This window comes from Talpa europaea (genome assembly GCF_964194135.1).
Source record: "Talpa europaea genome assembly, chromosome: 7".
In the NCBI taxonomy this organism is placed as follows: Eukaryota; Metazoa; Chordata; class Mammalia; order Eulipotyphla; family Talpidae; genus Talpa; species Talpa europaea.
The window spans coordinates 122239117-122308705 of record NC_140074.1 but is presented as its reverse complement, the minus strand read 5'-3'; the positions used below and the strand labels follow the sequence as shown (position 1 = coordinate 122308705).

Here is a 69589-nt window from a genome sequence, read left to right as displayed (position 1 = left end):
GGAAGGTGAGAGGATTCACCAAAGACAGAGTGGGGAGCAGAGCAGGCGGATTGACGCCTCTGTCTCCAGTGAATCCCCTCACCCCTACACCCCCAGTTCTTCAACAAAAAAATAAACCTTTTAAAAAAAATCTTTCATGTGTTAAATAGGTAAAAAATACCCATTCCTTTTCCACTGGTTTCTCTCCCTCCCAATTACAACTTTCTGTGACCCCCACCACCCTTGTTCCCGTGCACGCAGCCGCCTGTAGATACAGCGTCACTCTGGAGACTCTCTAGTCTGGTCTTCCTCCCCTAGGACACCTGGGGGTGCCTTCCTCCTGCCTGGAGGCCTCCCTGATTGTGGAATGACCCTCCGCTGATGGCACCACTGGGGTGGTTTCGGGCCCGCTCTCCCGGCCACGAGCGACACCGAGCTCGCCCTTGCTCGTGTTCACAGGAGCTCTGGCCTCATCCAAGGGAATCTGCGGCACTTGCCAAAAGGAAAGACTACGGAGATGCCAGAGATGGGTCTTCTGGCCGCGTCTCTGAATGAGGATTGTCATGGAGTTTTTGGTACCTTCCCCCAAAAGTAAAAGTTCTATTAAATGTCTCCCAAATAGCTTTCTCGGATTTATTGTCTGCAGACTTAGGCCAAATCTGATAAAATGAAGACCAATTAATGCACATTCCTGATGCGGTTTGACCAGAGCCCAGTATAGGTTCCTAGAAATAGGATTTCCTCTCCCGAAGGCAACAGGCCCGGAGCTTCCGCCCTGCGGGGCCACACGCCGTGTTCGTTTCCGGGCAGCGGCCTGCTTTAGGAGGGACGCGGGTGGACAGGGTGTCCAGGGGAAGGCCGGCATAGGGGGAGGGGTGAGCTCACCTGGAGAGTCCGAAATATCACTGTCCTGAGGAGGAACAGACTGGACTGGGGAGAGCGTGGTCTTCACACGCTGCGGGACTGGCCTAGGGAGAGGGTGCGAGTGGGCGAAATCGCAGGAGGCAGAACTTGGTTGCAATTCGAGTTTCCTGATAACTTGGGTTTTTTTGGGTGGTGGGTCCCCGTCATTGTAGGAATTTACACAGAGGCCCAGTGGGGCATTTTGCAGGAAGTACCACAGAGAAGTTGCACAGGTAGCCTCTGAGGTCCCGCTCAGCTTCAGAACTGCAACTCTTTCTGAACGAACAGGATTTTAGTCTTTCCCTTTTCAGCGCCGGTGATCAGGATATTTCCTTGACCTCTTTTATTCTTTCCCCTGAAGTGTCTGCAGATGCTAGGCAGGTATTTTAGAAAGTAAAATTCTTTTAGCAAGTATTTTGGGAAGTACAATAGCTGGTCATTTAGGAAATACTCAAACAAAGGAAGAACCCATAAAAGTCCCTAGAAGGAGGAGGTTGGTCTGGTGTCTGAGCAGCAGGCCCAGCCTTCCTCAGAGCTCGCTGTCTGGGCTCCGGGCCCTGGAAAGCACAGGTGCCGCCAACAGTCAGCAGCAGGCGGTGGGGGGTGGGGGGTGGAGGGAGCAGGCGGTCCTATGGAAGGCGGAGAAAGGTGCAAAGATACAAAATGAAGCTCCCTTTACAGAGTTGCAGAAAATGGGACTTCTATGAAGGAAAGGCGAGCTCCAGAGGGGACACCCTCGGAGCCTGGGTCTCCCTACCTGTGAGCCTGGTGGGTGCGGTAACGGCCCCACCATGGGGGTGGGGGTGGGGGTGGGGGTGAGGGCGAGAGCCCAAGCTAAGCCCACCGTGGCCAGGGCTGTGAGCGCCAAGCCTTCACAGGTGCGGCGTGTACCTGACGCCAGCAAGAGTGAGGCTTCCACTGATCCATCTAGAGAGGCTAACAGGGAAGCTAGCTGAGGGGCAGGTGTGGGACTGGAGACATAATCCCAATTCTTTTTTTTTTTTTAAGATTTATTTTATTTATTTATCCATACAAGAACTGTAGGCCAGAAGGGCAGGAGGTGAGAAGATTCACCAGAGACAGAGTGGGGAACCGAACAGGCGGATTGACTGAAATACACTGCTGAGGGGAGCAGCAGGAGAGACAGGAGAGGGCTGCTGTGCCATGTGGGCTGCTCCCTGGCCGGGGATCGAATTCATGCCGCAGTGGCTGGTGATAGCCTGATAGTGCTAAGACTTTAGCCCCTAAGCCACCAGGGAGGCCCCCAATTCTTTCTTTACTGCACCCTCTGCTATTTCTTGTGTATTGGTAAATGAATTTCCACAGTGAGCATGTGCCAGGGGGTATGTCTGAAATGAAACTGGTTTGATTGCACATCACAGAGATCACTCAAATTCCACACTCAACTCCAATTAAACAGAACTGTGAGCCAGTTTGGATTTTCACGTCTCCATCATGTTCGCCTTTTTCCTCTGAGCCCAAAGCACAGCCTTTCAGTTTGCTTTACATAGTCCTTGGCGCTTTTCTTTCATCAAACATTTTTCAAGCAGCATCCATGTGCGGGCACCAGAATAAGGGACTATGGCCCTCACAGGCAGACCCAGCCCCAGCCGTCACCGCGCACAGGCTCTGTGGGCACATGGGCCACCGTGAGGCAGCGTGCAGGGTGCTCAGATCCAGGGTGTCAGAGTAGGGGTGCTCCGGGAGCATGTGGAGACACAACCCGCGCTGGTTTTCTGTAGCAAGTGACATGAGTATGAAACATGATGTTTCTCATATAAAAGGTGGCGCAGGGGTTAACTCTCAGCATTATCAGGCTAAACCACTGCCGCCTGAGTTTGATCCCCAGGCCGGCCACGGAGCTGACCCCCAAGGAGCTGACCCCCAAGGCGCGGCAGACCTCTCCGGTCACCCCCGCTGCTCCCCTCAGCAGTGTATTTCAGTAGATCTGCCTGTTCTGCTCCCCACTCTGTCTTTGGTGAGTCCTCTCACTTAGGTATCTTTGGCCTGCACCCCAGTTCTTATATGCATAAATAAAAATTTTAAAAAATAAAAAGGCAAGTAGAAATTAGATGAATTCAAGAATGGGAAGGTCTGTAGGGTAAGTGAAGTTGATCAGGCTTTTTCCACCATTAGCCTCTGTGGCTATCACCTGCAGCCTTGATGTTGTTAACATAGAAGGCACGTGGGTGTGAGGCGCCGGTGCCTGACTATGGACGCCTGTGCATGGGTGTGTGTGCGCATGTGCAGGGAGGGGATAAAAGGGCAGCGTGACCCTCGGGGAGGGGCTCGGGTTGCTGTCTCTCAGCTGGCTTGTTTCTCTTGCTCACCGTTGAAACTGAAAATAATGCAAAGGGCTTCAAAATTCTTTGTGTAGAAGAACTGGAGTATAGGCCAGAGGTGTGGGGGGTGAGAGGATTCACTAGAGACAGAGTGGGGAGCAGAACAGGGAGATCTACTGAAATACACTGCTGAGGGGAGCAGCGGGGGAGAGAGGAGAGGTCTGCTGCGCCATGGGGGTCAGCTCCCTGGCCAGGGATCCAACTCAGGCAGTAGGGGTGATAACGCTGAGACTTAACTCCTAGGCCACCAGGGAGGCCCCAAAATTCTCTTTCAAATTGCTAAAACAGGGTAAACCTCCCCAGCCTGGGATGGTTGCAAAACAAGTTCTAAGGGCAAGCACCTAAGAAGACGCCCCAAGGCTGAGCCCAGGGGGGATGGTAGGTCTGAAATGAGCTGAGAGGCAGGTGGGGACAGACACGCCCGAGCTTCAGGGTGGCCAGGGCTGTGGAGCACAACCTGCGAGGGCAAGCGGGGAGGGGCGGCGGGGGTGGAGCTGCCAGCATCCAGGTGATGCCAAGGGGGAGCTGGGCTTGGGGTCAGCCCCATCCGGTGTTTGCTCCGAGACAGGGTGAATGGTGAAGAAATGACACTGGGGGCAGGAGACAATTCTGTGAAGGGATGAGAGGAGTCGGGACTGTGGCCGGGGAGTGGGATGTGGTTTTTGTTTTCATTTCTGAGGGTGAAAAGAGGCCTTGGCTTATGGAAGGAGAAAGAGATCAGGGTTGAGGGTTGGTAAATGGAGGATGAAGCACTGAGCAGGTGGGAGGGTTGCGGCTTATTAAGGGGGACAGGTTAACCCTTGGCGGGAGGGGCACTAACAGCCTTGGCAGTGGGGTTTCAGATTGTGGTGGAGGAAGCTGCTGGGGAGGGTCCCACATGGTGCAACAGATCAGATTGTGGTGGAGGAGGGGCGAGTTTACGGGGCTGAGAAGGGTCGATAGCGATAGCGTGAGTGTTGTCCAGGGCAAAGGAGGTAACATTCAACGGTGGGGAGAGGAGCAGCGCCAGGTGGACGCGGAGAGCCTGTGTGTGGCTGCGAGCGCTGGGCTGAGGTTGAGGCTGATTTGTAGCGCTGTCAGCCTGAGCAGGCCGGGGATCGGGGATCGATCACTCTCCCCAGGATCAGCCCTGCCCCCAGCACTCCACCCCTGTGCTTAAATCTTCAGGTCAGGAGGACCTTGGACTAGAGAAGTGACAGTTGCCCAGTACAAAGCGGAGTTTCCTGGGGTGAACTGAATGTGGCTTGTCCTCAAGTGGGGACACAAACATATTTCCCACATGGCCTCTGAGATGTTGGTGTGCAGGGGCAGGAAGGACGCAGGGCAGCTTTGCCATGATCCAGCAGATGGGGTAAAGGAGGAAAGAGTCCTGGAGCCCTCAGTGGCTTTGCAGGTCTTTTATTTAGATTTACCAGGCATATGGCAGGCAGGGGTGCTGGGGGGCCCGGAGGCTGGCAGGTCTCCCAGCCCCAGGCAAATCCTCACTCTATCTGGGCTTTCTGGCGTTCTCTCTGCTTCTTCTCTCAGCTTCCTTTCGTTCTTTGCTTCTTCTTGGCTTCTTCTGGCGTCCCAGTGACGCCGCCCTTAAAAGCCCAGTCTCAGCCCAGGTGAATCCCATCTACCTATGCCCACACCCCACCCCAGGTGCCCGCCATCAGGCATGCATTCAGGACCGCAAGGATCCATCATCTATCCTGATGGCAGGAGGGCAGAAAAGCCTGACATTTTCCCTTACCCTACACGGTGGCACCTTGTTTTCAAAGGCAGCTGGGATCAGGCTCAACCTGGAAGAAGTTCCTGAGGGCAGGCTGGAGAAAGGCAGACAGAGGGCTTATTTTTATTTATTTTTTTTATTTTTAAAGATTTATTCACTTATGCATACAAGAACTGGGGTACAGGCCAGAGATGTGGGGGGGGGGGGTGAGAGGATTCACCAGAGACAGAGTGGGGAACAGAACAGGCAGACTGACTGAAAACACTGCTGAGGGGAGCAGCGGGCGAGACAGGAGAGGTCTGCTGCACCATGTCGGCCGGGGATAAAACTCTTGCTGCAGAGGCTGCGGATTGCTTCATAGTGCAGTGCTTAACCCCTTGTGCCACCAGGGAGGCCCGAGGGTTTATTTTTAAACCCAAGTGGGCACCACAGCTGCCAGGGAGAAATAGATGGCTCTCAGGGAGAAGAGACGGGCAGCTGGTTAGACACTTGTGAGGAGGCCTGTGGGCTGCCAAGTGGGCAGGAGTGCAGGTGGCCGAGGGCCCGGGCTGTGTACGAGGGGTGGGGTGGGAAGAATGGGTGAGGGGAGCAGCAGTTCCCACGGTGGAGCAGGTGAACTGCTGCCCGAGAAGGTGTGGGGTAAGGGCTGAGCCCCGGGCGCACAGAGCCAGCAAGTGCACAACACGCTGTTGCCCTTCCCCCGGGGGCACGTCAGGCTTGGTCTAGATTCGTGGGCCGAGGGGACATGTGAATAGCTCTGTGCTACGGTGAAGGGCAGCCCAGGATTAGAATTGTCAGCATCTGGGGGTGCGCTTTGCCCCCTCAGAGGGCCCCTGAAATTCGGTGTGCAGCCAAGTGGTAGACTCTGGCCAGTGCTCAGCATGGAAGGCATCCCCCAGGGCTGCTCGGCCTCACCAACCTCAGGAAGCGGGGAGCTGCGTCTGCAGTCCAGATGACAACAGGTCCTCCTTGAGACCTGCGCTCCATTGCGGGAGGGTGGGGGTGGGGGGCTGCCGGTGCATGTCTCATCTGCCCCAGGAACGGGGTCCCGGCTATAATATCCAGGCCACCAAAAGGGCTCAGTAGCAGTAGCCTGGGTCCTGGCCCAGTCAGCGCTTTCTTTCCCACCTTTGCTTTCAACAGCACAAGGCCTGACTGTGCCCCCACTGGGGGCTGGGCCGAGCGCAGGTGGGCACGAGGCTCTTGGGGCCTCCACGGGGGGTGTGCACCCCTTACTCCTGACAGTGTGGCTCCTCCAGAAATGAAACTGGATCTCCATCTTCAAAGGCCAAAATTTGGACCTAGTTGACCATTCTTGCTCAGGAAGTCTTTTCAGCAGGAGGTGAAGAGAAACACTATTAAAGCAGGCTTTTTCCTGGCACCTGCGGTCCTGCCCGCCGAGGTATGGACGCCCGGGGCTGGGGGGCGGGCATGGGGCACACGCCTGTGATTATGGACACGTGGGCCCAGAGCACAGGGCATGCACACGTGTCAATGCGGACATCTGCCCAAGGAGCAGAGAGTGAAGGGACTCCTCAGCGCTGCCGTCCAGTGGCTGCGTCACTCTGAGGCTGGTGGGCTCAGTTGCTGCCTCCCTGCCTGCTGGTCTGTCCCCTGATTCAGCACTAAAGGCCTGTAAAATGCTACCGAAGGCTCCAGAATCCTCTTTTCATTTGTGAGAATCAACAAGGAACCTGCCTGGCCTGGGATGGTGGCACAAGAGGTTTCCTCAGCTCCAACCCGCAGGCCAGAGCTGCTTCTCTCTCCTGCCTGCTTTCGCAAGAGTGGTAGAAATCTTACTGTACCTACAGCGGGTTCTGGGGGACCAGAGCCCCTTTCAGGACAGGAGACCTCATCTGGATCTCCAGGAGGGCCCTCACAGCTGGGTCAAGTTAAAGTCCCTGACCCTGCCCAAGCCCTCCTGGCCCCTCTCTTGCCTCCTGGAAAGGTAAACATAGGTTCCCACTGACCTCCGATGAGGGCCAGTTCGCTGTGGCTGACCCCAGGCTTTCCTGCTGGGGTTTGTTTCCTCTCTGCTGTCCTGGCCTCAGGCCAAGGTTTCGGGCTTTAGATAGTGCTACTGAATGGCATCCGTTAGGTCTGGACCTGCGCTGCCCCACACAGTCGCCACAGGCCATGCGCGCTATTGAGCACTTGAAATGTGGCCAGTTCAAGCTGAACTGCAGGTGCAAAATGCACCCCTGATTTCAAAGACTTGGTACAAAAAATCAACCCCCAACAAAGGTGACATCTCAGTGATTCTTTTGTGCTGATTGCATGTTAAAAAGAATATTTGGGGCATATTGGACTTCATAAAATCTATCAATATTGACAATTTAATGGGACTGCTAGAAAATTTAATACATGGGGGGGCACAGTTTTTTTTAACTTTTTTTTTAATATTTATTTTATTTATGCAAGCACTGGGTACAGTCAGAAGCATGGGAGGGTGAGAGAATTCACCAGAGTCGGGATAGCAGAGCAGGCAGACTGACGAAGTACACTGCTGAGGGGAGCAGTGGGCGGCAGGAGAGGTCTGCGCGCCATGTGGGACCCTCGCCAGTGGCCGGGGATCGAACCAGCGCTGCAGAGGCTGCGGGCGGCTTCGCAACCCAGCGCTCAACCGCTGTGCCACCGGGGAGGCCCGGGGAGGGGGGGGCACATTTTTTAAGATTTATGCATACAAGAACTGGGGTACAGGCCAGAGGTATGGGGGTGAGAGGATTCACCAGAGACAGAGTGGGGAACAGAACAGGCAGAATGACTGAAATATACTGCCGAGGGGAGCAGTGGGCGAGTCAGGAGAGGTCTGCTGTGCCATGTGGGTAGCTCCCTGGCCAGGCATGGAACTCATGCTGCAGTGGTTGCGGATAGCTTCACAGTGCTGCATCTTAACCCCTTGCAACAGCAGGGAGGCCCCAACACATTCTTTTTTATTATTATTATTACATCTTATTAGACCTGGGGGGGCGGGAGAGCTGCCCACATCCCAGTCTCTGGGACAGTGCTGTGCTAGACACTGGACATCGTCTCTCCAACTCCACAAGTAGACTCAGACCTGCAACTTGCAGAGAGGGCTTAGTGATCAGCTCTCCACCCCCAACTCCTGAGACACCCGGGGGCACACAGTAGCCTGAACAAGTACAGCTCGGAATTGAAATCCGCTCCCATGATCCCACCAAAACTCAACAGGTGAGCGCTGGTTTAGAGAGAGGCTCAGAAACAGCCTGGGGTAATACTTTTATCAAAGAATTTTCTACTTTTGGAAATATACACCTGGCGCTTCCCTGCGGTAGGCGGCCTTCACCGCGTAGTTCACATTCCTGCTCCATGCTGCACTCGCTGTCTAGGAACCGCTCTGCCAGAGCTGCCTGTAACATGTTCTGAAGCTAAAGTGCTTTTCAGGTTTTCTGTTTGGGTGGGATCTGATCTTCCATTCCCGCCTGCTGGTTGGAGGGCAGCCCAGTGGGCAGAGGCCTGGGAGACCTCCACACATTCTCTGCCAACTTGCACCTGCTCTGTTCTGCAGCCCACACAGGTAACATGTAGAGCTGCGGGCTGGGCCTGAGGCTGACCTCTAAATCCACGGTGCGAATTCCCCTATGCCTCTGCTGCTTGTCTGCTGGAAACCACACTTCTTGCTGTTAGGGGGAAAAGGATGTCCTAAAGCTAATTCCATACAGGCTTTGTGGACTCCACCCCCACCCCAGGTCAAAGCCAAAAGACATCGGGAGAGACAAATCCCGTCACCACCAAAGGGAAGGTGGCTGGGACCTGAGGGTGGGGTTAAGCAGCCAGGTTGGTATAAAGGCAGACATGTGGGCTTTGGGGGGGGGGTGTCCCCCATTTTGACTCTCCGCCAGCTCGCAGCGTCCAGCCAGCTCGGAGAGTGCCTTTGGGTTTCCAGGTCGTCGGATCGGGTAGGACGCATTAAAGACTTTATTTCCCTATTTTCTCCCTGAGTTGTACATTTTCCTTGTTTCCTTTTCCCTTGTAAATAAACCTTTTACTAACCTTTTGTGTGTGCCTGTAGTGGAGTATTAATAAGTCCCTTTTAAGTGCGTGGGTGAGGACCCACAGCCAGGAACCCGTTCAATATCGGGGCTGTCCTATTGTTATAGAGCAACCCCAATATTAAACGGGTTCCTGGCTGTGGGTCCTCACCCGCGCGCTTTAAAGGGACTTATGAATACTCTACTACAGACACACGCAAAAGGGTTAATAAAAGGTTTATTTACAAGAGAAAAAGAAATAAGGAAAATGTACAACTCAGGGAGAAAATAGGGAAATAAAGTCTTTAATGCGTCCTACCCGATCCGACGACCTGGAAACCCAAAGTCACTCTCAGAGCTGGCCGGATGCTCCGAGCTGGCCGAGAGCCCAAAAATGGAGAGACCCCAAAGCCCACGTGTCTGCCTTTTGTATCCACCTGGCTGCTTAACCCCACCCTCAGGTCCCAGCCACCTTCCCTTTGGTGGTGATGGGATTTGGAGTTCCCAGTGTCTTTGGCTTTGACCTGGGGTGGGAGTGGAGTCCACAAAGCCTGTATGGAATTTGCTTTGGGACATCCTTTTCCCCCTAACACTATAACATTGCCACTGAAAGGTCAGCTGTGTGCCATGTCAGACCAGGGTTGAAGGTCTGACAGACCAGAAACAGAAGAGGTAAGCATGGCATGGAAGAGTCCGGAGGCAAAATAACAAAAAAAGTTAAGGCGGGAAGAGAAAAAAGGATTAAGATGGGGCTCTCCAGCCCAGAGCAGAGAAGACCAGGCAAGCCTTGGCTTCGGGGGGCCTCAGGCTTGACGGTGATTCTAGCCGGGCTGCCCGTCCAGTAAACCCAGCAGCCGGCCATGAGCCACCAGAGAGACCAGGTGTCCTGGGTAGATGAAGGTGCGGTAACAGTGGGGACCAGGAATCTAGGCTGGGGCTGCCCCACTCTCCGCACATGAACCCAGGAATCCTGGGGGTCCTGCCCATTTGGGGCTGGAGCTGTGACCTTGGCGCTCCTATCTCTGCTCACCTGGGGCCTGGCAGCTCTTTCTCTTCCCCATTATCTCCTCTCTATCCTTCTCTTCCTTCATTCCCTGCCCCCACCTCTTTCATCTTATCTTTCCCCTGAGGAGCAGGACTTCCGGAGCCAGATACCTCCAGGCCCAAAGCTCTCTGCAGGGAAAGACGGACATTTAAAAGGCTCCTGGATCAACCAGGGTCTCCAGCAGTGGAGGTGCTCTCTACCTAGGCCTTGTTCAGTCCCCTGCTGCCCCAGGGTAGCAGGAAGCAGAGGTGGGAAAGAGCAAATTCTCTGTGGCCTAAGGGCACAGTGCCCCTGGGACCAGACCCACCAGCAGCGCCATCCAGTGCTGGTTCAACTTCTCAAACAACAACTGTCTACTCGTTGCCATGTTCAGTTTCGTTTCATTTGTGTTACGCCTTAACATTATAACTCTTCCTTACATTGGAATCTTACCAAACAGCACCTATTGGGCATCTGGCAAGACAATGACCTTTCTCATGACCTTTCGTCTCTCCAAGCTGAAATTTCTGCTGTCAGTAAGTCTCATCTGCACACTTCACTCTCCTCCTTTGCTCATTCTCTAGCTTCCACTCTCCAATCTTTGACTCCTACTCACCGGTATCACCTCGCTCTCTCCTTTATTGTTCTTTCCCTACTGTCCTGCTCCTTTGTTTACTCCTTCCCCTCTGTGTCCGCTTACTTCACAGGTCCATCCATCGTCTTCAACGAGATATGTACGCCTTCCAGCTCCGTTCTAAAAACAAAGGGGGACCTGCTGCACCTCCCCCTGCAGTGACCTTTAGGGTTAACCGGCCCTAAGTGCAGCGGAAGTTCCCTGAAAAGGCAGAAGCTTATCAAAAGATAACGACCACCAGGAACCACTACAAGAATGCTAAAAATCTTATCCTGTCTTTCTAGAACTACAAACTTTAATCCCTTATTTGTCTTTCTAAACTTCCTTCTTTCTTCTATAAAAGTCATTGCTTGTTATGTAGATCACAGCCCTGTTGGTGATAGGCTGAGCCCATGAGCAAGCTGATTTCATTGATATTCATTGTCCCTGTGCTTTTGGAAAACATATATATACTGGTCACAAACTCAAAGAAAATTACACTCAGATTTTCACTCTTGAAGTGTGTCTGTTTGTCATTTCTTTCACCAACGCCCTGACCACCCTGCACGCTTCTCTCAACCCTGAGGTGGCCTCATCGTCTACTGCTGTGCTGGTCCGCGGCAATCCAGCTTTCTAGAATCTCTTGGGAGAAAGGAGAGACTTCTCTGACTAGCCAAAAAAGGAAAGCTGGGCTTCCTGCCTTTTAGTAAAATGCTTTCCTAGTCACCTGCTGCTTGGCTGAGGCCAGAGGAGGAGCAGTTTTCTTTGTTGGGAGACGGAGGAAGGAAGCGGAAGGGCAAGGCCCTCCACCCAGTCAGTGCCTATTTCCGGGCTATGAATGGAAAACTAAGGGCCCTTTCCTGCAGCTGGTTCTGGGTGCTCACGTCCCCCCTGAGTGCCCTGGTCACTACGACCCCTTGAGGACAGGGGAGGGTCCCGGGCCACAGAAAGGAGAGACACGGGTTGGTGTGAGTCCATGGAAGCCCCAGGACATAATCTTTAATTGATGTTCCTGTCCCTGTCTCCCCACCCCCTGAGCCCCAGATGACATATTTACAGGATGCTGTATGGAGCCAGTTCCAGGCCCAGGCCCAGCCGCCTCCACTCCTCCCTGAGCTCAGGGCGGGCCAGGGGGATGCAGACAGCTGGGAGCCAGGTGGACTGGTCATAGGAAGTCTTCATTCTCCACGCCCCCACGCCCACCCTCGCGTGCACGTGCACACACATATACACACACATGCCAGTGCGTGCAGAGGCATTCACACTGATGCAGAGATGTGGATCCGAATGCTTGTGCCGGCTGCACCGCCACCTGTGTGCCCGTGTGTGCTTCCAGGGGATGCCTGTGGGCACCACAGCAGTTGTGCAAATCCCAGCCCTTAACCTGCAGCACCTGCCTGCGGGGCTGGTGGAGCAGGACTGGCCAGAGGGGTACCCCACCCACCCCCCTCGCTTGGGCAGTGCCAGCTGGAGCTCAGTGTTGAGGACCCCATCCAGCCACCCAAAAGGGGGTCAATGGGCCTCAGTCCCCAGTTTGCCCCTGAGGGGTGGTGCAGATAACAGGGAGCCACTTCCTCCATGATTCCTCCTCAAAGATGCCCCAGAAACAGGGACTGAAACAAGCAGTTCAAAGGCCCTGGGGTGTTCAGAAACCCCTGTGAGTCTGGGTGGGGATCCCTGGGGAGAGGGGCTCCAATCACTTGTGGCTTTCATCCATAAGGTAGTTTGACCCTCGCCTTACCCCTGCCCGCTGTTTTTTAGCAGCTGAGGAGCCAGAGCTCCTCTGTCCCAAGTGAGGGTCACGAGGGAAGGCCATGGGTGGAACTGTGGTTTGTAGGAAGACTGACAGGGATTCTGCCTGGCCTCAGCCTGTTTCCCAGGTTCGGCTGCAGCGGGGATCAAAGGACATAATGGGGAGAACAACTGTAAACTTACTACTGGCCCTGGACTGGGGGTAAGGAGTGGAATGGGTTTAACAGGGCCTTGAGGATTTTTCTAGAAGCTGAGGATCATACATGAGACCTGCCTTTTCCTGCTTCCTCCTGCACGTCACAGGCAGAGCTCCTAACCCTCCAGGCACTGGGCCACCCTTGGCCACCCCTACTTAGGAGAGTCTTCCCTGGGAAGATGGCCCAGCCTGGGCCATACCAGGGGGCACCTAAACCCTGAGTCAGCCCCAGAATCACCTTTCTTGAAAGGGGGGAAGGTGCCATTTTATTTCAGGGACTGTATTTTTCTAGACCCCCAAATACATGTGTCCTGGCAGGGGCAGCAGGACAGTTATTTTGGAATTGAAGACAATCTGGGACATGTAGTCTCCGTACCCATAACCTAGGCCGTGGGCACAGAGCAGGCAGCTTTGGTTTGAATCAGCACTCATACCCTCTCCAAGCTCAGCAGGCTGGGCGGAGGGGGCGAGCGGAGAGGCCCGGCCCCTGCCTGGCTCGGGGTTCTGCGTCCGGTGAGAGGATTCCAAGTGTGATCATCCCGGGGGACGGCCATGGCTCAGGCCCTCTGGTCCCTCCCAAGAACATCAAAGCATTTCCATAGCTGCCCTGTCCCCAGCACCCCCAAGGTTACATTCATCAGTTGAGATTTCAGTTTTTAAAAATGTAGGTATTGGCCCCCTCCCCCGAAGTCCCAGAAAGCTAAAAACCTGGTCCCAGCTGCCTGGTTTTGAGGAGGGGCCATCCCAGGCCATGTCCCCTGGTGGCTGCCTGCCCCCCGGGGGTCCCCCCCAGGCCCCCCTCCCCCACGACTTGAGCTGCGGCAATCCGTGATGATGGAAGCTACATTCACACAGGGAGAGTTGGTGTGCAAGGCCAAAGCCACATGAGGTGCGGTGGGGGACCACGAGGGAACTGCCCCCCGGCCTGGTCCACCCTGGTGGTGTGAAGGGCAGGGTCACAGCCTCCCACCCAGACCCCTGGGGCCGGGCGTTGAAGGGCTTGGGCCCGGAAGACATCTGCATGGTGCCTCCCTCCGTGGCTGGGCAGGGGCAGCCTCCTCGAAGTTCAGGGTGGAGACGGTGGGTGCCAGCCTCGGAGGGAGGGGGGTGGCACTTAGGCCCCTCCAGACCTGGAACGGAGAGGGGGCATGAAGGGAGGATATGAGGCAGGGCCCAGAGGGAGAGCCCCTGAGCCAGGCCCTGGGAGGGCAGTGCCAGGCCCTGGAGGCAGCAAGTCACAGGCTGGCCAGGGAGGGGTCTGGCGGGAGGTCAGACAGCGGTGACATGGAAGACAAAACAGATGGGACGCAGAGGTAGGCTCCCTTTCCAGGGCACAGGCTGGTGGGAGGCAGAGCCCCAGGATCCGCCTGGCCGGGGTGGTCTGGACAGAGGCAGGGCAGGAGTCGATGGGCGGGGTGGGAGGGCAGGGCAAGCTGAGGACTGTCTTCCTGGAGGGGGTGCTCCCACCCCTGCGGTGACAGCGGGGGCGGGGCGGCCCCCAGCTCCCCGTCAACAGAAGGCAAGGTGACGAATGAGATGGAGGAGACAGGGACAGCGGGAGGGATGACGTGGCCGGCGTCACACTGCCCCCTGCTGGGTCGGGTCGTACCTTCCTCGGCGGATGTTTCTTCGGGAGCCGCGGAGGGGACAGGCGCAGGGAAGGGAAGAGAAACGTGGTGACTTGCCCCAGCCCTCGGGAGACTCTGCTCCAGAGACGGCCAGTCCCTGGGGCCCAGACGCTAATGACGGGCCGCGTCTGGGCCCCAGGAGACCTGGCCAGTCTCTGGAGCCGGGTTATCCCGAGCGGCTGGGCAAGCTCCACCCCCTACCCGTTTCCTCTTCCCTTCCCTGCATGGTGGGTGGGTGAGACCAGCCCAAGGGCCACAGGCGCAGCCACTGACGGGCGGGCGCGGCAGGCTGGGCGGAGCCTGGGGATGCGGTCCTGTCTGGGACAGCCCCGGCTCAGCTCCTCTGAGGCCTCGCTGAGGTGCACTGAGGTACAGTCGGGCGCTGCCTATTTTCCAGCAGAGAGGTTGGAGATCAGGATAGTTAGTCTAGAATCTCCTGGCTTTTAAATGTGGGCAACCCAGCTTTCAAAAGAATTGCGATCCCGTGGCTGGCTTGGACCATAAAGTATGAACTCTGGTCTAGCTAACTTCTCAGGGGGGCCCCCTCAGTTCCAGCAGTCTGGGGTTCTGATCACCCAGGGGGTGCCAGGAGGGGTCGGGACGTGTGTGTCTTACTTAAATCCCCAGCCCGTGCCGCCCAGGACGATAGCTGCGACGAGGACAGCCCCGGCGATGGAGCCGATGATGATGTTGGTGCCGCTGGGACCTGGGAGGAGGGCGGGGCTCGGTTGGCAGGACAGGCGTGGGGAAAGGGCAAGGCGGAACCCCCCCGGCCAGCGGCAGCCTCACCCTTATATCTCTCTGTCTCCCCCGTGGGCGGAGACGTGGGGAGGGGGTTGTGGATGCTGCAGTCTTTGCCCGTCCAGTCCGGCTGACAGATGCACTTCCCTTCATTGCTGCAGACCTGGAGACGGGGGAGGGCCAGCATGGCTGAGCAGGCTCTGTCCCCGCTCTTGTAAGCCACGCTATTCACCCCTGGCCTCCAGGCACCCACCCCGTGGTGGGAGCAGATCCGGCGGTCCCCGCTGCCAGGGCAGCTGCTGAAGTTGAAGGCAGAGGCTGGCAGGCAACGGTGATCCAGGCACAGCATGTTGGGGCCACAGGCTGTGCCATCCTCCACGTAGCTCAGGTCAGAGCCATCGGCCAGCTGCACATGGCCACCCCTGGGGAGGCAGCACAGCCAGCCTAGGTGCTTGCTCCTCCCACCCCCCAATCACAGCCACACCCTCCCTTTCCCAGCCGAGATCCCAGCCAACACCTGCAGTCTAGTTCCTTGCCCTGATGGTAGAAGGTGACGCTGCTGATGTCTCCCCCTAGGTCTCCCAGCCGAGGAGCTCCAGAGATGTTCACACAGAGGAGGAAGCCACAGAGCACGTCCCTGTTGGGGCAGTGTGGAGACAGTGAGCCCCAGGTCTGACCGCAATTTGAATCTGCCCTCTTCCCCACCCCAACTTTTCACAGGCTATCCCATCAGGACTCAGGTTTGTCCTAGGAAAACCTGCTTCCCCATCTCTGGAAAAACCCTCCCCGATCCCAGAGCTGGAGAGGGCCAGCCAAGAGCATGGGCTACTCACTGTTTATTGCACTGGACCCAGCCTGACCCCTTGCGCCCACAGTTCCCACGCTCCGTCCCCTCCACGTTCAACTTCTCATAGCAGAAGCGATCAGCAGCCGCTACACGGAGATGATGCCAGTTGTCACCCCACCCTCTCCAGAACCCACCCAAGACTTTCAGCCTGGCGGGGTCCCTGAGGTCCTGGGGAGTCACACATTTGGTAGCAGGCATATTCAGCTGGTATCTGGCCCCTCTCTAGTCTCTCGATTCTGGGTCTTTTGGTAGGGTCTCCTATCCCTACCAAAGAGCTCACCATGGCCCCAAAGGGCTTGGCACTGCCGGTCCCGGGTTTTGCAGCGACCCCCGTAGCAGCGGCCCTGAGGTGACAAGGGACAAAAATGTTAAGTGTCCGAATAGAGACGACACTGTACTGCACTGAGGGAGAACAGCCCCCACCCTGTCATACCTGTTCATGATCACAGTAGTACCCGTCCAGCTTGTGCAGATTAGGGGGACACTGTGGAGAGAGGGGCTGGACTGAGCAGAGCAGCTGGGACTGAGAAGAGCCGCTGAGGACACTCCAGGCATGCACAGCCCCCACCCCCATGAGAACTGACATGACAGGACTCCTCCATCTTGCTCAGAACTCAGCCCACAGGGTTCCCCATAGCTTCCCTGCTTCACAGGGCTGGGAGAAGTGCCTGCATGTAATACGGACTTATTGGAAGCCTCATATTATCCACTCTGATCTCGAGCACACACCAGACACTGCGTCAGGTGCTGAGAGCACCAGTCAGGCTATAAATACCATCAACCATTGAGGGGACAAAACCAGGGGGCATGAAGAACCACTTCATGCTGAGGGTGAGGAAGCTGCGGCTGCTCCGCCGCGGGGACGCGGGCAGCAGCGCGGAGGAGGGCGTGGGAAGCAGTCGAGCCCCAGAGCCAAAGCAGCAGGGCCAGGGGCTGTCTGGCCAGGGGCTCCGCAGGCGGCCGGGCCGGTCGGACCTGGCTTGAGTCCCCGGTGCAGGTCTCCGCGATGTCGCACTCGTTCACGGCCTCTCGACAGGACACGCCTCGCGGCTCATACTAGGGAAGGGACGCGTTCCGGGGGCTCAGGCCGCCCGGCGAACCCAGAGCTCGCCGGCCCCGCCCCGAACCCCGCCCCTAGATCTGGCCCCGCCCCAGCCCGCCAGCCCCGCCCCCAGCCCCGCCCTACCCGCCCGACCACTGCACAACAGGCCCCGCCCCTCTCCCTCCCCATTGGCGCTTTCTTGTGAAGCCCCGCCCACCAGGATTGCCCGACCTCCTGCGGCTCCTCTAAGCCCCGCCCCTCCCAGCTTATCCCCGCCCCGGCGGCCGGTCCAGCTCACCTTGCAGCGGCGACAGCAGAGCCCGTCGCTGCACATGGCGTCGTGAGTCAGGGTGCATTTCTTGCAGCAGTTCCCGCCCGCGCGGCTGCACTCCTGAGGACGCGGGGAGAAGGGGGGGAGGACGAGACCCGACCCCCCCACCCGAACCTCCGCTCGACCCGCCCCCGCGTCGCCCGGCCCCGCCGGCGGGTCACGCACCTGCACCGAGCCGCAGTCGCACTCCTCGCCCGCCTCCACGAAGCCGTTGCCGCACTCGGGCGGGTCCAGGAGCTGGGCCGGCAGGGGAAGGGGTGTCGGAGTCCGGCCGCCCCCCTGCCCGAGCCCCGCTCCCCCGCTCCCCGCCCTGGGCTGGTACCTTGAGGGGCTTGTTGAAGAGGCAGCTCCCGCCCCCCTCCTGCAGGAACTGGCTGTACTCGTCTATGCTGCAGCGCGAGAACTTGCGGGGCAGGTAGAAGCTGGCCGGGGCGAGGGGACAGGGCTGCTGGGGCCCGGCCCGCGCCTTCCCCTCCTGTCCCTTTCTCGCCCCATCTCAAGATTAGGGAGGGGGTGACCCTTGCGCCTCGGCCACCCCTCGAGGAGGCTGAGGGTCTCTGTGCCCGGAGACTGCGCAAGAAGCGCCCCCCACACACCGAGCGCGAGTGGCGGGGTGGGGGGAGTGTCCGCCTGCCCCTTCCCTGACGCTCAGGGCTCGGAGGTTGGAGGCCAAAGGAGACGCCAGGCGAGGCACTGGCGGCGCCCGGTGGCGACGGGGCGCACTACAGGCTGTCTGGTTTGGGTGTCCGGCAGGGAAATCTGGGTCTCCTGTGCAAAGTCTGCAGAATACTAGGCTTCTTGGAATCCTGGTCGGGAAAGCTAGGTCTCTGGAGGCCACCGGGTCCAGACTGCCACGCAGTTCTTGCTCTGGGGCCGGCCCAGACCCAAGGCCCTCCCCCAGTTTGTCCCCAAGAACTCACCCAGTGTCCTCCATGATGCAGCCCAGCCAGTTGTCCGGACATTTGCAGTCCCCTGGGAGGTGAGCCAGGTGGATATAAGGGGTGGTGGAGGACCCCTCCCATGGCACCCTCGTCACTTCTAGAGCCGCTGGGTGGGTCTGCGCTTGTTGTGGGGCCACATGGGGTTGTTATTGATACCTGCTGAACTCCGGTGCTTATTCCACATCATGCCCAGGTTCTGTCCCAGTGTCTGAGCCAGGGTCACTGCCATGGCCCCCATGTTGTCATACTTGGGATGAAGAAACAGCACGAAGACGTCCATATTTCTCCAAAAGGCACAGCACCCATGCCCTTCAAAGCCCGTCCCCTCCCTCCAACCCTCGGCCTGGCCATACCCCCACGTGGCTCACCTCGTTCACACCCCCACCCCTGGACAGTGAGCAGATGCCCCCCACGTAGGCAGCCCCGCTACTGGTGCTCTGGAAAGTCCTGCCCCTGGAAAGGAGAGGGTCGTCAGGACTCCTGCCCATCCGTGGTGGCTCCCCTGGGCTGCCAGGGGTGATGGGGCATCTCCCTCACCACAGCCCCTCCCTGGGGGTAAACATTGCCCTCGCTTCAGCCTGTCAAGCCCCTTGCCCTCTTTGGGGGAGGCCCATAAGCCAATAATGAGAGGTTCCCATTAATCATGTCAAATCATAAGATCTTTTCATCTTTTTTTTTTCCCCACCAGGGCACTGAGTCCCTGAGGAAGGGGAGTTGGGACAGTCTGGAAGGGAAAGACGGATGAAGAGGGTGGGGAGGGACAGATCACCAGGGACCAGGGAGGGGCATATGTTTAAGATGAGGGGATTGATGCCCAGTCTGTTGCTTGTGGCCGGGGGGCAGGCGGAGGTGAGCCCAGGACCCAGATCCTGCCAAGCACCTGGCCCAGGGCAGCTGTCAGTAGCCCTGCACCCTGCAGCAGACAGCGGAGGCTGGCAGGGTGGAGGGCGTGGGGACTCACGAGAAGAGGTGGGTGGCATCGCTGGGCTCAGGCAGGCCTTCCCGCCGGTAGACCATGAGCCGGGCCAGGGTCTCCAGGAGGTCATCCTGCACCTGGATCTTGTCCCCATCTGCCCACGTTTCCATGGCGACCAGCACAATGCGGGTATTGAGCTGCTCCTTGTACATCTGTGCCCGGAGGGGAGAAGATGAGGAGGGGGCTAGACGGGGGAAAGTGGGGGGATAGGGTGGCGGGAAGGTCTTAGTCTATCCTCCAGGACACCGGACTCAGAGATTCATAGTGTCCTCCAGAACTCACCCCAAGGATGGATGGGGGGGCATAAAGGGCGAGGGAAGGGAGGGCGTGCTGCTCACCACATCTGCCAGGTTCACCACGGACTTGGCAAAGTTGCTGGTGAGGACCACAGACTGTCGCATCTGCTCAAACTGGGAGAGCGAAGAGTGGGCAGAGGGCGAGGCTCCTCCCGCCCCTCTCCTGGAGTCCTCCAGGGAACTTACCAGCTGATGGTCGTTGATCACAATCAGCTCCACGTACTTGGTCTCGCTGTGCACTGTAGGGTGACCCCGGCGGACCTAGGGGGTGGGTGGGCACTTGGAATCAGTCCCCTCCATGCCTGATGTCCTGGCCACACCAAGGACTGATGGGGAGGCTGCACTCTAGCCAGGGACCATGGCAGCTCCCCACTGGTGGGGCTCCGATCACCCCCAGCCTCGACAGGAGGGCAGGCAGCCTTGGTTGGCCACGGCGGGGATGTGTGTCAATAGTGGGGTGAGGAAATGGGGTGGGAGGCTTCCTCCAGAGACGGCGCCCGAGCCCCCTGCCACGGATGGGGGTGGCGTCCTGCTCCAGACTGCAGCGCCAGGTCTCTGCAGCCCGAGGTCTGCGCGGGCCCCCGTACCTGCCTTTTCCTTCTCAGCCTCGACCGGTTTGGAGGAGCGAGATGAACAGGGGCAGCAAACAGGCAGCCTGGGGGAGGGGACAGGTGAGGGGGGCACATCCACCCCCTCCCCACCCCCACTTTCCCTCCCTTACCTGGTTCCCTGCATCTGAGGGGGTCTGGGAGGAGAGGGGTCCGGTAAATGAGGTGGGGAAGGGGTCCCTGCAATGAGGGGGAATTCATTTTTGGCAGGCTGAGCAAGTCTGCTGAGCCCAGTTGGGGGAGCAGCCCCAGCCTTGCCCCCACCCCCACCTAGGGTGACCCAGAACTGGCCAGAGCTCCCATGTCGGATCTGATCTCCCAGATGCTCAGATTCCGGGGTCAAGACCTGGGGGTGCTCTGAGAGATAGGGGCAAAGGACACTAGAGCCTGGTGGGAGGTTACTTGGGGGGCACAGGGGACATTGGAGCTGGGGGCACAGGAGGAGGGAACCCGATCTGGGGTCACTGAGGAGGGCAGTGAGGCTGAGGTTACCGTGGGAGGAGGAGGCGGCGCAGTCACAGGGAAGAATGAGCTGGAGGGGACCGTGGGGGGCTTACCTGGGTGGCTTCTGGAGGCCCCGCCATCTCTCGCGGCTCCACGATGTAGGTGAAGTTTCCGTCAGAGAAGACCCCACTGCAGAGAGAGGGGCAGCTCCCCACAGTTCCCAGGGCCAGCGGGTGGCCTTTCCCAGCCCCCCAGGGCGCCTCCCCCCTGTACTCACTGCAGCCCCTGGCAGGTGGAGAGGGCGGCAAAGGACTGCGGGTTCCCCCGCAGCTTCCCCTGGTAGTAGCAGTGGTCTCGGGGCCCCTGGGGAAACAGCAAAATTGTGAGCGGCCCAGCCCTTGCCCCCCCCCCCAAAGGAAGGACAGGCGGGTGTTGTAGAAGCCGCCCCGTGCTGCCCCTGGGTCCGCCTGGGGTCTGCAGCCTGGCTCCGTGCGGGCCGGGCAAGTTCCTGGCCCTCTGGGCCGGCGCGGCGCCTCCGAAGCGAGGAAGCGGTTCTTAAGCCGGGGCTGGGGCCGAGGGCATCGCAGACTCCTCTGAGAGCCGCGCACCTTCGCAGAGCACCGACTACGCGCGGGCGCTGTCCCAGCAGTCACCGCAGACGAGCCCACCCGGACGCCACGCACGGCCAGCAAAGCCCACGCCATTCCACACACAAGCCTGGCCCGCTGCCCCTGCGGCCGCCCCTGGGCCCGGGGTCTGGGCTGGGGGCTGGGAGCACGTGGGGCGGAGGGGACCAGCACCACCCCCTGGGCTTCCTGAAGACTTGCTCGAGCTCCAGTGACCGGCAGGCTGGGGGCGGGGGAGCTATTTATTGACACTCATTCATCTTAGCCCGGGCCCTGGGCCTTGGGGCCCAGACCCTGGTGCTCCAGGCGGTCAGGAGCTCCCAGGTCCTGGTGCAGATGGAGAGGGGCCTTTCCCCAGCCACCCCTCCCAGCTGAGTCTGGGCCTGAGAGGGGCCTCAAGTGCCCCCAAGCCAGGCAGAGAAGCTGCGACTCGGACCTCCAGAGCCCAGAGAGGGGAGATCCCCGATCCTCCAATGTGGGGAGAGATGGAGGATCCCAAGGGGCCAGGCCCATCCCAAGTGTACAGGATATCCTGGACCCCACTTCCACTGGCCGCCCGTCCCCACATTCCACCTCCCCTGACCGCTCCCCAGAACACTCACAGCACTGTGCTGGGTGGTCCCCTCCCGGCTGAAGTGGCGCTCCACGTATTGAGAGGAGAGGAGGTGGCTGGAACGAACGGAGCAGGCCAGAGAGGGAGAGTGTCACTGCGGGGCCAGGTTCCCTGCTGCAGCCCAGACCCCACCCCTCCAGCACCCCACTCCCCAATAACCGGCCAAGTCCAATCCAGGCCTTGCCTTGCCCTTCCTCCCAGGCGCCAGGCCACACTCACTGGTTTAGCTCCAGGTCCAGAGTGAAGTTTGAGTTGAAGGCTGGGATGACAAAGCTCACCTGGGCCAGGTGGACAGGCTGGGGGGAGGGGAGAGCAGAGGGGGAGTCAACCTGTGGAGGCTGAAGGTAGGAATTGGGGAATGGGGGAAACCCCAGAATAGAAAGTTGCCCTAGGGGGAGGGTGGTCCAGCCCATCAGTTGAGGGGACCACTGATTTGGGGGCAGGTGCTTTGTACAAGTTCATCTTCCTCTAAGTTCTGTTCCCTCACATCGCAGGTGCTTCCCTTCCTGTCCCCCTCAAACTCTTCAGGGGTGGAGTGGGGTAGAATTAATCACAGGATCCCCGAAAGCCAGGGCAATAGCAGGTCAGCAGGAGAGAACTTGACTTCTCTCCCCCAAGTCTATTGCCCTCCACCTTGTCCAAAGCAACTCATCTTTAATATTTCAATCCTATGGTTAATTTTTAAACACGGAAGTTTTCCTGATAAATTTTTCAGAGGGGCCTCTGCAGTGGGGCTGGGAGGCTCCAGGTTGTCATGGCAACGTACCAGGCCTGAGCAAGATGGCTGCCCTCCCAGGCCTGGGTGCCTGCCTACTTACAGTGGGGGTGGGGACTCCAGACCCAAAGCAAGTGTGCCTGGAAGGAAAGTGACCCCAAGAGAAAGAGGAGCAGGAGTCTGGGCTGGGGTGGAGTCAGCCTTTTGAGGTTGTGACTCCTGAAAACCCTGACAACATGCCTGGAGGCTCAGGACCCCTACCCCAAGCCTCAGGTGCTTACAAAAGATCTGGAAGCACAGGAGTGGCCTGAAGGGGCTCCAGTGGCTGGAGTCTTCTTCCATTCCAGAAGACTGCATTCCAGACCTCAGAGGAGGGTCCCACACCTGGGCCATGTGTATGTGAGAAATTTGTTTGCTGTCTTTCTTTTGATGGGAGCAAGGTGCAGGGTAGAGAGGTGCCTACTGTCAAATGCACAGCTTGCTACCTCCTAGGCTTCCTTTTCAATTACCCAGTTATTTCTAATCTTTCTATGCACTTATGCCAGGTACTGTTTTAAACATTTTACTGTATTATCATATTTTTTTTTATAAAGATTTATTTATGCGTAAAAGAGCTGGGGTACAGGCCAGAGATGCGAGGGGTGAGAGGGTTCACCAGAGACAGAGTGGGGAACAGAACAGGCAGACTGACTGAAACACACTGCTGAGGGGAGCAGCGGGTGAGTCAGGAGAGGTCTACTGCGCCATGTGGGTTGCTCCCTGGCCAGCTGGCGATCGAACTTGTGCTGCAGAGGCTGCAGATTGCTTCATAGTGTGGTGCTTAACCCCTTGCACCACCAGGGAGGCCCTGCATTATCATATTTGATCTCCACAACAACCCAATGGGATAGATCTGACAGGTGGAGAAACTGAGGCACAGAGTGGCTAACCAAGGTCATGCAGCTAAGAAGTGGTGAAGCTAATTGCAGCCTAGGGAGTCAGTTTCCAGGGACCCAAGGATGAGGCAAGATGGGTCCACTAGCGGCCGGGAGAGAGGGGATAATGTGGGGCAAAATGTCAAAGCCTGGCTAGGCAGCCTTCTGAACCCCAAGGACAGACTCACCCTATCCAAGACTCCAAGCTCTTCCTGAGCCCCTAAATCATTGATCAAACTCAAAATAGAAAGTCAAGGAAGAGGAGTCACTGCTTCCCTCACCTCGAAAGCCTGGACATCCCTGTCCTTACTCTTGTCACTTGATCTTGGTCTATCTTTCCCACCCATCCCTGCCAGGACCATCTCTGCCCTTCTCTGTCCTCACGAATGTTCTTGTTCCCCACTCCCACCCCCGCATTAACAAGACCCTGTCCTGGCCTCCCAGGCCCATTGTCCTGACTCCATTCTCTAAGCCTGTGCAGCCTCAGAGCTGATCCAGCAACCTCTCTGAGCCCCAGATGTCCCTACTGAGAATGGTATCCAAATCCAGGTTCAAGGCTGTAAGATTGGCATGTGTGGTAGCGTTCGCCCTGGGCTGGGAGTCAGCATTGGCACATGCAGTATCTCTCCCACTTGGGAAGTCAGCAGGCTAACCCATCTGGCCTCCCCCATCTCTGCAGACCAAACTGACCCCCATTCTAGGGAAATCCTGGACTGATGGGGCAGTAGACAGGTCCTCTGTCCCCCCACTTCTTACAGCCTGCAGAGGCTTCATCCTCTTTCCCAATAGGTGAGGCCTATCTGCAGGTGGGCAGGCCCCCTCCCCAGCAGGACATGGGATTCAGGCCAGATTAAGCCCTGGCAACCTCAGGGCAGGGTCTGGGCCCCCTAGAGGCAGGCCTGGGAAGGGTTGGGAAGCCACCAAAAGGCAGTAGAGGAAGAGGGAAGGAACTCGAGTGCTGGCTGGATGTGGGGGACACAGGGAATGGCCCATCTGAAGGAGGAGAAAGAGCAGGCACACCCACCTCAGCCCCCAGGCACTTGGGGAGTCTCCTGCTGGCACTGGAGTCCTAAGACACCCCACTCAGACTGCTCCCCAGCTGACTGCCTCAGGTGTCTGGCCTATCCCTGGCCTCCCCCATCATCCCTGGGCCCCTCCCAAGGGAGCCCCTTCCGTCCGGTGCCTGGCCCCCTCCTCCCCCGGCACCGCTCAGTGGTGCTGGTGACCGCAACCAGCCCGGCCTTGACCCCAGCCTCTTGCTCCTGGCCATCCGGTCTCACATGCTCGGCTCATTTGCTCATTTATCCCGCCCCGCCGTCTGGTGCTCATTTTACAAACGTCAGGCTGAGGCTCAGAAAGAGACACTTGGAGGTGACTGGCCCGGGGCCATGAGGGCCGGTCCAGGGTCAGGCCTCTCCCTGGAGCTGGAGTCCATATTGACCAGAGCAGCTGGGGTCTCCTGGCTGGGGTGACCACACCTCCCCAGGTCCTCCCTGTCTCCACCTCTTTCCCAGGCACCTGCTTCAGAGACTGGGCCTCCCCCAGCCTCTCTGCACCCATCAGGCCCTCCAAGTACAGGGTACAGGGGAAGGTGATACCCAAGCCCCAGAGTTGCAAGCACTGATGCCAGGCTGATGCCACTGATGCCAGTTGCAAGCACTGATGCCAGGCTGAACCCTACCTAAGAAGCAGTCTTGGGAAGGGGGAAGATAAAGGTCTCGGGCTTTCCAACAGCCCCAGAAATTCCAGAGGTACAGGCTCTGCCTCTCACAGTTACCTCTCCTCCCTCCTCCTCAACCTCCATCCCTGCCCTCCACCTTCTCTCCCCAACGCACCAGCAAGCCTGCACCCACCACCCACAGGGCTTGGTCCCTGGCTCCTGCTGGGCCTTTAAGTACACAGTTCTGGCCCAGGAGTTCCTGACAGCTGTCTCAACCCTCCCCAGGGCAGGGGAACCTGTAGTCCTGAGAGCACAGGCTACACCCACCTTTTTCCCCTGCCCAGGGGCTCAATTCAGGCTGAATGGACAGGCACCAGGAGGCCTGAGGGAGCTGCTTAGCCTCTCTGAGACTCAGTTTCCCCCTTGGTAAAATGGGGTGATGGTAAGGATAAAATAAAAGCCCTTTTAATCATTATCACAAGAATAAGTTAAAATTGCTAATATTAGAAAGAAGAAGTATAAATGCTGCAGCTGAACAGGGCTTTGAAGAACTGAAAAAACTGCATGGGCTGGGCAGTGGGGGGCCTGGGGGATGCAGATAGGGAGGAAGAGAGGCAGTGGCTCCACCCGGGAGGAAATCGCTCCCTGAAGTACTCCATCAGTCCCCAAGATGCTCCAAGGCTCTAGTGGGAGGAAACATGGTTGAATTTACAATAACAGGATTGAACCTCAAAACTTGAGGACAGGCCTTCCTGATGGCTCAGGAGTTAAAGTCTCAGTGCGATCAAGGTATTTCTGGCCAAGGAGCTACCCACATGGCGCAAAAGACCTCCTCTGTCTCGCCCGCTGCTCCCCTCAGCAGTGAATTTCAGTAGATCCGCCTGTTCTGCTCCCCACTCTGTCTCTGGTGAATCCTTTCACCCCCATCTCTGGCCTATACCCCAGTACTTGTATGCATAAATAAATAAAAATAAATCTTTTAAAAAAAGAAGACAGTTGGGCCTCCCCGGTGGTGCAGCGGTTGAGCGCTGGGTTGTGAAGCTGCCCGCAGCCTCTGCAGCGCCGGTTCGATCCCCGGCTGCTCCCCGGCCACCGGAGAAAGGTCCCACATGGCATGCAGACCTCTCCTGCCACCTGCTACTCCCCTCAGCAATGTGCTTCGGTCCTTCTGCCTGCTCTGCAACCCGCTCTGGCTCTGGTGAATTCTCTCACCCTCCCGCGCTTCTGACTGTACCCAGTGCTTGTATAAATAAATAAATAAATCTTAAAAAAAAAAAAAAAACAGTTATTCCCTACAGGGTCATAAGTCCCTGTGGGGACAGACTTGGGGCAGCTGGGGTTTGGGCAGCAGAGCTTAGGTGAGGCCAGGCCCACAGGCCTGGTGTGTGGCCAGGGAGGACCCAAGAACCTGCCCACTACAACATTGTCCAGAGACTGACAGGTAACCCCCACATGCCCTGGCCCCAGTTTCTGACACCCAGCCCTCAGGCCGGGACCAGCTGCACAGCGGCCTCGACGCTCAGGAGGGAGGGCAGGCTCACAGATGTTGAACATCTGCTCTTGTCAGATCGCAGGCAGGACACCTGCCGTCCATCATCTCTAATCCTCACAGCGGCTGTGGTAAAGTGCAGAAGGCAAGAAGCCCCATTTTATGGATAAGGAAGATGGGGTGCAGCGGTTTGCCCAGGTCACTCTGTTGGAAGCAGTGGAGAGAAATGTGGCTGTCCCCTCTACCCCCCACCCGCCACCACACAATGCAGCCTTTCAAGCCAGCTGGGCCGCCTGCTCCCGGCCCAGGCTTCCAGCCCCCAGCCACTCCTGCCTCTGCTCCCAGGACAGAGCTGCGGCTCTGGCTGCCCAGACCAAGGTCCCCTGCTTATGCCTTCCACCTTGCAAGGGCTGGGACCGTGCCTGGCTCAGCTGTCCCCCAGCCCTCTGCAGCAGAAAGACACAGGAGTGCCGCCCATGCCCTTGGCTGGGGCTTCTGGGTGGCACTTCCTGTAAATGCCAGTCCGGGCGGCTCTCAGGGAGTCCAGTGACTGTGGCCCGCTCCCTGGCTGGCTCAGAGGGTAGGTCTCCTGGCCCGGGTCCTCCATGCCCTACCCAGCTGCCCGCTCACTTCCCCACAGCCGCCCTTTCCTTGGTTCCCAAGGGGTCTGGGCTGGGGGGAGGCAGGCGCCACCCACAGAACAGCTTTGTGTGGCTTAGAGAAAGGGGTCTCCTCAGAGACCTCCTGAGCCCACCAACCACTTCAGCCCACTTGCCCACGTGCTCTGTGGAAGTGAACAAACAGCCTAATTGTACTGTCCTCCGGCCTCACCCCTCAGCCGCAGGCTCCCTGTGGCCACAGCTTTCCACACTTCCAGAAGCCTCCCGCACCTGCGGGGCCTCCGGCCCAGTCTGCTTCCAAACTAGACAGAGTGAGATAGTGAGAGCAATGGAAAGAAGGCAAACAGCCCCCGGGCCGCGCTTCGCTACACCCTGAGCCAGAGGCCAGCCGCAGGCCAGTTGAAAACCACTCTGAGCATCAACTTCCTCTGCTGCTTAGCGCTGTGTGCCCTGGGGCAGCTACTTCGCCTCTCTGTGCCTGTTTCTCCATCTGTGCAATGGGCATGATCACAGCCGCACTTCCTGGGGTTGTAATGAGCATCCAGTTTTACCTTTAAAAGCAGAAGAGTGCCTGCCCCAGGAAGGGCCCAGAAAATTGTCATTTTCTACCTCAGAGTTCCTTCCTGGCCACCTTCCCTGCCCCTTGCAAAAGCCAGAAGTCCTCAGAGCACAGAATCCTTTCCCCTCACCACTTCCTGGAGAGATTAATGTTACCATTATCCAGATTTTTGGAGTCAGGAAGGCAGGGCTCAGAAAGGCGACATGACTAGTCCAAGGCCAGGCCAAGTTAGCACCCCGGGCCCATATTCGGCCCTGTCGGCCGGCTTGGGCCCCCAAACGCCCACCTGACCCACAGCAGATGGAACTCTTGCTGCTGACCCAACATCTTGCTCAAACTAAGATCCCAAACTTGTGCAGTAGCTCTGGATGGAGCCCAAGAGTGCTGCTGGGCCTTCCTGTGGGGCTGCTGGGCTCAGCATGGACCTGGCTCCACCATCAGCCCTGGGGTGTGGAGGGCAGAAGTGCTGCGGGAGGAAAGCAGGCGGGTGGGAGGTAGAGGCCACAAGTTCACTCTGTCAGGGGGCCGTGTCCTTGTTTCCCTTCACCTTGTGCAGGGGGGGAGGTGGGGGGTCAGTGCCCCTGTGCCTAAGTGCAAGACCCTGGAGGCAGGATGGTGCAGTGGGGAGTGCTCTGGTCTTGGAGAAAATGGCATCGCTGCCTAAGATGACTGGCTTTGGGCCAGTTACTTAGTCTCTCTGAGCCCCAGGTTGGTCCCCTGCAAAGTGGACAGACAAATGTTACTGAGTTGTGGGAATCTGACCTCAGGGGACACTGGGGTACAGTTCAGGCAGAATTATGAGTAAATCCCCTAGGGAGGCTGCAGGAGGTCCTGGGGAAGGCTCTACCCCAGAGAGACCCCACTGGAGGGGACTGCTGCCCCAGATCCACAGAACCCCCTGCCCCTCCCCACCCCCTCAGATGTGCCCTGGGGCACATTCAGGCTGGGTCCCTCCCATACCTCACACGTGCCATCCACTCACCAGCAGAACATTCAAGGGCACACAGTCACAGCACCATCATACCCGGAACCCCCCATGACCTCGCTCCAGGGAGGACTGGGGGCTGAAGAAGCACCACATTTTTCTCTCAAACTGGTCCCATATTGTCCCTTATCTCTGTCCTCTGGCCCGCCTCGGCATCACCCCATCCTCCATCTGGACACCCCCTGAAGCACTAGTCAGGAGGTCCAACAGTCAGGTCAGACACTCAACTCCCACAGTCTTGGGGTGCAGAGTGCACAGGTGGAAGGACATGAGTGAAGAAAGCCAGACTAAGGGGTGAACCAGCGAGGACATCCCCATGTCTGGCCCTGGGACCATTCTACCTTCTATCTACCACCTTCCAGGGAGTCTGGGCAGGACCTGAAGCAGCTTCCACCCCTTCCCTCCCGCACACCCCCATCCCTGCCGCCAGCTCAAGACCATTAACCACCCCTCTCCCCACTCTGCACCGCCTGAGTGATGGCCCATCTATTATGCATGCTGCCTTCCTGCTCCATTCCATTTCCCGAGTATCCCCCCTGCACCCCACCCCCCCTAAGGGCTTTTAACCAAGTACATTAGGCAGGCCAGATGCCAGTCTGACAGATGTCCGTAATGTTAGCCTGTTTCCCTCCTTCCTTCCCTCGGCCCAGCCCAATTTACCTCCCACCATTTCCAGCTGCCAAACCTTCCCAGGCCTCGGTGGTCCGCTCCTCAGTCTCCTCTACTCCTCCCGTTTCTGCCAGGCCTCGCCACCCGCCCTCCCCGCCCCCGCTGGCCTGGCTAACTTTCAGCTTCCAGCTCCTGGAGAGCTAAGGCGTGCTGAATGAATATTCCATCTGGGTGATTATTATTCACATGATATTAATTAATTATTAATTGCAATTAATCTCCTTCATTCCTAACCTTCCTCTGGGAGGCAGGAGGGGCCTGGCAGCTAAAAGGGACAGGGAGCGGGTGGAGCTGCCATTTGTGGGTGAGCTTGGGGCCTCCATCTTTTTCCCAAGTCCCCACCCTCAGTGAGGGCAGAAAGGAAAACATCAAGCCTATCTGTGCAGGGGGGAAACTGAGGCAGAGCAAGCACTAAACTGTTCTAAGAAAGCCCAGGGACGGTGGCTGTGGTGAAAACCTGGGTCCCCATCTCTGCCCCGGCGCTCAGCGCTTCTCCCTGCCCCCTCCAGTCTTAGCCAAGCTCCATTTGGAGCAAACCTCTTGCTTTGGCAGGAGGGAAGTGGGGATGGTGAAAGGGTGAGCAAGGCTGGACTGAGCCCTGGGCACCCCTTGGTCCACCAAGGGCAAGGGATCCCCATGATGACGGGAAGGGGCCTGAAGCAGAGCAGGTGGGTGCTCCTACTAGCGGGCTCCAGCACTGGCCTGACACCCACTGTGCAGAAGGGGGAGCTGCTGGAGCCAGCTCCTGGGGAGGTGCCTAAACCCATGCCCAGGGCCACCCTTGGGCTCTCAGGCCTGCTCCAGCCCGCTGGTCCCACTCACCGGGCCCCGGGGCGGCTCCTGGCGGACCCTGGTGTCCAGCTGCTGCTTTCGAACCTCTCCCCCGGAGCTCTCCCCCACCAGACGGCTGGGCTCTGTGACCTCAAGGGCTTCCTGGCCCCCTAACGGGGGTGAGACCCCCCAGCGCAGAGCTCCGACAGGACCCCGGGTCCCAAGACCTGGGAAGACAAGGCCACAGCTGCAGGCAGATGCCCACCGCGAGACAGGAGACTTGGGGATGGGGCAGGCACCGCACCCCGCTCCGGTGTGACCCCTGAGCCCTCGACCTGGGTGGGAGGACGCGCTGCCTGCAGCGGGAAGAAGCCGGTGGGGAGGGGGCCGCGGGCTTCACGCCGGCCCGGCCGTCACGACCGCCCCCCCAGCCCGCAGAGCCCCGCAGCGCCGGCCGGCGGCAGGGGGTGGCCGCGGCGGGGCGGGCCGGCGGGGGACAGGTGGGTGCGCGCACCCTCCCTCCTCCTCCCGCGGCCCCCGCCTCCCGCGCCCCGGACCGGCTGGCACCCCAGCGCTGCAGGGAAATGTGGCTGCAGCAAAAACCGCCGCAAAGCCGGGGCGGGGGCAGGGAGGGGGCGCCGGGCCGGGGTCACTCACCCGGCGGGGCCAGCAGCGGCAGCAGCAGCAGCGCCGCGAACGCCCAGCGCCGCAGCCGCCTCATGGCTCGCTCATAATCCTCGGGTCCGGGGCTGCGGCTGCGGGCGGCGCGGGCGGCGGGGCGGGCGGCGGGCGGGCGGGGAGGCGCCGCCGCGGGCGCGCGGGCGGGGGCGCGGGCCGGGGCTGGGGGCGCGGGCCGGGGGGGCGGCGGGGGGGGCGCCCGGCTCAGCGCGCTCCGGCCGCGGCCATCCCGGCGGGGCGCGGGCCGGGTTAAGAGCCGAGCGGCGAGCACGTGAGCGCCGGGCCCGCCCCCGCCCCCCGCAGGCCCCCCCAACCCGGCGGGGCCGGGGCCGCCGCGACGGGAGGACAAAAGAGGCGCCGCCCCGGGGCCGGCCTTCCGGCACCGCCTCGGCCCCTCCGCAGGTGCGGGCTGCGCGCGCCCCGGGCCCTCGCTGCGCCCTGCTGGTGCACCCCTGGCTTGGGGAGCTCCGATGTGTAGGGGGAGCCCGGCCGGGGACGGAGTGTCCCCCGGGCTCTGACCTGGCGGCTGCTGGGCGGGGGACCCGCGCGACCAGGTGCGGGGGCGTGGCCGCCCTCCGGGGTTCGCCCCTGGGGGGGACCTAGGACAGCGCCCGCCGGCCGCAGCCCTGAGCCCCCGGCTGGGGAGGGGCGCCGCGCGCGGGCCGGGGCGCCGAGGCTTGTTGGGCGCATCGCCCGCTCGGCCTCCGGACCCCTCGCCCACCTGCGGCGGGACGGGTCACCTCCGAGCCCGCCACCCGCGGCGGCGTCCTGCCGGCTCCTCTCCCCGCCCAGGACGCCTCTGCCCCGGGAGGGCCGCAGGGAGGGCTGTCACCGGGGCCCCCAGGAGGGGCTGCCTGGGCTTCTGGGCTGACAGCCTCCTGCAGGGCACCCGTTCTCCCCCCAAATACCCTAAACTAGGCAAGTTAGACGTTGTAACGCCTTTCTGCCCCTTGCTTCACAGCCCCGATCTGTGAGGCGCAGAAGGCCCCCAGCTTCTCCCTAGGTCGCAAACCTCCTGACCTACCTCCGCCGCTGTGCCCCCCAGCCTCGCTCCTCGGTTTCTGCCAAGAAGGATTTCCACACCGAGGGCTGGGATTTCTGACCTCTGCCCAGGAGCCCATCGGGCAGAGACCCAAGAAGGGGGAGGTGCAGTAGGACCCCACCCTAACCTTTCCCCAAGACCAGAGCATCCTCACACCCATGCCGGGAGCCCGCAGGCCACTGAGGAACAGGAGTGGAGGCAGGGAACCCCTTCCTGGGTGTTCTGCCTCCCTGGGGACCCAGGGCCTCTGCCAGGGATGGGGAAGCTGCCTCTGGCTCGTGACAGGGCCCCCCCCCCCAGCTCTATTTTAGGCCCAGGAGAGGTGAGAAGGCGATTTCCCGGGAGGCGCTGACATCAATGCTGGGAACGGGGTGACTCCCCTCCCCCTCCAACCACCTGCCACTCCAGACCCAGATGCTCAGCAAGGCTGAGCCAATTGTTCCTTCATTCTAGAGACATCTGGAAAAGGGGGTAAAGGTGCGTGTGGGGGGGTACCTGGGAATGAGGACCTAACATGTGATATTCCCTGAAACCCACAATTACCCCGGAGGGAGACTGCTCATTTTTCAGGTGGGGAAACTGAGGCTCAGTGATCTTTCCAAGTCATGCTGTGGGTCAGTGAGAGGTGCATCTTACACTCTAGGTGGGCACCCCTGTCCCCACCTCCACCTTCTATTGGCGACTTATATCAGGGTCAGATACCTCTAGTCCATTTCTCCCCCAGCCCCACAGCAAGGTGAGTCCCTCTTGCCCCATCAGTGCCATGTTTTGGGGCCACATGAGTGAGCCTTGAGCAGGTATGCCTTCTTAAAGGACAGGTAGGGGGGCCCTGGGGGAGCCTGGATCCCCTTCTCCAACATGCCCAAGACCACACAGCAAGCCTGTGGCCCAGGCCTCCTAGCTGAGGCACATTTCCACCACTTCTGTGGTCCTGGTTCCTGGACTTTCCTATTGGGGGTTCTTCCTGCCCCCCACCCCCCACCGTGACTCCTTTCTGATGGCATTCTGGGCCAACTCCAGTGGGGGTTCAATTGTCTGGTCCCTTAGCTCCAAGGACTTCCTTTCTCCCCATCTCCCCGGGTCCCTCAGTCAGAGCAAGCCCAGTCAAATTGCCTCTGGCCACACCCAGGTCTACAGCCCCAGGCTTTCCCCCAGCCCTCCACCCGCTTGTCCTCCAGGTTGGCTCTGCTACCCCTGCGTTTCCTTGTGCACGAACACGATGCTTGCTTCAACGCCCTCGCCCACCTACCCTCCTGAGCTTGGGGGCTGTCCTCAGAGGCTGAGCTCCCTGAGGTTGTCAGCAGTGAGTCTCCCATCAGCCTGGGGCTTCACGTGGGCAGGGATCGTGGCCTCCTTCAGACCTGGATCCTGATAGAGGGATAGCTTTCTCCTTAAATTGGGGCTCCTGAGGGCAGGGCCTGTGTCTTTCCCTCAAGCAGGAGTGGGGGGTCTCTCAGGAATCCTCCCCCAACCCATCTGCTACAGCGGATTCCTTTGGTCTCTTCTGCCCATCATTTGCTTTCCCCAGGAGGCAGCCTGGGCACTCTGGAAATCAAGGGCTGGTGGCCACTGTCTTAATGCCTCCCTGGGGAGCCCTTGCAACTCAGGATATCTAGGGCCTCCTTCCCCCTGAAGTTCCTTCTCCCTTCAGCCAATTCTTCCCTCAAATTCTCCTGCATGGGGCCGAGTTGGGCTGATGTGGGGCCAAGGCAGCTGCAGGTAAGGGAGGGGTGTTGGTCTCCTTCACGCCCCCTTGGGCCAGCACGATGAGCGATAATTTCGGCCAAGAGATGCCATCAGGCACCGAGCCTAGCCTGCCAGGCCTGCGGCAGAGACCACACCAGGAGAGGGGGCAGGGTGGCGCAGGGGAAAGTGCAGGATGCAGGGGCCCCCATCCCAATTTAGAGCTGTGTGACCTTGAGCAAGTCCCCTCGCCTCCCTGAGCCCGGGTTTCCTCATCTGTGAAGTGGGGGTTGGAAAAGCCCTCCTTCAGTGTAGCTGGCCGCGGGTCTGTGAATACAAGGCCCAGTGCTCGGAGCACGCTCCCCGCCAGGCCCGCACTACCAGGCCCATGCTCCGGGATGCCAAGGAGAAAACTTGGGGCTTCCAGCCCCAGGGGCTTTTTTATGACTTGGGGGCCTTGGGACACTCTATCCAGACTCTGCCTGGTGATACGATGCTGAGGGGTGGGGAGCAGAGGGACAGAAAGTTCATCCTGCTTCTCCCGCCACAGCCCAGCCCAGCACCCTATCCTTTCAACAGGAAACGTCCACTCTCACCAAATAGCCCCCTTTTTTTAAAATTTTTTTTTTATAGAGGCATGTTTTCATTTATTTATTTATTTATTTATTTATTTATTTGTTTTGTTTGTTTATACAAGCACTGGGTACAGTCAGAAGCGCGGGAGGGTGAGAGAATCCACCAGAGACAGAGCGGGGAGCAGAACAGGCAGAAGGACCGAAGTACACTGCTGAGGGGAGCAGCAGGTGGCAGGAGAGGTCTGCGCGCCATGTGGGACCCTCCTCCGGTGGCCGGGAGCAGCCGGGGATCGAACTGGCGCCGCAGAGGCCGCGGGCAGCTTCGCAACCCAGCACTCAACCGCTGCGCCACTGGGGAGGCCCCAAATAGCCCCTTGAGGAAGCCACATGCCCTTCCTTTGGGCTGTCAATGTCGAGTGACCCCCCTCCATTAATCTCCGAAGCTCTGAGGCCTCCCTCAGGGAAGAGGTGGGGGAGCTGAGGTGCCAGAATCCCAGGGATACCCATCCTTGAAATTTTTAGTGCACAAATGTAGTCATGCCCCCAATCCACCGCCCTCTTCTCCCACACAAAAGATCCTCCTGGAGTTCTGGAGAGTTGACCCTTAAAAGGAGGGGGAGCAGAGATGGGCTATTTCACTGCACCCCTTAGCAGCTTCATCCACAATTTACACTGGAGATGGGGATGCCGCTCAGAGTCATCACAGTAAACTCTGCGAGTGTCTGAGAGGGAGGGAGGCTACGCAGGCGCATACACATATGTTAAGTTAGTTGGTGAATTACAACATGCTAAGTGCCTCACAGACATACCTGGCGGGATACTTGTGACTTCCTACTGCTACCTCCATTTTTCAGATTAAGAAAACACATTCAGGGGCCTCCCCGGTGGCGCAGTGGTTGAGCGCTGGGTTGCGAAGCTGCCCGCGGCCTCTGCGGCGCCGGTTCGATCTCCAGCTGCTCCCCGGCCACCGGAGGAGGGTCCCACAGGGCGCGCAGACCTCTCCTGCCGCCCGCTGCTCCCCTCAGCAGTGTACTTCGGTCCTTCTGCCTGCTCTGCTCCCCGCTCTGGCTCTGGTGAATTCTCTCACCCTCCCGCGCTTCTGACTGTACCCAGTGCATGTATAAACAAACAAACAAACTAAATAAATAAAGCATGCCTCTATTAAAAAAAAAAAAAAAAAGAAAACACATTCAGGAGTTTGGCAAAGGTCACAGAGTTAAGTGGCAGGACCTGGATTTGAACTCAGGCCTGTGTGGCCGAAGGCTCACACTATGGGCTTCGTGGAGAATATGGATCCTGTGCCTTGAAGAAGGGGGTGTACTTGTCGCCAAAGAACATTCCAGATCAGGGGTTGGACTGTATTTCGTGGTCAGAGCCAAGTGCATCCGTCCAGCCCACCACACCAGCTTGGGAGGAAGGAGGTGGCAGAGGAGGAAGGCAGGGCAGGGCTGAGGGGGGAGGTCTTCAGGGGGCAGGAGGATGCAGGGAGACTGCTTGGCTGGCTGAGGGGCAGGAGCGAGAGGATGCCAGAGTCACAAAGACAAAGCGGGGTGGGGGGCAGGCTTAGCTGGAGAGGTGAGTTCCTAGACCATGGGTCGGAAGTGCGGGCAGCACAGAGGAACTCAAGAGCTGTGTTGGAGCTGATGCTGTCTCAGAAATACCATAGAGGAAACGGAGGCCCAGCGGGGTTTAGGGACTTTCCCGAAGCCCCAGTGTGAGTTGGGGTGCAGCTAGATCTCCTGCCTTCCCACCCAGCACAGGTGATGGTTAATGTTTGGATGGAGTCACCCCTTGCAGAGGTCCCAGGTTGGGGAGGCAGGGAGGCCGGAAGGCTAGTGAGGCGCAGTGCTCAGGGTGCACACCTGAAGCCTGAGGGTGAGTGGATGTGCAGGGGAGTCTGGGGAGGGCAGGGGCTGGCTGTGTGGGGTCACTGGGGATGAGGAGCCAGGCTTCAAGAAGATGGAAAAGGAGAAAAGGAACCTGACTTTGGTCATTGGCAGGTTAGCTGGTGACCTTGGGATGGACAAGTCCAGCGGAGCGCTTCAGGCTGGGCACCGCGGAGGTTTGGAAGAAGGAGGTGCAGACACGGAGGCAGCAGCTCTAGACCGCAGGAAATTGCCAGAGAACAGGAGGAAGCTTTCTTCAAGCTGCTGAATCAATGCAAGTGTTTTCCAGGATGGAGTCCCATGGATTTTGGGGCAGAGGGGAGAGATGGTGAAGCCGAGAGGAGGAAATTGCCCAGGCTGGACCTGGGTGGGCTGGAAATCTCAAGGACAGAGGCTGGGGAGAAAAAGGAACTTGGAAAGAGGGATAAATAGATGTTGAAGGGGAACTGAGAACAGGAAGTGGCAGTGCCTGCTGCAGCTGTCAAGGTCATTAGCTAAGGGAGAGAATGGAAGGCTTGAAGTCTTCACTGAGGGGCCTGCTTGAGGGGTCTGTGAGGTCAGTGTCAAGCTGCACCCATCTGTCCTGAGTGTCTCAGGTGTCATGCATAAAACTGGGGTGCAGGTCAGAGGTGTTGGGGGTGAGAGGATTCACCAGAGAGAATGGGGAGCAGAACAGATGGATCTACTGAAATACACTGCTGAGGGGAGCAGCGGGGGAGACAGGAGAGGTCTGCTGCACCATGTGGGTAGCTCCCTGGCCGGGGATCGAACTCAGGCCACAGTGATGAAAGCATGATAGTGCTGAGACTTAACCCGCTAGGCTACCAGGAAGGCCCTGGGATCCCCCTAAATCTACACGCTGGGAGCTGGAAAATGTCCGGTGCTGCAGCCTTGGGGCCAGGCCTGGCTGAGATGTGCCCAAGGTCACAGTGGCTGAGGCAGGAGGGGAAGGCCACAGTGGGCTGAGAGGTGGGAGAATGGGTCCTGGGCAGCTGGCAATGAGGGTGTCAGAAGCGGGCCTTGGGTGAGCGGCACATGAGGGTGTACAGGGAGGCCTGAGAAAGAGGTGGCAGGCAAACTGCTCATCCAGAGGGGTGGCTCACAGGAAAGGCGGAGCGGACCAGGCTTCGGCCAGACAGAGCGATGCAGGGGCAGGGCCCACTGGAAAGCCCCAGACCCTGGGGAAGGCCGAGCAGGAAGGAAGAATGCCCCTTAGGGCAAAGGCGCTTCCTGAGCCCCGGGGTGGGGTGGGGGGCAGCAGAGCCCCACGAGTAACAGGAATAGCTGGGCTGGATGGGCGGGTGGCTCCTGCTGCCCTCATCCTGTTTCTCTGCTGGGCCCTCGGGTCACGCGGGGGTGGGTCAGGCCGCACGAGCTGCACTCCAGCTCTTCTCTTTGCCTTGCTATGAAATTTATTTCCATTTCCTAAACCAAGACTGTGAAAGTTAACAGGAATGGCCTAAAAGGGCCAAATATGACCTCTGCGAGGGTTGTACACACAGTTGCTCTATTTCCAAACTGACAACTCAGGTCCTCACCCGCAGCCAGGCCCCCCTTTCTTCCTCCAAAAGGAGACAGAGAATCGCACCAGGCTTCTGGTGGCTTCAGCATTTAAAGAGACAAACACACAGGCGAGCAGGACGAGAACCACAGCATGGAAGGTAGTAACAATAAAGAAAAAAGTGGCCAAAGAATCGATAGCAAACCCATCTGTCTCCACATCAGTGGCGGCTGAGACAGGGGGAGAGGTGCTCAGGGAGGGAGGGAGAGGCACAGGTTGGCAGGTGAGCCTTGACCCTGAACAGAACTCCAGGTGAGCACCAGGGCTGAGGAGGCAGAGAAGAGCAGGGGGTGGGGGTGGGGGTATCCTCAGACGGGGGGCTGTGGCCACGTCCTAGGCTCAGGGGAGAGGTCAGTGCTGGGGCCCCAGCAAGTGCAGTGGGGAGGGAGCTCTAAGTGCTGCAGCCCAAGCCCCTCCTCTGCTTCATATGTTCCTGAGGATCTGTGTGCACCAGCGTGGGGGGCTGGGGGAGGGGACACAGGCGTTCAGGAAAGCAGGAGAGCCACATGCTTGCTCGGAAGGGGAACAGCGGTAGCGCACCCTCTGGGCTCTGCAAAGGCAAGTGCCTGCAGAAGCCTGGAAGCCAGGCCAAGGCTCTTGCTGCTCTGGCTTCTTTGTGGTTCCTCCCTCTGCCTCCTGGCTAGGGGCAGCTGGCCCCAGCTCCAGCCATCCTAGAGTGCGGCTGGGTCAGGGACATGGCTGGAGGCCAGCATAGGAGAGAGTCTGGGTCCTACCCAAAGACCCAGTGGGTGGGAGCACTGCCTCTGCGGACCCCAGCTCTATGGAGCTGCCTCAACAGCCATTCACTCGGACTTGAAAGGCTGGGCCTGGGGCTCCTGCTCGGCTCTTGGGGAAGCCGTGGGTGCCGCATCTCCAGTGCCGGGCACTCTGCTGGGGTGTGCAGCACAATGCATAGGTAGAACCTGTACCTGAACACCTGGAACTGTCTGGCCTGTGAAGAGCTGTGGGCCCTGGGAGACTCACAAGAGCAGTTCTCTGTTCACACTGGGCTGGGGTGAGGAGACAGGAAGGCAGGGCCCTGGGAAAGGCTGGGGGGCCCAGAACCACTGGGAGCAGCTGTCTCCCCCGCTGGCGGGCACAGGGTCAGGGAGAGAGGTAGACTGGCGCTCCCCAGGTCTCCCTGGGGTCTGCGGGCCAGCAGCTGAGGGCAGGTGGGCTGACAGCCGGCCAGGAGCTGCGGAGCAGCTGGGGAGCTGGTCAGCTGACTGGGGGGCAAGGTCAGGGGCTGCACACTCAGAATGCTCAGATCCTGGGGGCCATCCTTCCCCAGGTGAGGGGGGCTGTGTTGCCCAGAGCTCTGCTGGCCTGTCTGTGGGCTGCCAGGGGAAGGGGTCTGGGAGGGAGAGGCAGGTCTTCACGTGGCACAAAGGCAGGAGGGAGTGGGGAGACCTGGGCTCATGGCCCGGAAGGGGAAGGGAGAGAGGCCGGCCACTGGCTGTCCTGGGGCCACAGGGGCTGGAGGCTCTCAGGGAGAAGAGCGAGGGCCCTGGCTTCTTCTCAGCATTGCCACCAGGGGATTGAGCCTTCCGCTTGTGACCAACAGGCGCCAGGTCTGGGCCAGATGAGAGGTCCGTAAAACCAGAGCTGGTAAGGAGGCACTGGCAAGCGGGGCTCCTGGACGCTGGTGTCCCTGGGGGGTCCACAAAGACATCAGCTGACCCGTCCAGCTCCTGGCAGTGCGTTACTGGTCCAGGTGTCTCGTCCGACTCCACAAGTTTGACTGATGCCTTCCTGCTGCCCAGTGTCCCATTCTGCACTGGGGTACTAGGGAGCTGGTGTTCACGTTCTTCCCTTATCCCGGGAGAGGCGGCCCTGGGAGGGGAGGGCTGGCTGGGAGGTGGAGTCTCCGGACACAGAGGGTCACAGTCTGAAGCCGCGGAGCCTGGCTGCCTGTGGGGAGAAGCACCCAGTGGGCCACCGGGCTCAGCTCCAGCACAGATCCTCTGCGGGGCTGAGCGTGGGGAGGGCCAGGGCACCGTGTGGCTGCCCTCAAGCTGTGGTGTGCTGAAGCGAGTTGTCCACTCTGGGGCTCTTCGGGTCTGACCCTGCAGCAGCGGCCAGAGCTGCTGTACCGCTCTTGGGCTCTGTGGCCTGTGGTCAGCCCTGGCCAGAGGAACAGGTTAGAGGCTGTTCCATTTAATAACTTCAGAGGAGGCTGTGCCCTTTGGTGGCTGAGAAAGCAGAGGAGCCTGGCTGTGCAAGGCAGACTTGGGGTGAGAGGTGAAGCCAGCGTGCCTTGGTGGGCAGCAGGAAAGCTGGGCTCCGGGACTCGGAACTTCTCCCACCACTTCTAGACAGGCACATGACTAGGCACAGGCCAGGCATGCCAACCGCTGATCTGTTCTTCCTGCCCCCTGCCATGGCAATGCCCATGTGTATTAGGGTGGGAGTCACTAGCTCGTCTGCGCCCAGGCCCAGTTGGCTGGAACCACAACAGAGGACTTTCTCCCAAAAATGGGAGGAAAAGGGCAAACCGCCATACCCTGTGGCTGCCAACCAAACGGTCTCTTTCCACCAGAGAGGGTGGGAGGAGAATGACAATGGTTGTGCCCACCAGCCCTGGTTTTGGCAGCATGGCACTCACCTAGGGTGGCTGGCCCGGGGTGCGATGTCTACAAAGCTGTGGTTGAGCCAGGCAATGAGCCGGTCAACTTCTGCATATGGCTGGGCTTCTAGGGCAAAGCCCCGGTGCCCGGCGCTCTGGAGATGCTGCCGGGACAAGAGGAGGCAAAGGGTTAGAAAGGGCCAGGGTGGGACCCAAGGAGACCTCCAGCTGGGGGACTAGGTGGGAAAGACACCCTCAGAAGCATGCAGAGCAGCTGCTCAACGGGAGGCTCACCCCATGGAGCTCCTCAAAGGCCTCCTGGCAGCACTCGCAGTAGCCCTTCTTCTTCCGCGGCCTGGCGCGAACGGTCGAGGGCAGGCTGGGCTCTTGGTCCTTGGGTTTTCTGAAGAGGAAATGGGTGGAGGAAGTGGTCACTGCCAGGGCTCTCAGAGGGGGAGCTGCAGGCGAGGCAGGCCCAGGCAGACTTGCCTGTCCTTGGGACCAATCATGCAAGGAGTAGCAACCAAGAAGGCGAGACCACCCTGTCCCAGCTCTGTCCTCTCCCTGCCCACACATCTCCAACCACACGCGGAGGTGGCAGCAAGAATACTTCACGGGACAATTCCAGTTCTGGGCTGGTACCCACGGGCATCTGAACCGCACAGCTGCCACCTTCACCATGGACATTCAACTCTCTCCCTTCTGGCTTCTCAGCTGAATGTCAGTCTGTATTTCTATGGGCCTCTAGGGCAACTGCTGTGTGGCTGTCCCAGCAAACTCAACAAGTCCCAAATATTCCCCTGCAGGACTAGCTGCAGGACACAGAACTCAGAAAGCAAAAAAAAAAAAAAAAAAAAAAAAAAAAAAAAAAAAAAGCCAATAAATTCAATTATATACAACTAGAAAAAACGCCCAGCAAAAAACAAGCAAATCCATACAACAGAAAACCGTCTAGTGTAAAGGGAATGAGGAGGCTCTTGAGGTGCTGACAGGAAATTAATGTAAGATATATTAAGTGGAAAAAGCAAGCTCGAGCACTGTGACGAGCACACCAGTCTTGATGTAAGAAGAGAACAAAGCCACACGCGCTATCTCTGGAGATAGGCCCAAGATCCAGAGCCAGGAGGACGGGCGTGGAAGAGACTTCTCACTTTAAACCTTTTGTAACTTTCAAATTTGAACCAAAATATAATAATTTAAAAATAAAAAAAAATTAAACATTTCTTCCCACACAGACTTTCTGACACACACACACAGACACACACACACCCCCGGAGCCTGGGGCAACCAGCTCCCTCTATCCTATTCGTGTCACATGCAGATGCCAAAGCTTTATTGCTCCATCAATTCCCCTACATAACCTCTCAACTCCTCCGCCACCCCAAGGTCATCGCAGGCCTAGTACCACCTCCTGGCTCCAAGCCCAGACCACCTCCTGGCTGGCTCTCTCTGGCATCCCTGGTACCTTCTGGAAAAGTATGAAGGGCCCCTGGTCTTAACCTCAGCTCCTTCTCTCCTACCTCCCTGCTCTGTCTACTGCCCTATTTCCTGTTTTTTTCCTTCCATTTCCTGACTGGTGGCCTTTGTCTGCTGCTGGAACACAGATCCTTGGAGCTCTCAGGCTGAGTCTGCCCTGTCCTACTGTCCCAGTCTATGAACTAACGCTGTGGCCAGAAGTTAGAAAAGGTCTAAGAAGCATCTGGTGCATCACCTGAGCCACGTTTCTGCTGTACGTTGGTGAGCACAGGTGCAAATCCTCAAACATCAGCAGAGGGGGCTAGGCCATAAAATGCAGGTCCCTTACATCTTAAGTTACTCCTGATATTTAGCCTAACAGGCCTCAAACTTTGTCATGCGCTGAAATCACCAGGGGCCCTTGTGAGAATGCAGTTTTTGAGGCGCCATCATCAGAGACTGCAATTTTGTAAGTGTGAAGTTCAGGAACGTGTATTTTTTTATGGGGATCCAGGGGATTCTCATGACATTGGCTTATATTTCAGAAACCAGCCGATTGTCCTCTATACACTTAGGTCCAATTTTTCAGTAGGGATGGAGAACACCAAATAAAACAGATGAACATTCCTAGCATCTCTTCTCTGGGCTAAGTTCCCAGAATAGACTTCGCCTAAAGAGCTAACACATGGCCATTCCCAAATCTGACCAGCAGGCTCCCGGGGGGAAAGGACTTTGGCCTGGAACCAGCCCTTGGTACCAGGAACCTGAGAGACCCACCTGGCATGATGCGAGCTGCCTGGGATCGTCGGGGCCTCAAAAGGACTTGCATCTTTGGGTCCCAGAAAAGAAATTTCAGGAAAGGATTTAAACTGATGGTGGAAAGGACGAAACTTCCTGCAACACAGAAAACTTCCATTTTGACTACAGTGGGGAAGGGGAGGAGGATGGGGGCCAGCCCTCTCCCAAACGTCAACCCTGGTGAAGTAGAGTCTCACCGTCACATCTCCTAAGTTCTGAAGCACAACTCCCACCAGTCTTTTTTTTTTTTTTTTTTTTTAAAGATTTATTTATACAAGCACTGGGTACAGTCAGAAGCGCGGGAGGGTGAGAGAATTCACCAGAGCCAGAGCGGGGAGCAGAGCAGGCAGAAGGACCGAAGCACACTGCTGAGGGGAGCAGCGGGCGGCAGGAGAGGTCTGCGCGCCATGTGGGACCCTCCTCCGTTGGCCGGGGAGCATCCGGGGATCGAATCGGTGCTGCAGAGGCTGCGGGCAGCTTCGCAACCCAGCGCTCAACCACTGCGCCACCGGGGAGGCCCCTCCCACCGGTCTTATTAGGTGAGAAAAGCACTGTGCGCTCCCTGTCCACCCGCACTGCCTCATCTCAATCTCAGCACCCGCTTCCCAGCTGAGTGGAACAAGTGGCGGCTGGATTTTATACAAAAGGAAAAGAAGGTTCTGGGATTTGCCTGAAGGCTCATGACTAGTAAGTGGCCAAGACCAGGCTGAAGCCACCTGTCCCAGCTCCTGACTATTTCTTTCCAGCAAACTCGGTGGGTATCCAGCAAACTCTGCTGAGGTCACTGCCAGTACACCATGTTTGGCTGCATAGGCCTGTGCCCAGGGGACAGTGTAGGCCTTAGGCTCCTTCCTGGGTGGTGAGAACCCTGTGGCCTCAGGAGTAAAATAACAAGTCTTCTTGGGCCCTTGAGAAGGTGCTTTTCAAAACCCTAGCCCCCCCTTTTCTTCCTTCTCAATGTTTCTGCATAGAACTCTGGGAAGTTGAGGATGGTCAGGCTAAGGGACTTTAAGAGGCCCTGCTTCAAGACAGCACATGAAAAGAATCACAAGAAGTGCCAGCTCTCTTGCATATGCCAGGGGTGCACGAGCATTGTACCTGGCTTCAGTGACAGCGACACTGCCATGTGCAGTGAGACACTGGGGCATTAGTGTGCCCCTAGGCTGCTGTGGACAAGTCACGACTACCGGGACTGAACTGGTGGTCATGGAGGGTCGGGTGCTAAAGAACGTGTCCCACCAGAACCGGGCGAGAGCACCATGTCACCATTCTGGGTTCCCTTCATTCACAGTGCGGTCCCCAAAGCCCATGCAATGTGCAGGTGTTGGGAAAGTAACTGAGGCCCCTCTGGAGGATGCGTGGGTGTGCCAAGCTCCCAGGGCTACGTCCTTAGCTTTCCTGCCTGAGGTTGAGGGTCACCAAATCCTGGTCCCGGTAGTTTCTGCTGGACAGACAGGTCCTTTTTATTTAAACTTTTTAATTGTGAGATCATTATCACATGGACTTTTGATCTGGTACTCACTGAGCTCCTGATAATGCAGGTGGCTAACCTCGGATCCGGTTATCATCAGTGTGACCGCCCTGCTCGAAGGGGCCCTAGCGGTAGGTGGTAAGGCAGGTGGAGAGGCCGCCAGGCAGGACAGTGAGAGCGCCTGGGCTTGGGCTCCGAATCACTAGCCAAGCCACAGTGTCTACGTCCCTTAATTCTCTGACCCCTGGGAAGAGCAAGCCAGAAAGTCATCTTCAAGTACAAGATGGTCTGACAAGGGGCTCCCTTCCCCCACCCCCAGTGCCCTCACATCAGCCCAGATAACTGTTCTAGCACTGCACTGGGGCTAGTAGGGTGTCCGCGTGCACCTAGAGGGAAATGAAGAACGACCAGCCTGGGCAGGATGTCAGGAGCTCCTAACAGCAGAGCATTAGAGGGAAAAAATTTGCACCCAGGGTGATTAACCTCTGACTCGTGACCAAGAGGAGTGTCAACAGTGCAATGCCACCTTCAGAGGCTCCTCTGGCCCATGAGGTTTCTCCACGATGCAGGGAGAAAGCAGTTTCAGGGAAAGACAAAGGTGCAGGCCTGCTGAGGTGAGGTGAGAGATCCCACTTACCTGCTCTCATCTTCGATTTTGAGGAATGGAGCCTTCAATCTGGCCACTGCAAAGGAGGACGCAACATTAGCCCGCACTGCACACAGGCGTGTCCAGAGGTGCGGCTCTGCCAAAGCATGAGAGCCTCTCGCAGCAGAACACTCGCTGCAGAGGTGAGGCGCCCACTTACACCTCCTCTGGTCTCTTCCCTGGGAGGAAGAGTTTTACTACTGGGGGGAGGATAAGGGTGTCCCAAGACCCTCAGCAGAATGCAGGCCCCCCCGGGTATGGGTTCTCGAACTGTCCACAGACCACTAGAAAGCAGGCTGGGAGAAACCCCAGCCTCTGTCAGCTTCTGCTAAAAGCCACAGGCTTTCCAGACTTTCCTCCTGGTGCCTCAGAATCCTGATGGGCCTGAGGACACACCTCAGACAGGATTCTGTGTCAGGGATTTTTAGAGAGGGGTGGAAAGATAATTAGAGTGTTTAGAGAGCTTAGCAGAAGGACAGTAAAAAAAACATCAAGGGTGAAATCGGGCCCCTCAGAAAATAGGGCAAAGGGTGCTGGGAAGACAAATTTGGAGTCAATTAGTTAAGAGACTCCCCTCTGCCCTGCAAGCCTGCTACCTGTACAGTTTACAAACCTCTCAGGCACCGAGAACCACTTAAACTCCCTATGGTTACTACAGTCCTGTCAGAGGGGCAGCCAAGGCAGGCCAGAAGCTGGGCAGAACTAACAGCCACCAAATCTCCAAAGAGCTGGCAACACATGGCTCCCAGGCCCACACGAGGCTGCTGCTAGCACCCCAGCAAAAACGAGCTTTATTCTTTGAGCAGCAGCTCCCATTAATTACTTTTTGGGGGCGCTTTCTTGTCTTTCTAATTAACTGACAGTGATTAAAATCCATTCCCCCACAGATTTCCTTGAATTTTGAACATGAGAGGTGCCAAGTGACTTTTCTTAGCTTCTGCTTGTGCACGAATAAATGCCACTTAAAGAGCATCTTTGGGAGAAACATCCAGGGGGAGAATCTCTCCTGCTGTCCAAGAGGAGCCAGGAGACGAGTCCGTCAATCTGCCTGTTTGTCAATTTCAGGGAGTTTGGCATTTCCGAAAGTGGTAGGCAGCTGTCAAACTGCCCACCCCAAACTGCTCCTGAATCAGAGGGAAAAGGATGCTGAACTTCAGTGTGTGCCCAGGGACGGCCAGAGGACGCAGGAGCCAGGAGACCACATGGGGTCTTGAAACTAAGCAGACGCCCCAGTTCAGCAGCTCTGGACCTGCTCTCGGATGCCCCTCTCAGAGACCAGGCCCTGGAGACACCACAGGGCAGCACAGCCTGGACTCACTTCCTGCCACAGAAAAGTGAGCAGATGCTGCCACAGAGGGAGCCATGGGGCAGCGTTTAGGGAGGGCGGGATTGCAATTAGATAAGGAAAACTACCACACTGACCTTTCCGCGTTCTTGACTCTGCTGCTGGACCTGTTCCCTGAACGGGAAGGGAAAATAGGTTAAGGATGTGAGGGAGCCAGGGGGGTCAGGAACTGGGCCCGAAGAGCAGGTCGCTGTGAGTCTGGCCCACTTGCCTCCTGTCATAGGCTGGGCCTGAGCTAGAGCAGACTGCGCAGTGACACATTCACCTCCCCAGGGACCTGACGAGTGTGGAGTGCTGGGCACGTGTCTCAACGGCAGCTGACTTTGTGGTGGGACCTCAGGACAGAGCCGAGAGCACAGCTGTGGTCCACAGGCCTGGACGGCCCCCTGTGTGAGCAGCACCCACCTGCCTCGCCGGATGTGGTGACCGGAGACAGAGCAGGCGCTCATTCACTGGCAGCTGGTGTCGTCTGGGCCCTGCTGCCATTGTGGGTCAGCTTACGGGACAATCCTATCTGCTTTCCTGTGCCCTATCCTGTGTACCGGGGCTCCATTGGGCAAAACCAACAATTAGGGCAAGGTCAAAGTTAATATTAAAAACAAAATGGAACAAATTGGAAAGTCAGTTAAAGAGTCGGGGGTTGGGATTTGATGGTCTGTGCCTCTGTATCCAAGAAAGTTCCAGATTCCCCTCCAGGTCACACCTCCAGGGCAGACACAACACAAAGCCTTCATATCCCCCTCGAATATCAACAGACTGTACCCAGAACTCACTCCCAAAGACTCCCAAGTACCTACAAAATAGATTACTAAGCAAATAAAGCAAAGTAAAAATACCGCAAATTTGCATAAAAGGGAGACATTTTTGGCATGTATGTTTGTATATGCCTGGCATTCTGGAAAAATACCTGAGAAACTAGTCACAGTGCTTATCTGGGGAATGGACCTTGGTGGCTACAGTACAGAAATTAGGGGGGAGACTTTCAGTGTATACTCTTTTGCATTATGAAAAGTGCAAATTTAGGGCCTCCCTGGTGGCACAAGGGTTAAGACGCAACCTATGAAGCTATCCGCAGCCACTGCAGCCCGAGTTTGATTCTTGTCCAGCTAAGGAACAACCCACATGGCACAGCAGACCTCTCCTGACTCGCCCTACTGCTCCCCTCAGCAGTGTACTTCGGTCAATCTGCCTTTTCTGTTCCCCAATCTGTCTGTGGTGAATCCTCTCACCCCCCACACCTCTGGCCTGTACCCCAGCTCTTGTATGCATAAATAAATAAATCGTTAAAAAAAAAAAAAAAGTGCAAATTTATTTAGCAGCAGTAGCAGCAAAACCCCAAAGACTCCCAGGCCAGAGGGAGTGGAGTGAGGGGTGCAGAGGCAGAGCCATCTGATTTGCATGTGCTTTGCTACGACTGTTGGTCCTGCTCCTGGGTGCCGGGCCCTGGGGGGATCTGCGGGGCTTGAACTCTCCTCCGATTTAGGTTGGGTGAAAACCCTAAGGTTTTAAACCAGCTGGGGCTCTCCTGATATGGCACACAGTCCTATTTCAGCAAAGAAAGGATAAGCCAAAGGAGAATTTGGAATATTACAGCTATTTCACTCCTGCCCATGCAGGTTCATGCTTAGGCAAAAGTCCCCCCAACAGTGGCTGCCTGGTCAGCAGGCTTTCCTGTTAATTCAGTAGGATGACCTACCTCTGGCTTCTGTGGTCCTTGTTTCTTTACACATAAAGCATCAAGAGTCAGCTGCTGCACGTGCATCATCATTTCTGTGGAGAAAAGAGGGCTGAGGCCAAAGGCTTCTACTCCTCATTTGCATAGCACAACCCCTTTCTGGGGCAGGAAGACTGAACCTCTCCCAGGGCATGGCTGGTTGGCTCACCCCAGCCTTGCCTGCCACCTTCTGGCTACGAGTCACCTCTGCACCTACTGATAAAAGGAAAGGGCTGGGGCTGCTACCCCCAGAAAAGCACTAAAGCTGGCTTTATTCTCTTTTTGGCCCTGAACACAACTCAGTTTTGAATAGGAGGTGCCTTGTGGGTCACGAGTGCTGTAAGGCGGCATTACTGAAGGGCTGCTTCTGTGGAAAGACCAAGTCTTGTGATTACACAGATGCAGCCTGAGGTGGAAGACCCAGCAGGGACCACGCATGTTGGAGTTATTTCAACACACAGGAAGGCAGGAAATTAGATGAGGTCAGAAATGGCTGATTTTCCAGGGGTGATGGCGCTCCCAGACCAGGACCTTCGGAGCCCAGTTCTCTATTCCCCGGGGGGTGTCAGACCGAAGGGCGAAGCAGCCTGGCCAGCCCCCAGGGCGTCCCTTGCAGATCCATTCCCTACAGCAACTCAGCTCCTTGCAGAGCAGGGGATGAGGCCAGCTGCTGGCAGCGACTCAGGACAGCTGCTCCAGGGTGCTCTGCTCAGAGCCTGCATGCCGGAGGCTATAGCGAGAGCAAGCCCACAGAATAGAACATGGAATTGAACCAGGCCAACTAGTTTGGAATGGGGACCATGCTGTTCACTCCTGATGAGACTATGGATGATTTATTTAATCTGAGTTTCAGTTTTGTCTGTACAATGGGGAGAGGACTGCAGTGAGGATTAAATGAGGTTAAATCCATACATGGAGTAAATACCTGAGAATAAGTCATGGACACTAGGGTCATTTCCTTACTGTGAGACAGGGTCATCACGCCAGTCTGAGTGGGCAAGCGAAACCGCACGCCGCTGGACCAGCACTCTGCTATGTCACTACTGGTTTCTGGACCCTCCCAGTTTTGTGGCTCAACATGCTAATAGCACACTGGCTTCCCCCACCAGGAGCGCACACAGCACCAATCCCTAAGAGCAAGGATGTGCCCCTCCACAGGACCCCAGGGCAGAGCCAGTACCATCCACATGCAGAATCCTCACTCCCCAGGAACGGGCATTGATCAGAAGGCTGCTGCTCCCGCTGCCTCCCCCACTGCTGCTCCCCTGGAAAGACAAAGCAGAGTGAGGCAGGGGCAGAAGACTCCCCAAGACCCAGATACTAAGGGGACGGGTTGTCCTGGTTTCTGGGAACTCTGGGTCATCCACACAGGGGATGTGGTGGGGAGGCAGGCAGGATGGAGGGGGCGCCACACCTGGAGAATCTACCCCAAATCCAAGGAAGACCCCACCCTCCCCCAGGGCTATCACTCCAGGAAAAGACGACTTCTGATGCGCCTCTATGCTTGGCCACCTTGTGACTGGGAAGGAACATATGTCTTCAGGAGCTGTTTGCAGGAGGGGTACAGTGGAGAAAAGCCCCCCCCCAGCAAATACCAGCACCACCACCAGCAACCAAGCAGGAAACTTCTGGGCCCAGGTCCAGTAACACCAACTTCCCTCGTCAAAGCCAACACCTCCCCACCTGGATGTCACCTTAATGATGCCTCTTCCCACTTAACTGTAATGGCCCTGGATTCTCCCACAAAGAAGAAACAGCTACTTGTAAGACACACAAAGTCTGATTATATGTAGAACAGCCACATCCCATAGCATCTCTCCAAGGTTATCCTGGTAGCTCTGCGCTTACAATGAGGAAGGACTCAAATCCTGGCCCTACCACTTCCACCCTGGGTGGCTCTGGGCAAATAACTCAACTTCTTTGAGCTGCACTTCCTCATCTGTAAGGGAACAGTGACAGCACTGGACATCTGACAGGGCACACAGCTTGTTAGTACTTCGTAAAACCTCAGATGAGAGCCAAAGTCCCCTCTGGACAGAGGCCTCCACCTCTACCCCACCTCCCTCAGCTCACCTGGTTTCTGATGGCCTTCTGCAGTAGCTCCTTCCCTCTGCTCATAGGCACCTGACAGAAGAGAGGAGCAACGAGGTTTCAGTGTAAACTACCTGAACACAGATGTTTGCATGGGAACTGGCTCGGAGGCCTTGGAGTCAAGTCCCTCAGAAAGTCAGGAGGAGGGACGGGAAGAAGGGGTGGCAGAAAGCCCTGAGAGAGAGCCCTGAGAACCTTTCAGAGGTAAAGATAAAGTCACACACCAGTACAGGTAACTCACAGGTAGCTGCAGCTGGCATCATGGGCCCTGGTGACGGGCATTCTGAATCCCATGGGGGTCAAGGTACAACAAAGTCCTAAGACCACTCCTTGAGAGTTTCTGTGCTCTCGGGCAGATAATGTACAGCAAACGTTTCCCCTTAGAAATTAGTCTTTTCTGTGCTCCTAGGAAGTACTGTCCTTCATCGTGATCCCTAAAGTGCGTATTCATGTATACTCGCACATTAGCCCAAATTAAACAATAAAAAGAACATAAACCTGGGGAAACAGTCAAAGATAAGATGTGGGGACCTCCCTGGTGGTGCAAGGGGTTAAGATGCAACACTATGAAGCTATCCTCAGCCACTGTAGCATGAGTTCTATTCCCGGCCAGGGAGCTACCCACATGGCGTAGCAGACCTCTCCTGTCTCGCCTGCTGCTCCCCTCAGCAGTGTATTTCAGCCAGTCTGCCTGTTCTGCTCCCCACTCTGTCTCTGGTGAATCCTCTCAGCCCCCGCCCCCCGCATCTCTGGCCTGCACCCCAGCTCTTGTATGCATAAATAAATAAATATATATATATATTTTTTAAAGTAAGATCTGTATTGCTGACAATGTTCCTAGACTGTTCTTTGTGAAGCAAAGGAGAAGGGACTCGCTGCCCCCTTGGGGCACTGCTGCCCAAGCCAAGCCCAACAAGCCCTCTCGGGTTTACAGAGGATCCTACTATTTCTGAGCCTCTGATTTTGAAGTCCCACAGTGAACATTCATCATAAGAGGAATAGCGTGTTGCTGAGGTGTTTGGTTCCAGGGCCCTGATAAAATATTCTTAGCCCCGAATTCAAATGAGAGATAAAATTAAACCAGATGAAACTAAACTCTGAGACAGCTAGAAGGGCTCGCTGAGCCTTATTTCCCTTTCCTACTCTGCAAAGTTCTTACCGAGTCTACAGGTTTCAGTGCAGGCCTGGCGGGGCCGCCTCTTGGACTGCCCGTGGCTGATGGTGTCTCTGCCCTGACCTTGCTGGGGCTGGGGCAGCTTCTGTGGCCTGTCCCACAGCTTTCTGCCTTCGCCTCCTTGCGGCTGGACACGATGTAACTCACTTCTCTGCTCAGAAAACCCTCAATTACCTGAAAGCAGATCACAGAGGTGGCTGAAAACCAGAAGGCAGATGTAGAATCATCAATATCAAGAGGTTGGGGAAGGAAGTCTTGGCTGCCACCAGTTCCAGAATCAATGTCTTTAAATAGGCCAAATGCAATTCTGTACCAAGCCCCCAAGAAGATATCATCTTAAAATATAATAGTGTTTATATAGAATGCAGATTTTTTTTCTCTAGCAGTGCTGTTCCTGACCAATAGCAGGCTAGAGGCTTCGAATGATTTGACCGGTTTGAATATGCATGGAGAAGAGCACACTGAAGGGACCGCACAGGGTGAAGAGCGGTGTGGTGAAGCCATGATTTTTCTAAGAAGACATACTGGAACATCCAGACACCATATCTGTAATCGTGACCACACTACCAAAAGGGGCCTAAAATACAAACAAAAAGGGTTCGACTACTCATCATCCACAAAGGAGTCTGCTCTGATGACTCCTTTGGGCACTGAGTGGGTGTGTCTCAACTCTGAGGCTCAGAAACCCAACACAGTGCCTGAAATACAGTGGCATTTAACTCATGTCTGTGGGAAAAAGATAAACAGTGGTGAGCTGGCAAATGTTTAATGACCAATTCTCTGTTTTCTAACATTTGCCAATTTCTGTGGGTAAGCCCTCCTACTATGGCTGATTTCAAGCTACCAAGATGACAGTACTGATTGTGGAACTGGAAAAGGATGCTAACAATTGGCTTTCACAAGCCAGTACCAGTCAGCACCAGCACACCTCTGCAAACAATGGCTAATGTCTTCTGAAGTGCAATTGGATGAGAAACCTGGCACCTCAGTTGAAAAAACTGGGTTCTGTGGAAAGCTAAACATACATCACCAAACAACCCAGCAATTCCACATGCAGATATATACCCCAAAGAATTAAAAACAAGAACTTAAACAGATATTTGTAGAGCAATGTTCATTGCCGCATTATTCACAATAGCCAGAAAGTATCAGGTGTGGATGAACTGCGGGAGAAACAAAAGGTGGTAACTACATAGAGCAGAACCATACTCATGGTTCCATACTCATGGAACCATAAAAAGAAATGAAGCTCTGGGTCTCCCTGGTGGCCCAGGGGTTAAGTCTCAGCGCTATCACCGCGATGGCCCACCGGTATGGCCTGAGTTCGATCCCCAGCCAAGGAGCTAACCCACATATGGTGCAGCAGACCTTTCCTGTCTTGCCGGCTGCTCCCCTCAGCAGTGTATTTAAGTAGATCCACCTGTTCTGCTCCCCACTCTGTCTCTGGTGAATCCTCTCACCCATCGCATCTCTGGCCTGTACCTAGCTCTTGTATACATAAACAAATCTTTAAAAAAAAAGACAAAAAACAGGCGACTGAGGGAATGAGCCGAAATGAAACCAGCAGAGAACCACCATGCCAATCCACACGACAGTGAGAAACATCAAACTGTTGTTTTAAGCACAAGCTCTGGGATGGCTTTTCATACAGCAAAGGCTAAATGATAGAACAAACTAAAAGTTCAAACTGTAATTTTAGCCCAGTTGGAGTGTTTAATCCCCACTCTATCCAACCCTACAGCTGAATTTCTATATCTCTGACTTTGCTGGTTTGACAGCAAAGAGCCTCTGCGTTCCAAGTTGCTCACGCGGCTTCCCCAGTCCTGCCTCTTTTGGCCAAACACTGTCATACTATTTTCTAAACACAAGAGATAGTTGTGTCAATTCCTTACTACATGTACCATATGACATGTGCTTCAAAGATCTTAGTGAATTCAAAACCAGCAAATGCTTTTTTTTTTTTTAATTATTTATTTATACAAGAACTGGGGTACAGGCCAGATGCGCGGGAGGGTGAGAGGATTCACCAGAGACAGAGCAGGGAACAGTACAGGCAGACTGACGAACTACACTGCTGAGGGGAGCAGTGGGCGAGACAGGAGAGGCCTGCCGCGCCATGTGGGACCCTCGCCGGCCAGCCAGGATCAAACCAGCGCTGCAGAGGCTACAGACAGCTTCACAGAGCTGTGTTCAACTGCCTGTGCCACCAGGGGAGGCCCAGCAAATGCTCTTTTACCCAAAGTTGTTCACCAGCTATTTATAAGAGCTAAAATTTAGAAATAATCTAAACGACCATAGGGTAACAGTTAAGTAATCAATAATCCACTCAAAAGAATATTATACTCTCGTTATTAATGATAATGCATGAGTGACAATAAAGATAGGGAAGTGCTAATGCTTTTACAGATGGGGCAAAAATTGCTAGTCATATATGTACTCATGATCACAGCTACACAGAAAATAAGCATTTACGAAAGGATGGCAGGACAGAGACAGAAGTAGATGAGTGGTTACCCAGGATTTGGAGTGTTGAGGGAGGACAAGGAGTGATTACTTTTTTGGGTGATGAAGTGTTCTAAAATTGACTGGTAATGGTGTTACCTGTACACCCTGTGAAGACACTAAGAACCATTGAACTGTGCACTTAAAAATAGTGAACTATATGGTAGCCAACAGTGCTATAAAACAGCCAACAGTGCCGTGAGAAAGAAAAAAAGAGTCCAGAGGAAATAAATACATTAAAATGATGGTTGTCATTTGGAATATTTTCAAGTTTTCCAAAATTTCTAGAATGAATACAATTTTTCTAATTATTCAAATAAAAAGCTTTCATTTAAAAAAAGATTTATACTTAAAATTATACTCTGGACAACATAGTGATACTGCTGAAAATACCTGAAAGTCACAGATACAATCCCGCTCCAACTCCTGCCTTACAACATAAAAAAGCATTTCTGTCTTAGGAAAGAAGCAGGTTACATACCCCACCCAGCTGCTGAATGGCCCCCGTCAAAAACTGGAGATTCTTGCCAGCAGGCAGATCCAGGTAGAAAGACTTTCCAGAAAAAGGCTGCCTCCTAGCACTTGGTGATCTCTTCTGGCATTTTTCAAGACAACTGGAAACTCCCAGCTGAGCTCCTAGAGAACAAAGAGGAGTAGAGTGAGAAGCAGGAGGTAAGAAAGGGACCTGCAGGTCAGGTCAAGCAACTCTCATGGGCAGCACAGGCCCTGGACACACAAAGATAAACAAGAGACAAATGTTCTTCACTTCATGACATTCAGAATAGGAGTAGCTGGCACATTCAGACATCGCTGATGGGAATGTCAAATGGCGCCACTCCAGAAAAGAGTTTGATGGTTTCTCAAACTGTGTAAGTCAATCGGTCCAGCTGAACACAGAGTTAATCCATGACCCAGATAGTAACAAGTGTTGGTGAGGATGTAGAGAAATTAGTCTTCATGTTTTGTTGGTGGGACTGTAAAATGGTGCAGTCATGGAGAAAGTTTGCCAGTTCCTCAAAGGTTGAACACAGAAGTTAGCATTAGACCCAGCATATACACTCCTAGGTATACGCTCAAGAAATAAACACATATCTACATGATAACTCATAGACAGAGGTGAAAGTGGTGGTGTTCAAAGGACTCAAAGAGTGGAACCTCTGATGTCCATCAACTGATGAATGGACAAAATGTGACAGACACACAGTGGGACAGAGCATTCACAGGAAAAAGGAATGATGTACTAATATATGTGACAACAAAGATGAACTGTGAAAATATTATGCCAAGTGGAAGAAACTAGTCACAAAAGACTGTAAATGGTATGATTCCAATTATAGGAAACATCCAGAATATGTAAATCTACAAATAAAGTAGATTAGTGGCAATCAAGAGTGGAGCCTTAGGGAAAACTGGGAGGGATGCCAATGAGGATGGCGTTCTTTCTTAGGGGTGATGAAGTTCTAGAATTGTGATGGCTGTGCAACGCCCTGAACAAACAAAGGGCCACTGAATTGCATACTTTACGTGGACAAATTGGATGGTATGTGAATTACCTCTCAAAAAGGCTTTTTTTTAAAAAAAGATTTATTTAGGCATCAAAGCTGGGGTATAGGCCAGACGGTTGGGGGGTGAGAGGATTCACTAGAGACAAAATGGGGAACAGAACAGGCAGACTGACCGAAGAACACTGTTGAGGGGAGCAGCGGGTGAGTCAGTAGAGGTGTGTTGCGCCATGTGGGTTGCTCCCTAGCCAGCCCGGGATTGAACTCGTGCTGCAGAGGCTGTGGACAGCTTCATAGGTTGCATCTTAACCCCTTGTGCCACCAGGGAGGTCCTCAAAAAGGCTGTTGTTTAAACATTTTTTCTGAACTTCAACATTTCCATAGTCTCAAACTATATCTTCAAAAGATAGTCACAAAAGGTAAGGCAGTAATGTTATAGCGGAGAAACTTGGCAAACTCTAATCAAAGTTAATGTGACCACTGAGGGGTCTTAGTCTCATAACGTGCCTCCTGACATGTACTGGGTCAGGCAAAAAGTGGTTTCTGTGCCAAAAATGCACAGCCCGGGGTCCTCCCTGGTGGCACAAGGGGTTAAGTCTCAGCACTATGAAGCTATCGGCAGCCACTGCAGCATAAGTTCAATTCCTAGCCAGGGAACTGACCCACATGGTGCAGCAGACCTCTCCTGTCTTGCCCACTGTTGCCCTCAGCAGTGGATTTAAGTAAATCCACCTGTTCTGCTCCCCAATCTGTCTCTGGTGAATCCTATCACGCCCCCTCACCCCCACACCTCTGGCCTGCATCCCAGTTCTTGTATGCATGAATAAATCTTTAAAAAAATAGAGTATACAAGAAACCCTTAACTGCTTTTCAAGCATTTTTGTAAGTCAAATTATTTTAAAAATGAAAAATGTGAAGAAGAAAGAAACCTGAATAGAGGAGTTGAATCATAACAGTGTGAGCTGGTAGATTAGGTTGAGGAACTTTTCTAGAAGGAATCAGGAAGATATAAAGAAATGGACAATAGAGAAATTAAGACACTCAGAGGATAGGGACAGAAGTGTCAATAGCAGAGAAGTTGCAAAGGGGAAAACGGAAAATATTTGAAGAAATAATGCCTCTAAATATACATGTAGGATGACTACAAGAATTTTTGTTCTCTCTTCAAAACCCACTAAAATGACAGAGAAATAAAAAAGACAAAGACACCAGAAAGAAGATAATAACAGGCAAGATATACTGTAACATTTTGGAAGCTGGAAAGGAAACGTTTGAGTGAAAAAGAGGAGGCCAGAAATAGCTGGATCTGAAGCCAATAAGGAGCAAGCTGGAGCTGAAAAGCTCTGAAACTGGAGGGACCAGGTATGATACTGTGCTAGAACGAAACAGAGGGCTGAAAAAGGATTATTTAGAAACAATTTACAAGGAACAGTTAAGACTAACATCCTATTATATGGAGCAAGAGAGACCATGAGAGTACAAAGGGGTCCCGTGAACACATAGCAAGGTGGCAGTCATCTACAAGGATGGAAGAGGGCCCCCACTAAGAATAGAATCAATCAACACCTTAACTGTGGGACTTCCCAATCTCAAGTACTAAAAAATAAATGTCTGTGGTTTAGGCAACCTAGTCTATGGCATTTTGTTATAACAGTCTGAACCAGAACTTCCCCTAAAATTGCTAGGTTCCAGCTTCAGCCCAACAACCTATAATGAAATCTATCAGCTGATAACCAAGCAACTTCTACATAGCATTTTATTGCATCATTCTTAAGCATGAATGAATAAAATATCATCAGACATTTGAAGAAAGCTCCTTACAAGAAAGCAGAATAACAGCAAGACTCAGCAAAAGAACTCAAAGGATGATGGGCCTCCCTGGTGGCGCAGGGGTTAGTCTCAGCGCTATCAAGCTATGGTCAGCCAGAGCAGCGTGAGTTCAGCATGAGTTCGATCCCCAGCCACAAAGCTAACCCACACAGGTGCAGCAGACCTCTCTTGTCTTGCCCGCTGCTTCCCTCAGCAGTGTATTTCAGTAGATCCGCCTTTTCTGCTCCCCACTCTGTCTCTGGTGAATCCTCTCACGCTGTGCGCCTCTGGCCTATACCCCAGCTCTTGTATGCATAAATAAATAAGAATAAGTCTTTAAAAAAAAAGAATTTGAAAAAAAGGGTGAAATAAAGATATTCTCAGACATACAAGCCTCAGAATATTTATATATAAAGCAACCTTTTGAAAATACTGTTGGAGAGAGTTCGCCAGCAAAAAGATTCAGAAGCAAGGAAGACATGGCAAGGCAGTATGAATAATTTGGTAAAATGTATTACTGTTTATTTTTTTTTTTTGAGGCATGTTTTATTTATTTATCTATTAGTTTGTTTGTTTGTTTTCTTTACACATGCACTGGGCACAGTCAGAATCACGGGAGGGTGAGAGAATTCACCAGAGCCAGAGCAGGGAGCAGAGCAGGCAGAAGGACCGAAGTACACTGCTGAGGGGAGCATCGGGCGGCAGGAGAGGTCTGCACGCCATGTGGGACCCTCCTCCGGTGGCCGGGGAGCAGCCGGGGATCGAACCGGCGCCGCAGAGACCGCGGGCAGCTTCGCAACCCAGCGCTCAACCGCTGCGCCACCGGGGAGGCCCAAAATGTATTACTGTTTAAAAGGTAACAACTAAATGGCGTATCTGTAGTAATCCAGAACTAAAACTAGATGATATTATAAAGGGTGAGGGATACAGAGGCAACTGACTATGTGCTAAAATAGTTTTGTGATTGGGTATGAGTGTTTAATTTTACTGATAAACTTAAGAGTTCTATATAAAAAGTGACTATGAACATGTGTTTAATAATTTACTGTACCCTGATTCCCCATCTGTCTGCTAATTTTACTGACCTTATCAGACTGAAAACTGTACACGCGCGCGCGCGCACACACACACACACACACTTCCCATGAGCACACGTGTACGCATACAGACAGTTCCCATTTGAAAACCCCATTAGGATTAACATTTCTCGGCCTTTCCCTCCCAAGAGACTATTGGGCACGAGTAGCAATTTTCCCTCACGCTGGTTTTCATCATTTACCTACCTAGGTCTGGAGCCTGGAACCTACTCTCAGCCATGGAACTCCCCAGCCCAAGGCAATCGTCGCCTGCGAAAGAACAAAACGGTAGCTGAGACACATTCACAAGCCTTCGACCTCCCACCCCGCCCCTCCCCTCCATCCTGCACAATCGCCTTCGCGACTCCCGGGAACAGCAAGACTCAACCCCCAACCCACTTCTCATCTCATCCGCGCCTCTTTCCAAGCTCTTTCTCGTCTCAGTCCCTCCTCCACCTTTTGGCCTCGGCTCCCTGAACTCCCGCGACCTCTAGGCCACCCCTTGTAGATCTCAATTCCCCTGCCTTGTCCCAGACTTTTAACCCCCTCAGTCGCTCCACGTCCTTTATACCTCTGTCCCCTCGACCCCTGTGCCACACGGGCTCATCGCAGCTCCCAGGAACCCTTCCCGGCCCCTCCAGCCTCCAGAGCTCCTCCGCCAACTGCTCCCCGGTCCCTGCTCCTCCCGGACCCCTCACACTGTCTCCTCCTCTGGAGACCCCCTTCCGCCTCCCTCCTGAGCCCCTTCCGGGCCTCCGTACCCTTCCCGACTCTCCTCAAACACTCGGCTCCTTCGCCTTCCTTAACCTCCTCAAAGCCTCCGTGTCATGATCAGCATGAGCTCCTTCAGACCTCGAGGCCCCGGCCGCGTCGCCGCATCTACAGTATCATTCTCTAGTCGCCCTGGGCCGCCGCTTCGGTTTAAATTTCCTGTAGGCCCCGCCCCCAAAAATGTAATAGCTGCGACATCGCCCTACGGCGGCCCCGGAGGGACAAACTCCGCTTCGCCGTTTTCAAGTCAGTTTCTTTTCTTTCTTTCTTTTTTTTTTTTTTTTTTAAGATTTATGTATTTATTTTTATACAAGAATCGGGGTACCGGCCAGATGCGCGAGAAGGTGAGAAGATTCACCAGAGACAGAGTGGGGAACAGACCAGGCAGACTGACTGAAGTACACTGCTGAGGGGAGAGGCGGGTGAGAGAGGAGGGTTCTGCCGCGCCATGTGGGACCCTCCAGGCCAGGATCGAACCTGCGCTGCAGAGGCTGCCGACAGCTTCACAGTGCGGCGCTGAACCGCCTGCACCACCAGGGGAGGCCCCCAGTTTCATCTTTCTCTTCCTTTTTCGGTTTTTCATTGGCTGCACATGTTTTGCATCTTGATAGCCGGCAAACTAAGATCTACTGGTAGCATTTTAATGATTGTCCTGCTGAGTGGTCTGAATTCCTGGGAGTTAGATTAATAAATAACAAAACAAATCTAATATTGTTAGGGGGAAAGGATGTCCTGAGCTAATTATATGCAGGCTTTGTGGACTCCACCCCCACTCCAGACCAAAGCCATCAAGACATTGGGAAAGACAAATCCCCTCACCACCAAAGGGAAGGTGGCTGGGACCTGAGGGTGGAGTTAAACAGCCAGGTTTGGTATAAAAACCAAACACGTGGGCCTTGGGGGGTTCGTTCTGTCACTTGCCTCCTGGCTTCATGGCTCCTGCCTCTAGGCCATTTGGGATTCCAGATCGGCGGATCGGGTAGGAGGCATTTAAAACTTTTTCTCCCACTTTTCTGCCTGAGCTGTACATTTCCTCATTTGCCCTTCCCTTGTAAATAAACCTTTTATTAACCTTTCGCGTGTGCCTGCAGTAGAGCATTGATAAGTCCTTTTAAGTGCGCGGGTGAGGACCCACAGTCAGGCACCCCGTTTTGTATCGGGGCTGCCCTATAACAACATGACTACAGCTTACACAAATTCCATGTACACACACATCTTCACGTCTTTGTCCCTCTCCCTTTCTCTGCTTAGGTCCCCAACAAAAAGTTTTGCAAAAGAGGTGTCCGTTTCCTGTTTCCAATCTTTTCTCCAGCACACTTAATTAGACTTTGATCGTCAACTCTCCATTAAACCTGTACTTGTTGAAGTTAATGGTGACTTCTACATTGCTTTGCTATCCTTCTGAACACTGAAGCAGACTGGTGCCTACGTTAGACATTTTCTTCTCTTTTCTTCTGTTTTTACCGGTTTTCTCCATACAACTGTAGCTCATCTTCAACCTGCTTTGCTGGGTCCCAAAGCACTGCTCCACTTAGAAATGTTGGAGTATCACACGCTTTGTCTCTTAGCAATCTTCTCGTCATTGTCAACATTCTCTCCCTAGAAATCTTCCAACATGGCTTTACAATTCAGCTATATATTAATGCCTGAAGAATTTCTCTCTAGTTCTGATCTCTCCCCCTAATCTCTAGATTTATATATTCAAGTGCCCACTGGACATTTCCATGTTTGTGTCTATTAGGCACTTGAAGCTTGACATGTTCAAAACAGAACATTTGTACCTCCCCTGCTCCCGCCACCCCAAAATCCCCCCCACCTATTCTCCCAGTCTTCCACATTTCCATAACTATCACATCATTCACTCAGTTACTCAAATAAAAAAACTAGAAATTGGGCCTCCCTGGTGGCGCAAGGGGTTAAGATGCAACCTATGAAACTATTCACGGCCACTGCACCATGAGTTCAATCCCCGGCCAGGAGCTACCCACATGGCACAGCAGACCTCTCTTGACTCTTCCGCTGCTCCCCTCGCAGTGTATTTCAGTACTTATGTCTGTTCTCTTCTCCACTCTGTCTCTGGTGAATCCTCTCACACCCCAAACCTCTGGCCTGTACCCCAATTCTTGTATGCATAAATAAATCAATCTCTAAAAAAAAAACCTAGAAATTACCATTTTGTGTTTTTTCTTATCACTACCCCTACTTCAAAAATAAATTCTAGGGGCCTCCCTTTGCACAAGGAGTTAAGACGCAGCACTGTGAAGCTATCCGCAGCCACTGCAGCAAGAGCTTGATCCCTGGCCAGGGAGATACCCACATGGTGCAGCAGACCTCTCCTGACTCACCCGCTGCTCCCCTCAGCAGTGTATTTCAGTAGATCCACCTGTTCTGCTCCCCACTTTGTCTCTGGTGAATGCTCTCACCACCCTCCACCCCATGCTTCTGGTCTACACCCCAGTTCTTGTATGCATAAATAAATAAAATCTTTAAAAAAAAAACAAATTCTCAGGATCACTGGAAGTCGGAACAGGAAGGGGGCACGCTGGTCCATGGGTGGGAATTTCAGAGGAGTGCAAAAGAAATTCTTGTCAGTAATGAATCTTTACTATTACTGAAGTGTTCACTTCAATCATTTTTTTTAAGATTTATTTATTTATGCATATAAGAATTGGAGTATAGGCCAGAGGTATGTGTGTGGCGGGGTGAGAGGATTCACCAGAGACAGAGTGGGGAGCAGAACAGGCAGATTGAGAGCAGCAGGGGAGACAAGGAGAGGTCTGCTGCACCATGTGAGTCAGCTGCTTGGTCAAGTATTGAACTCATGCCTTAGTGGCTGGCAATAGCTTGATAGTGCTGAGACTTAACCACTTGCACCACCAGGGAGGCCCGATCTTATGTACATTATGTCACAATTAAAAAGATAAGACAGAGGGCCTCCCCGGTGGCGCAGCAGTTGAGCGCTGGGTTGCGAAGCTGCCCGCGGCCTCTGCGGTGCCGGTTCGATCCCCAGCTGCTCCCCGGCCACAAGAGGAGGGTCCCGCATGGTGCGCAGACTTCTCCTGCCGCCCGCTGCTCCCCTCAGCAGTGTACTTCGGTCCTTCTGCCTGCTCTGCTCCCCGCTCTGGCTCTGGTGAATTCTCTCCCTCCCGCGCTTCTGACTGTACCCCGTGCTTGTATAAATAAATAAATAAATAAATCTTTATGGACTTTTTTTTTTTTTTTTTAATAGAGGCATGCTTTATTTATTTGTTTGCTGGTTTGTTTGTTTGTTTTGTTTATACATGCACTGGGTACAGTCAGAAGTGCGGGAGGGAGGGTGAGAGAATTCACCAGAGCCAGAGCGGGGAGCAGAGCAGGCAGAAGGACCGAAGTACACTGCTGAGGGGAGCAGCGGGCGGCAGGAGAGGTCTGCGCGCCATGTGGGACCCTCCTCCGGTGGCCGGGGAGCAGCCGGGGATTGAACCGGCGCCGCATAGGCCGCGCACAGTTTCGCAACCCAGCGCTCAACCGCTGCGCCACCGGGGAGGCCCCAATAAATAAATCTTTAAAAAAAAAAAAAAACCAAACAAACAAATAAAGAAAGAAAGAAAACATGCCTCTAAAAAAAAAAAAAAAGATAAGACAGGGAAAAGTAATGAAGCATATTCAACCACACACTATGGATTTTGTGTCACAAAATAATTAACATGTATTAATAAATATATTAATATGTATCAGTGTATATTAAAAATGTAAATGCATTAATACATTATTTGTATTAATGTATTCATAACACATTATTTGCATCACTTTTTAACTACCCTTTCATATTTGTCCTTTGTATTCTTATGGTAGTGTGAATATGAATTTTCAGAACCCTATTTTAATGAGGTCTGGCTGGAAAGGAGTGCCAGCATTTGCATTCATTAACAAACCACAAGATGCAACCAGCTTGGTATTTCCCACTCTTTCTTGGGGAGCAGGGGAGAAGGACCTCCTAAGGTTATATAGGAAATTGTTAGAATTGAATTAGAGGAAGCTTACATAGTTCTCAACAAGAATGTACTAAGCAATCTGCCCTCTCTTGTTTCTGAGTAAACCCTATTTTTGTTAAAAAAAGCAAATTGCTTTTGTTGAGATTATTAATGGACATAATGATATGATAAATAGTTCACACATACAATTCATAAACAAATATAAATTTATATATTAGGGGTTCATGGTGAAAATATTTTTATTTCTAAGAGTACTTGGCAAAAATGTGTTTGATGCTCATTGGCCTAGAGAGATTTCCAGCAGGTAGACAAGGAAACATATATAAAGACTAGAATTGAAGCACTGTTTCGAAAGCTGGCAAATGATCTAAATGTGCATTAACAGGGCCTCCCTGGTGGCGCAGCGGGTTGAGCGCAGTGCTGTGAAGCTGTCTGCAGCCTCTGCAGTGAAGATTCAATTCCCAGTTGGCCAGGGAGACACCCACATGGCACGGCAGACCTCTCCTGTCTCGCCTGCTGTTCCTCTCAGCAGTGTATTTCAGTCAGTCTGCCTATTCTGCTCCCCGCTATGTCTCTGGTGAATTCTCTCACCCTCCCGTGCCTCTAGCCTGTAAACCAGTTCTTGTATAAATAAATAAATCTTTTAAAAAAATGTGCATTAGCAGAGGAATGGGATCAGCTGGGGCATAGTCAAGCAGTGGAATACTATACAGTGGTTTAAAAGAATGGATAAAATGATGAGTTACATTTATCAACAAGGTACATATTTTGTTTTGTTTTTTTTTTTCATTTTTGAATATTTATTGAACAGTCGAAATTAATAATTAAGAAATACTTGTTCTACACCGGTGCCATTTATTAATAGCTTTAACTTGAGTTACTGTTCTTCAAGGTACATATTTTGAACAATCTTTTTTTTTTTTATAAAGGCATGTTTTATTATTTATTTATTTGTTTGTTTTGTTTGTTTGTTTTGTTTATACATGCACTGGGTACAGTCAGAAGCGCGGGAGGGTGAGAGAATTCACCAGAGCCAGAGCGGGGAGCAGAGCAGGCAGAAGGACCGAAGTACACTGCTGAGGGGAGTAGCGGGTGGCAGGAGAGGTCTGCGAGCCATGTGGGACCCTCCTCTGGTGGCCGGGGAGCAGCCGGGGATCAAACCGGCTGCAGAGGCTGCGGGCACCTTCACAACCCAGCGCTCAACCGCTGAGCCACCGGGGAGGCCCTATTTTGAACAATCTTAAGTGAAAAAAGCACACTGCAGAAAAGTCCAACATGAAAAACATTGTGATATATTTTTGATGGACACATACATACATATGTTGTAATTTGTATTACATATGTAATAATATGTAATACATATTATGGGCCACGGAGGCCCCATAGTACTATGTACTATGTTTAAAATTACTGAACAGGAAGCTAAACAAACTCAGGAATAGGGGAGAGAGGGAAGACAATGAGAGTGAGGAAGGGCTTCCAGTAGAATTTATTTCTTAAAAAAAAAAAAAAAAGGAAGGTAAATAAAAGTAACAAGTAGTTCTTAATTTTAAAACAAGAGCTTTAAAACTAGTCTCCCTGAGTTCTCCTCCTCAGTGACAGGCATGCTTATAAAGCTTGTGTATTTTTCCTGGAGATATTTTATTCACATGTAAAGACTTCTATTTCTATATGTTCCCCCTACTCCACCTTCTTTGCAAACACAAATGGTAGCAAATATACTTTTCTGAGCCCCACTTTTTTCTTTAACAATGTATCTTGCATTCTGTTACACTTCTGGACATGAAGAGCCTCTTTTTTTTTTTTTTTTTTTAACAGCTGTTCAATAGTGCTTTGTGTGGCCTTTTGGAACCAGTTGCCTATGTATAGAATACAGACTATTTCTGTCTTTTTACTACAATAAGGATCACTGCAATGAATATCCTTATGTTATCCTGCACACATATAGGTACCATAATAAATTCTCAGAAGTAAAAACTCTGGATCTTTTCAAATTTCTCTCCAACAAGATTGCACCAATTTAATTCTTGCTTAACATTTTCTGAAGCTCATTTTCCAATTATAAGGCTTTGTGATCTGAGAAGCAAGCCTAGAGTCTCATTGCAAGTTTAATTGGCATATTTAAAAATTATAAATATGACTGAGCATCTTTTTATAGAGCAAAAAGTCATTTTGACTTTTTCTGTAAGCTTTCTGCCGTTTACCCAGTTGTGTGATTTTTTTTAATTATGCATACAAGAACTGGGGTACAGGCCAGAGGATTCACCAGAGACAGAATGGGGAGCAGAACAGGCAGATCTACTGAAATACACTGCTGAGGGGAGAAGCAGGCAAGACAGGAGAGGTCTGCTGTGCCATGTGGGTAGCTCCCTGGCTGGCCTGGGATTGAACTCATGCTGCAGAGGCTGTGGATAGCTTCACAGTGCTGTGCTTAACCCCTTGCGCCACCAGGGAGGCCCCAGTGTGAATTTTTTTTTTTAACAATGGGCACTTTAGAATAAAATAGACAGTGAGGATTTTTTAATTCAAGGTCTGGACAGCCTTCACTCAGTTTGTGAGAAGTTTATGATGCCCTCAAAAAGCCTTTGTGCTTTGTACTAAAATCATTTCCTGATTTTGATATTGTACTATGGCTATGGATATGTGTCTGTAATTTTAATCTCAAAATCAAAAGTTAAAAAAAATATTGTGTTATTTTTCTGGTTGAGGATGCTCTGCACTGTTTTAAAACTGTGATCCATGAGCCATGATGTCTCCCAAGGTTGTTAAATGACAAGCCCTGCCTGTAAGACAGTCCTTAGGTTAGAAGCATACCTGAGGACCTGAAAGAGGGCCAAATAGGCCCAGGAGCTGATATTCACACTATCTTGCATTTCTACTGAGCTTTATAGTGTTTGATACCCATTCATTTACATTATCCCAATAATAACAAAGCTCCCAAGTCACCCTTTGCAAAGCAAATAAGCCCCCTGCTTTCTTTTTGTTGTCTTCCCCTGAACTCTGTTACTCATCATACCTGATCCCCTGGAGGTCCCGAACAAACCTTTACATATAGTTCCCCGCATCTGGGTCTGCTCCCTTTCTCCTTCCAGTCTTTTTGACTAAAGAGAGCTTTCATTCTCAAAAAAGTGCAGGCAGCATCTCCATTAGAAAGCTCTTCTGGGTCCCCATCTCAACCGATTCCAGCCCCATTTCAAAAGGCAATGAACGTCATCCTAATCTTCCAGGCCTAGACAAAGCTCCACCAAAACATTTATCTCATTGTAGTCACCAGTTTAAAAATGACATGAGGGCTCTTTGAGGGCAGAGATTTTTGTGACATTCGTTTTACATTTTAGTGCCTACCAGCGAAATCAAGCTGCTCTATTCAGTGAATGAAGGAGTCACTGATCTGCCAGCCTCCTCTGCAGTTAAGTAGAGCCAACCCAGGTTCTTAAATAATTCCTCTCAATCCAAAGCCAGGTGTTTGGTAGTCAGCGGCAAGCTCTTGCCTCTGTTTAGCCTCCTGTAGCTGTGAGGCTGGTCTCAGTTTCCTTATCTTTAATATATGTGGACTGTCTCTGTGCAGGGTTGTTGGGAGGATGAGGAAAGATAAAGAATGAACTCATTTTGGCACATTGCCTGCCAAAAGGTAAGTAAGTTTCCTCGAGGTTATTCCTGTGTAAGTTTCAGTGAGTGAGCAAAGGAGATGACTAGACGGTGCCTGTTCATTTATTGAGCTCCTACTGTGTGTCGAGTACAGAATTAATTACAGCACACTAAGTGCAGAGAAGCAACCACAGAACCCTGGAGTGGTCTTAACCCAGGGAGTCAGGGATTGTTTTCTGGGGGAGAAGCAGGAAGTGGAGGGTGGTAGCAGTCAGTAGTGCCGCTGGTTAGGCAGGGTGCATGAGCATGTTCCTACAGGAAAGCTGTGTAGGAGTCAGTGGCTTAGAGTCCACGATTGCGCGTGCAAGTGCAGATTGGTAATGCAGGCTCAAGGGCTGCAACCACAGTTGAGTTCCAGTCGGGTTTAGTTTATTGGCAGTGTAACCCTGGCAAGTAACTCTGGTTTTCTGAACTTCCTCCAAGGGAAGAATGAGGAGCTTGTTAAGAATATTCACCTATTCACCTATCGGGGTTTCTGGGAGACCACGCGACGGTGCGTAGGCCCCGATGCGCTCCATTTAGAAGGTGTAAAGCCGAGGCCTCCCTGGTGGCGCAAGGGGTTAAGCACCCCACTATGAAGCAATCCGCATCCTCTACAGCACGAGTTCGATCCCCAGCCAGGGAGAAACCCACATGCTGCGACAGCCCTCTCCGGAGGTCCGCTGCTCCCCTCAGCAGTGTATTTCAGTCAGGCTGCCTGTTCTGTTCCCTGCTCTGTCTCTGGTGAATCCTCTCACCACCCCCCTGCATCTCTGGCCTGTACCCCAGCTCCTGTATGCATTAATTAAAAAAAAAAAAAAAAAAAAAAAAGGTGTAAAGCGCCCGGAGCTGTCACTACAGGGCGACGGAGTTCCCTTTCTGAGCCTGCGCAGTGGGTCTGAGGCGCAGCCCGTCAGGCACTGCGGTAGGCACCCTCGGGGCTGGCAGGACCCTGACCCCAAGATGGCGGCGCCCAGCGAATTGGCCGCGGGAGCCGCAAGTGAAGGCGATGGTGGGGGTAGCAGTTTTGGATCGTGGCTGGATGGACGGTTGGAGGCGCTGGGAGTGGATCGAGCCGTTTACGGTGCCTACATACTGGGTGTCCTGCAGGAGGAGGAGGAGGAAGAGAAACTGGATGCTCTGCAGGGTATCCTCGCTGCTTTCCTGGTGAGAAATCCGGACACATTCCTTCAGTGCCACGCTGACGCCTGTCGTACTTTTCATGCCCTTTTCTTAATCGGTGTTCAGGAGGACTAATGGTTTCACCCGAAAGGGCAATCTTCCTCTAATTCTGGTGGAGGGGGGAAAAGATTTACTCCCCATCCAGGGTTTTGGAGAGCCGGAAGGTTGCAAGTGCATAGAGAGAAATGGTCTTACCTTGTGTCTAGAAACAAGGCTCTCTCTCATGCTTGTGAGTGAGCGGGTGAGTTTTTTTTTTTTTTTAAGCACTGATATCTAAACGGGAGTTTCATTATAAACCTCTAACAACCTGTTTCACTCCCAACCGTAGACAGTGTTCGGAGGGGGGAAATAAAGTGCTCTGGGATGTCTGTGCCCTTTAAGAGGCTGTGCCCAGAACTGTCCCATGATCAAAGCAGGCAGGAAGTGCCTTCTGGATTCCTATTTTGGAAGTAGGAGTCTAGAGGGCGGTAGAGGTATTTTCATGCCTAGGCAGAACTGAAGCAAATACTTTGCTTGACTGTTTACAGTATTTAGGAATGTTGTAATCATTGGTGGGGGGTTTTTGTGGGAGGGGATAAGAGAGGGAATAAAGAGATAAGAGTTTTAAAGAAAAGAGAATTAACTTGGTATTTCACCTGTTAGAAGCTGATTCAAAAATTCAGAAATGTGTACTTTAAGTTGTGTTTAAGTAGTAACTAACCAAGATGTCCACGTTTCCAACCTGATCATTTCTGCCACCTTCATCTCCATTTGCACTTGGTGGAAGCTTGTTGAATTCAGCACTTGGTTGAAATAACCCAGCTGTTTCAGGTTTTCCTGGCAAGGACACCTTTTTAGTCCCAGAACCTGCTCTCTGAGATAGGCCTGTACCTAGGAAAGCTTTCATGCAGTTCATAGGTTTAATGGAAATACAAACAATGGGTCCTGACATTGCAGGCTGTAAGGTGCAAGAGCAATTTAAGTTTTTATTTCCTGATGGGAAATTTCTAAAGACTCCATAGAAAAGTTGAAATAACCTGGGTATCTCTTGGCACCAACTTCTTAACTGGTTCTTTCATGATGTCGTTATTTAGAGCTGTATGTCTGCTGATAAAGACAGGCATGAATTTGCCTTAGACTATTAACAGTCTCTTAGTAGAAGAGACAAAATTACATACAAACAGGTTTGTTTCTTTGTATCTGCCTTTTGTTTACATGAACTGCAGGACCTCAAAGTTCTAAGGGTGATTTCCCCCTCCATCTGCTCAGTTCACACACCATGCTTAATTTTCTCATAGTTTTCCTAGCTCCTTCTGTATGACACTGACTTTGGGAAGAATTGGTCAGGTATTTTAAAGATTAATTTTATTTATGTATACAAGTACTGGGGTACAGGCCAGAGGTTTGGGGGGTGAGAGGATTTACCAGAGACAGAGTGGGGAGCAGAACAGGCAGATTGACTGAAATACACTGCTGAGGGGAGCAGTGGGCAAGACAGGAGAGGTCTGCTGTGTCCTGTGGGTAGCTCCCTGGCCAGGGATCAAACTGGTGCTGCAGTGGCTGTGGATAGGTTCCTAGGTTGTATCTTAATCCCTTGCGCCACCAGGGAGGCCCTGGTCAGGTATTTTATGGCAAAACAACCAAGGAGTGTCTTTACAAAGTAAGGGCCGATGAATATGGTATATATTAAACACCTAATTCAACGTGCTGCTTACTCTCTGTCCATCATTTGGGCTGCATGTGGCAGCCCCAGACTGTTGTAACAAACGCTTTTCTAAGAAAAACAAATGACATAGCCAAATTAATTACCAGGTTGGGCTAGGATTTAAGAAATTTTAGAAATTAAGAAGTTTCTCAGTAAAATTCAAGAACAGTAAGTATATGTAGCCAGGAGCAAATAACAGTAAACAAAAGTATTGCGTTTATTCTCTCAATAGTACTTGCATTGATTGACTTGAGTTATCTTTTTTTCTTTTTCTTTTATTAATTACTGTATGTCAGGCACTATCCTAAGTGCTTGAGGTACCCTTGGGAAACAAAACGGACTGAAATCTCTGCCCTCAAAAGGATTATATTCTAGCAGGTAAAAACAAAATCTGTAAGTTAAATAGTGTGTTAGAAAAGAAATGCTAGGGGGAAAAGCACTGTTAAGAGGATCACATGTGAAATGGAGCAATGAGTTGCAGTTGTAAGTAAGCTTTGTTCAGGTTGTGATTTCAAGCAGGAAATTACTGGTTTCCTTTTCCAACTAGGAAGAAGATTCCCTCCTTAACATCTGCAAGGAGATTGTGGAACGATGGTCTGAAACTCAGAATATTGTCACCAAGGTGAAAAAAGAAGGTAGGGTTGGATCTATGTTTGATCTTCAGTGCCTTTTCCAATAACATTTACTATAGACCTGTTAGGAAGAGAATTTGTAGTTTTCTCCTTTACTCATCTTCCCAAAGATAATTTAAGCTAGAAAACACTCACACTTATTACTTTTCCGCTTT

At 54.0% G+C, this 69589-nt stretch overlaps 3 protein-coding genes across 4 annotated transcripts in view; 1 reads left to right on the top strand and 2 right to left on the bottom strand.

The window, feature by feature from the left end:
* Positions 1-14093: 14093 nt before the first annotated feature.
* Positions 14094-31071, bottom strand: ADAM11 (ADAM metallopeptidase domain 11; the record flags this gene model as incomplete). The annotated part of the gene is made up of 26 exons (XM_084237742.1): positions 30648-31071; positions 30042-30217; positions 21828-21904; positions 21598-21664; positions 20647-20732; positions 20483-20558; positions 20039-20105; positions 19905-19972; positions 19504-19578; positions 19360-19431; positions 19007-19173; positions 18414-18498; positions 18202-18292; positions 18025-18076; positions 17427-17526; positions 17270-17341; positions 17072-17164; positions 16707-16787; positions 16165-16215; positions 16012-16075; positions 15718-15817; positions 15402-15521; positions 15138-15306; positions 14933-15047; positions 14759-14849; positions 14094-14142 (listed from the first exon to the last, which is right to left on the bottom strand). Exons 1-26 carry the CDS (start codon positions 30709-30711, stop codon positions 14094-14096), a joined length of 2328 nt encoding a protein of 775 aa, XP_084093868.1. The 5' UTR covers positions 30712-31071.
* Positions 31072-38395: 7324 nt separating this feature from the next.
* On the bottom strand, positions 38396-57805 carry DBF4B (DBF4B-CDC7 kinase regulatory subunit; the record flags this gene model as incomplete). Its single annotated transcript, XM_084238019.1, has 12 exons — positions 38396-39326; positions 40021-40145; positions 40276-40384; positions 42214-42345; positions 44343-44388; positions 45774-45810; positions 47393-47466; positions 48591-48675; positions 49484-49534; positions 50661-50849; positions 53659-53813; positions 57772-57805. The coding sequence occupies 12 exons, from the start codon at positions 57803-57805 to the stop codon at positions 38396-38398; spliced, it is 1968 nt and encodes a 655-aa protein (XP_084094145.1).
* An 8810-nt stretch (positions 57806-66615) lies between these two features.
* CCDC43 (coiled-coil domain containing 43) overlaps positions 66616-69589 on the top strand; it is a gene marked incomplete at its 3' end in the record, with an annotated part of 8741 nt that continues 5767 nt past the window's right edge. The window contains exons 1-2 of one of the 2 annotated variants that reach the window (XM_084237584.1): positions 66616-67103; positions 69350-69437. In XM_084237584.1, coding sequence (XP_084093710.1) covers positions 66900-67103; positions 69350-69437 — 292 coding nt within the window. In that variant the 5' untranslated portion in view covers positions 66616-66899. The remainder of the gene's footprint in view (positions 67104-69349; positions 69438-69589) is intronic. The other variant, XM_084237583.1, reaches the window with a different exon arrangement.